This window comes from Lactuca virosa, chromosome 4 (genome assembly GCF_052849685.1).
Source record: "Lactuca virosa cultivar CGN04683 chromosome 4, Lactuca_virosa_CGN04683_v6, whole genome shotgun sequence".
NCBI classification, from domain to species: Eukaryota; Viridiplantae; Streptophyta; class Magnoliopsida; order Asterales; family Asteraceae; genus Lactuca; species Lactuca virosa.
The window spans coordinates 257,745,938-257,818,026 of record NC_136429.1 but is presented as its reverse complement, the minus strand read 5'-3'; the positions used below and the strand labels follow the sequence as shown (position 1 = coordinate 257,818,026).

At 37.0% G+C, this 72,089-nt stretch overlaps 3 protein-coding genes and 2 pseudogenes across 3 annotated transcripts; 1 reads left to right on the top strand and 4 right to left on the bottom strand.

Moving 5' to 3' along the window:
- The first annotated feature begins 29,049 nt into the window (after positions 1-29,049).
- On the top strand, positions 29,050-30,347 carry LOC145105832 (uncharacterized). The gene is made up of 2 exons (XM_079042921.1): positions 29,050-29,477; positions 30,302-30,347. The coding sequence occupies exons 1-2, from the start codon at positions 29,050-29,052 to the stop codon at positions 30,345-30,347; spliced, it is 474 nt and encodes a 157-aa protein (XP_078899047.1).
- Positions 30,348-30,518: 171 nt separating this feature from the next.
- Positions 30,519-31,448, bottom strand: LOC145169219 (pentatricopeptide repeat-containing protein At5g47360-like; annotated as a pseudogene).
- Positions 31,449-33,176: 1,728 nt separating this feature from the next.
- Positions 33,177-38,817, bottom strand: LOC145105831 (formin-like protein 20; annotated as a pseudogene).
- Positions 38,818-42,027: 3,210 nt separating this feature from the next.
- LOC145108212 (pentatricopeptide repeat-containing protein At5g47360-like) lies at positions 42,028-43,949 on the bottom strand. Its single transcript, XM_079045222.1, has one exon. It carries the CDS (start codon positions 43,651-43,653, stop codon positions 42,214-42,216), a length of 1,440 nt encoding a protein of 479 aa, XP_078901348.1. The 5' UTR covers positions 43,654-43,949; the 3' UTR covers positions 42,028-42,213.
- A 540-nt stretch (positions 43,950-44,489) lies between these two features.
- Positions 44,490-46,686, bottom strand: LOC145108213 (protein NEN1-like). Its single transcript, XM_079045223.1, has 6 exons — positions 46,246-46,686; positions 45,986-46,143; positions 45,629-45,675; positions 45,451-45,514; positions 44,892-45,361; positions 44,490-44,807 (listed from the first exon to the last, which is right to left on the bottom strand). Exons 1-6 carry the CDS (start codon positions 46,523-46,525, stop codon positions 44,564-44,566), a joined length of 1,263 nt encoding a protein of 420 aa, XP_078901349.1. The 5' UTR covers positions 46,526-46,686; the 3' UTR covers positions 44,490-44,563.
- Positions 46,687-72,089: the final 25,403 nt, after the last annotated feature.

Sequence of the window (72,089 nt, the reverse complement as noted above, 5' to 3'; positions counted from 1 at the left end):
CTACTTCAGGTAAAGTCCATTATCTAACTCTATGAAGTCTCTTTTGGAGATTCTTAATACATGATGTAATGTAAATTAAATTTTCATGTTTTGGAAGAACCAAAGGAAACCTAAAGAAAGAGTATGTTGATCTGATCACGAAGATGGATCTCGATCGCATGGTTCGATGATCAGAATTTTGAGCAACTGCTTAAGAGTTATGATATATATTGCTTAGGAATAGATAACAACATGTTTTCATATGTATTTGCATTATAAGGATAAGTTTTTTCCGCAAGTTTTAAAATAAAATAAAAAGAAAAGTTTTGATTTATTTTAAGTATCCTTACAATGGCATTTGTGAAAAATTGTTGTTTATATGTTTCCATTGAAAAGCAATATTGGAAAATGGATTTGATTATTACATTTGTGGTAGTGTCATAATTTACCAAATAAGGAAAGATTCTCATCACCTAAGTTTCAGTTGGATAGAAACTTGGAATCATGCAAGTTGTATTGTGTGATGAATGAAAATTTTCATTTTTGGGAAATTAAGACTAAGTCCTTGTTCACATGTATATGTGAGTCAAGAGAAGGACTAAAGGATCGGGTGCACTAGGATGTGCATTGATCAGGTTCACCACAAAGAATGATAAGATTATTCGTCATGATTTACTAAAGTTTAGTAAATATGGTTATGCTTAAAAGTTTAAGTGTAATTCTGAAACATTGGAAAAGGTTTCAATGTATGGCAGAACGGATGAGAATAATCAAATAAGGCAGAAAGATAAAAGTTTCTCCAATCTGAAGAGATGGGAGAGTACTTGAGTATCTTATTTTATGATTATCTTAGTGATCATGAAACCATATCTAAGGACACCTTAGTGCATTTGTTTGACTAAGGAGAGGAATCATGAATTATTGAAATGGTTAAATCAAAAGATAAATCATACTTCGTTTCAAAATCAACTCTTAGAGTCATACTCCAAGATTGTAACTTGAGTGACATAATCTTTAGGAAGTTGATAACATTTGTCAAATGTAGAGTAAGATGTTTCTTATTCTTGTACATTTGAGATTGGTAAGTTGTGATGTTTTGGATAAGACAAAGACCAACTAAGACCAATTGTGAGAAGTGTTTAACTTGATAAGAATCCACACTAACTCTTGAATATTTGTTTTGTCAAGGAATGATTATTAACAAAAGAGAATCTTATATGTCAAGAGGTCAGTGGGAGTCCTTAAAAATCTTGAGAAATATTTAAGAACTAATCAAGAGTATTCTTAATCACTAGCCCACGACTTGAGGTTTGTAACCTATCGTGTTGACATATTCTAATTTCTGTGTCTATTCCAGTTTAAGTTGACTATGCTTGTGAGTTCTGTAAGTTCTCAATTGTTTGCATAACAACCTGGAAGCGATGGTAGGCCCTTGTGCTGTCGGGTGGCAAGAAAAATGAGATTGGGCAGGTTCAGTCCATATGAGTTTGGATTTGTCACTAACCTTGTCTTGTGATTATGGCTATGACAAATTCACATGGATAGGAACACATACACCATAAAAATCTAAGTGTCATAAGGTTTCTCTCCGATTCATGAAAATGATGGTGAGGAAACGCTTTCACTAAGTAGATTTTAAGTAGATAGCAATTGTGATATTTGCATTCTCAAAGTCATTAGTGGAGCGCGTGTGGTTAACCGGCACACTAACATGGACTTGTGAGAATGGCAAAAAGTCTAAACATTATGATTACGACATCCCTCTTCATAATTGTTTAGACACACATGTGAGATATCTAAGGAAAGGTGTATGTTTTTGATAAAGTCTTATCAAAGCAATCTCGTATCAGAAATCTGAACTTTGGTGAGATAGTCAATAAAGTATTGATTTCTAGAAGTCCAGTTGATTTCTGGGTACATGTCAAAGCTAGTGGGAGCGTAAAAGTTATGCTAGTAAGATAATAATCATTATGCTAGTGGGAGCATGATTATTATGTTAAGTGGTGCAAGTTAGCAATGTTAATTGTAGAAAACAAAGTTTCAATTCGCTTTGAAAAGTTGTTTTGCTATAATTAAGGGAGAGGATTTTATACCTCATTTCAATTCTACAAGCTGAGATTGAGATTTTAATCAACTTTAGTCAAGAATATATATATGAATGTTATGCTGGAGTGGTTCAACATAAGGAAATTCTATATATGTTGCGTTCTCAAAATTCGTTTATGACTACGGCATCCCTCTTCATAGTTCGAATTGTGAGAACATGGCAAATAAAAAAAATTATAGCATGAATCGTGTCCCATATGCTTCGGGTATATGATCGATTGCATGTGCTATAATATTTATCCTTTCTAAATTTTCCAAATGCCTGAGGGCATTAAGAAGGGAAAAGTCTAGAATTGGATATGACTAATTTGATTAAGCAATTGTCGAGAACAATCTAAGGTTTACCAAAGATTGGTTGCTCAGGGACAGTTGGAAGTATAGTGTAAATTTTTGGAAAGGACCATTTTGACATATTCTGAAAATAGGCAACTCTTGTTCAGAAGTGATAGTCAAAATGAGAATATGGAAATAATCCCATAGGTGGAAGTTATTCATTAAATCTGTGTAAGATTAGAAAACTTAATGCAAGAAGGATGTTCAAAGCAATGTACTTTGAATATGAGACTTCGGTTCCATGGAATTGATCTCCATTGGAATACTTTGTAATGTTTGTTGCCAAGTCTTTGTGACTTGGGCAAAGTCATTACAAAGGGATCATTGCATATAAGTTTAGGATCTAACAGATTACAGTAAATGGCAAGAATTTGATATTCTTACAATTACAAAGTAAGGATTGGGATTGTGAAATGAGCATCATTGAAATATTGTCAATCGATATGTTTCACAAAGTAAGGATCATAGACAAACATAGTGTGCATACTTGGAGTATGGCATAACTATTGTTTGGACAAACATAGTGTGCATGCTTGGAGCATGGCATGACTATTGTTTTAATTCAAGTATTAAGTTGATGAATCGAAACATTGAATAATGAGTATTATTCTTGTGTTTCACTTTGCATGTTTTGACTTCCAGAATAACTAGGTCATTCTTGTCGAATGACTAAGTTATTCAAACCATCCACAGTCGGTCATATGTTGGAAGTAGATATGAATCAAGACTGTCATGAAGCTGGTTTGTAGATGTCCAAGGTAGTGGACATAGCAAGAGTTGCTGCAACATTCATGAGTGCTCATAAGTTCTGAGTATTGGATTAAACCCACGCTCATTTGAATCACTTCATGGATTTTATCACGAGTGAATCATGAGACGATAATATCTTATATTCTTCAAACCTAGAGATATGAGTTGTTGACTATGAGTTGGTTATACATTGATTGTATGAAAACGCATTGGTAACTCGATGTTATAAAACGTGCCTTTGTGTATGATTCAACAAGTAGTTAGTACAAGCATATGAGTCAAAGTTTATCCATTCCTTTTATCCTTAAAGGGATAAAAGCGATATCTGTGGGCCCCTCGATGATTTAGTGATGACACCCCTAAGTGCTTGGCCAAGCCTGGACTGATTTGATTTGTTCAATTAGTCAGTCGTCATAGATCAGAAATCGGGAAACAACAAATGGACAGAGAGAATGATTATAATCCATGTCTCAGTCCATATGATATCTAGAATGGAAGAATATATGATCACTTATCTAATGGGCGCGTCATTGATTTGTTCAGAGTTCGACAGCGGCTTTTAAGAGCTACGATTGCTAGTCGGGTTATGAAGTCATACTTGCAATAATAGTTACTGTCTCTTATCCAAGTGGGAGACTGTTGGATTAGTGTCTAAGTCCATAACTATAATTGGTATATACTTGACCCGACCCGGCATGGTCCATTTGGGTGGCATGGCATCGGGACATTTGGGTAGACCTTTTGTGAGAAGAGGATATTTGTGATATATTATTATATTATAAGTTCTAATATATTAATATGAAATCATATTATTTAATTAGTATTGATCAAGAATTAATTTGGAATTAATTTAGTGATCAAAAGAGACTAATTAAATATATGGGGATTGATTGTGTAAATCATTCATTCTTATATATGTGGGCTTATGATCCATGATTCCTTATGTTGGTTTTAACCCATGTGGTGACCCATGGATACTCCATGGAGGTTAAAACCCATGGAGCATAAGGAATGGGTAAAGTCATGGGTTGCATGGTGTAACCCTAATGTGCACACTATATAAAGAACCCACGAGCTCAAGAAATCGGCCTAAGGATTCATTGTGAGGGCTAGCCGATTTTAAGCCTATGATATCTTCTTCTCATGGTTATTCCAAATGTTGATGGTGTTGTGTGAACCATTTGAGGTGTCACACTTGGGGCACTAGGCTCTTAAGCTCCATGGAATCAAGCTACAACAAAATGTATGTCTTATATCTAGTTTTTGTTATCCTAGTACATATGAATGTATGCTAGTTAGGATAATACCTTGGAATATTCATATTTGCATGTATAATAGAGAAAACATAGATCCAAGGTATTTAGGGTTGCATGTACACTTAGGAGTGTTAGAATGCTCAAAACCCAACAGATTGGACTCATAGTATGTGGGTATTCCAACCCGATGGTTGTGGGCTGAGGGTATACCATCTCGAGGATGATTGGACCCGTAATATGTTGGCATTCCAACCCAATGGTTGAGGGCTTGGGGCATTCCAACGATGGTTGATTAGGCCCATAGTATGATGTTATTATATGTGTGTTACTTGTTGTGCGGGTATTTTGGGGGAACTCACTAAGCTCCGGGCTTACAGTTTTTGGATTTTGTTTCATGTACCTCAGATGATCGCGGGAAGGCGAAGGCGTGATCGTGCACCTCCTCACATTTTTATGATCTTGATTTCTGGGATACTCTGATGTCTAAACTATTTTGAAAACACTTTGTAATAACTTAATGGTTTTGAATGGTTGAAAATTTTTTAAATTGGCTTGAATTTTTGGATGTTACAAGTTGGTATCAGAGCCTTAGTTTGAGTGAGTTGGAGGAACATTCGTGTGAACCCAATCTCAAAATAAGGAAAAGATTTTCAAAATGATTTTCAAATGGTTTTAAAAATAAAAAAGGAGGATGCAGAGTGTACGATCAGCCGGAGCCAGTAAGTAAACCCTAAAATACCATGCAATTATTTGATATTGTGATATGTTAAAAAAGCATGCTAGAGATAGGCTAGGGATATTCAGGAATTGCATGATAGAATTGCCTGATTATATGATGCCTGATAGCCTAGGGATTTCCTTATATGAAATTGACATCATTATTGTAGTTTCTTAGTGTATGCATCATAGTTGTACATAATTAAGATCTTATAGCCTGAGAATGTTTGGTTTGGCCTTATTTCCTGTTCTTGTCTGATTAAGGGCTTAGGGTAGGATCAGATATTCGAAAGTCTATAGGGTTGAGTCAACTTCAGAGCTTGCTGAGAGTGGAATGAAGGGAAAGAGTATTGCCTCTACTCCTGCTGCTGCTACTCCCGTCTCGGCCATTGGGTAAGGGAAGTGGAAAAAGAGGAAAGCTCCTCCAAAACAGAATTAGAAGGGAAAGTCCCAAGCAGGGTCCTCTAGTAATGGACCAAAAGGAAAAGCTAGTTTTGATGCTCCTCCTGCCTTTTATACTAAAGAGGCTACACGCTTTTACTGCCATGACAATGGGCATTAGAAATGAAGCTGCCCTAAGTACTTGCAAGACATAAAGGATGACAAGGTTAAGCCAACCTCGGCAGGTATTTACATTATCCTATCTAAAAACTCATTACATTCAAATTCTTTGGTCCTTGATACAGGATGTGGTTTTCACATTTGTTCTGACTTGCAAGGACTAAAAAGAAGTGAGGATGTGGAGCATGGGAAGATGAACCTGATTATGGGCAATAGGAGATTGTTACCTGTTACCAAGATTGGTGTTTATTCTTTAGTGCTTAGTAGTGGGTTATGTTTAGATTTGAACAATTGTTGCTATTCGTCATAAATGACAAGAAATATTATTTCATTTCATGGATTATACAGACAAGGTTTTAGATATTCTTTTGATTATGAGAATGGTTCTATTTATGCTTATAAAAAGGTGGATTTTATTTTAAAGCATTACCTTGTGATGGCGTGTATGAAACTGTGATGGTTGTAGACTATTTAGGTAATAGTGTTTTGCAAATTCATTCGTCTAATGGTTTAGACAAAGCATGCTTGTGGCATTGTCATCTTGGACATGTCAACAAGAAACACATTTCCCAACTCCGAAAGGATGGAGTGTTGGAATCATTCGATTTAAAGTCAGATGATACATGTGAATCTTGTTTGCTCGGAAAGATGACTAAATCACCTTTCACTGGCTCTTGTGAAAGAGGTGAAGGATTGTTGGATCTCATACACACATATATGTGTGGGCCCTTCAGATCCACCACAAGGGATGCAAATCAATTCTATGTGACTTTCATTGATGATTATAGCAGATATGGATTAATCAAGCACAAGTCAGAAACCTTTGAAAAATATAAATAGTTCAAAGAATTAATTGGGCATGATGATCAAGATGCTCAGATCTGATAGAGGTGGTGAGTATCTTAGTATCGAGTTCCAGGATTACATCAAGGAATGTGGAATTGTTTCGCGATTGACACCTCCTAGGACACCACAACTTAATGGTGTGGCTGAGATATGTAATCGAACCTTGTTGGACATGGTTCGTTCCATGATGATTCGTGCTTCAATTCCAATCTCATTCTGGGGGTATGCCTTAGAGACCGCCGCCCACATTCTTAATCTTGTACTAACAAAGACAGTTTCCAAAACACTTCACGAGATGTGGACAGGGAAGGTTACCTCGTTCGTGTTGGGTTTTATACAAACAATCCTATGTGTGCATGCAACCCTAATTTGGATCTATGTTTTCACTATTAGACATACAACATATGAACACAAATAGAAACCTAGCATGCATCTACTATTTTCGAAAATTCACAATTCAAAGAATAGAATACATACCTTTTGTTGCTATATAGTAATAACAACTAAATCTTGAAGTTCCTTTGCTCTTGAGAATAAGTACCACAAATGTAGTACCTCTAATGGCTCACAAACACACTTAAGTGAGAGGATGAATATGAGAGAGATGAGGGAAGGTAAAAAGCTCCAAAATTCGGCTATACTAGGGTTTCTCCAAGGTTGGACGAATTCTAGTGCCTAAGGGGGTCTATTTATACTTGAGGCCAACTAGGGTTTCAGGGTGGAAACCCTAATCCCTTAGCTTAGGGCCTAAGCAAGTCTATGGACCTCCTTGTATTATGCCTTGGACGAAATTCCTAGATCCTTCTAGTATTTTCGGCCCTTGCCTAATAAGGTGATCCATTGGCCCAAAGCCTCAACTATCAAATAATTACAAAACAGCCCCTACACTTTTAATCAGTTCCTTTAATCCCAAAATTAATTCCAAATTAATTTCTGATTAAATACTAATTAATAATATGATTCAAAATTAATATATTATTCATATAATATATTAATAAATCATATTTATGCCCCAATTTATTATTCTTAACAATAAATCAGCCTCTCTCCTCAACAGTCATCCTGTCTAGTCACTAGTGTGAAGGTAACCCAAAAGGACCAATTATAGTTATGGGCTTAGACATCTAATCCAACAGTCTCCCACTTGGATAAGTCTAATAACTATAACTGCCAATGTAACTTCAAAATCTGATTAGTAATCGTAGCTCTCAATAGCCGTTGACGAACTCTGACCTAGTCAATGACACATCCTTTAGATAAGGGATCGTATAGTCCTCCATTCTCAAGATATCGTGTGGAAAAATACATGGAACATAGTCATAATTATTGTCCAGCAGTTTGTTTCTCGATCTCTGATTTGTCTGACATAGAACTGAATTGAACATATCAACTTAGTCTTGACCGGGCCCGACACACAAGTCAAACCAAATCATCGAGGGGCCCAAGATATCGCTTTTAGCCTCATAGGATAAAAGGAACAGATAAACTTCGACTTATATGCATTTACTATTCATTCATCAAATCATACACAACAACGCGTTTTATAACATCAAGTTATTGATGCATTTACGCATTATCAATGTACAACCAACTTGCAAACAATAAACCATATATCTAGGTTTAAAGACTATATGATATTATCGTCTCACAATCACTCGTGATTAATTCCATGAAGTGATTCAAGTGAGCGCGGGTCTATTCCAATACTCAAAACTTATTTCATAAATACTCATGAACGTTGCAACAAACTTTTGCTATGTCTAATACACTTTAGACAATCTACAAGCCAATTCATGACAGTCTTCTTTCATACCTGCTTCCAAAGTATGAGCGACCGTGGACAGTTTAAATAATCTTATTATTTAGGAAGTCAAAACATGCAAAATGAAACAATAGTAAATAATTGACATAAGACAGTAACATTACTCATAAATAATACTCCTTTATTTAATCATCAAAATTTCAATTACAATTTATCTATTATAAGTTTCTAAAAGCTATCTAATCACTAAAACTAATATTGTCCTTCAGCCCAATGCTCCTAGCTTGCTGCAAGTGCTTAACCCTACTCAACCCCTTCGTACGGGGATATGCTGGGTTATCCTCTGACGATACCCTCTTCACTACGAGGAGTCCCTCTTCTACCCGATGTCTAATAAAGTGATATTTCCTGTCGATATGTCTGGATCTGTCATAATCCCTCGGTTCCTTGGATAAGGCAACCGCACCTTCATTATCGCAGAAAATATCCATAGGCTCCTTTATGGCTGGCACAACTTCAAGGTCTCCGATGAAGTTCTTTAACCATATCGCCTCCTTTGATGCTTCGCTCGCTGCTATGTACTCTGATTCGCACATTGAATCAGCTACGTTCTCCTACTTGGAACTTTTCCAAGTCACTGCTCCTCCATTCAGGGTAAAGACCCAGCCCGACTGAGAGCAGAAGTTGTCTCGGTCGGTCTGAAAACTGGCAGCACTATACCCTCGCACCCTTAAGTCATCACTCCCACCGAGGATAAGAAACCATTCCTTGGTCCTCCGAAGGTACTTAAGAATATTCTTCACTGCGGTCGAATGTGCTCTACCAGGGTACCCTTGATATCTGCTGACCGTGCTCAAAGCAAAGGCCACATCAGGGTGAGTACACGTCATAGCATACATGATCGAGCCAACTGAGGAAGCATAAGGTACTCGGCTCGTCTCTGCTATCTCGGCTTCGGTACTCGGGCTTTAAGTCTTACTCAACTTGGCATTGCTTTGGATCGGTAACTCCCCTTTCTTGGAATTCTCCATACTAAAACGTTTTAGTACTTTATCCAAGTAAGTACGTTGACTAACTCCTATTAGTCTTTTACTCATGTTTCTCACTATCCTTCTCCCAAGAATATAGGCAGCTTCTCCGAGGTCCTTCATAGCGAAGCACTTCCCAAGCCAGGACTTAACTTCCTGCAGGGCTGGGATGTTGTTTCCTATGAGTAGTATGTCATTGACATACAAAACGAGAAAGCTAACTATACTCCCACTAGATTTGACATATACGCATGACTCATCCTCGCTTCGCAAGAAACCAAACTCTTTGACTTTCTCATCGAAATAAAGATTACATCTGCGAGATGCTTGTTTCAATCCATAAATGGACTTCTCAAGCTTACCCGCTCTATTAGGGTGCTTCGCATCGACAAAACCCTCTGGTTGACTCATGTAAACATCCTCAACCAACTTCCCATTAAGGAAAGCGGTTTTGACATCCATCTGCCATATTTCATAATCATGAAACGCAGTTATGGCTAGCATCACCCTAATAGACTTTATCTTCGCAACCGGTGAGAAGGTCTCATCATAGTCAACTCCGGGATTTGAGTAAAGCCCTTCGCAACCAATCGCGCCTTATAAGTGTGTACCTTCCCATCCATGTTGGTCTTCTTCTTGAAGATCCACTTTCACCCGACCGTCTTACGACCTGGCACGTTGTCAACCAAATTCCAAACTTGGTTGTCATACATGGACTGAATCTCGCTATCCATAGCCTCTTTCCATTTTGTAGACTCCGGGCCTTCCATGGCTTCCTTGTAGCTATTAGGTTCATCCAAATCTATTAGTGTACTATCACCAATAAATGTATCACCCTCACTTGTTATATGAAAACCATACAACACGGGTGGAACACTAACTCTACTGGAATGTCTAAGAGGTAAGGATTCGTCAATCGGTTCAACCGGAGTTTCCTCTTCGGGCTGAGCGCTAGTGTTAGAGGTTCCTTCATTATTTGATTCTTGAAGCTCTTCAATATTAATTTGCGTCCCACTGTCCCCTTGTCTTATAAGTTCTCGCTCTCGGAAAACCCTTCTCCTCGCAACGAAGACAACATTGTCACTCGGTCTATAGAAGAGATATCCAAAGGACTTCTGCGGGCAGCCGATGAAAATACATCGCTCACTGCTAGGTTCGATCTTGTCGTGAGTCTCTCGTCTTACGAAAGCCTCGCAACCTCAAACCTTGATATGTGACAACGAGGGAGCTTTCCATGTCCATATATCGTGAGGTGTTTTGGCAACCTTCTTAGTCGGGACTAGATTAAGGATATGGGCGGCAGTCTCTAAGTCATACCCCCAAAATGAGATAGGTAACGAAGCACGAATCATCATGGAACGAACCATGTCCAACAAGGTTCGATTACGCCTCTCAACCACACCATTCAACTGCGGTGTCCTAGGTGGCGTTAATTGCGAAACAATTTTGCATTCATTGAGGTAATCGTGGAATTCAAGACTAAGGTACTCACCACCTCGATCGGATCGGAGCATCTTAATTTTCCTGCCCAGCTGATTCTCTACTTCTTGCTTAAACTCTTTCAACTTTTCAAAGGTTTCTGACTTGTGTTTGATTAAGTAGATGTACACATATTTGCTATAATCATCGGTGAAAGTCACATAGAAGTGGTTTGCATCCCTTGTGGTGGATCTAAAGGGCCCACACACATCGGTGTGTATGAGATTCGATAAACCCACACCCCTTTCACAAGTACCAGTGAAGGGTGACTTGGTCATCGTTCCAAGTAAACAAGACCCACACACGTCATCGTCCTTAAGGTCGAATGACTTCCACACTCCATCCTTTTGGAGTTGGGCTATGCACTTCTTGTTGACATGTCCAAGACGACAATGCCACAAGCATGCCTTATCCAAACTATTGGAAGAATCTATATGCAACACATCATTTCCTAAGTTATCTACAACCATCACAGTTTCATATATACCATTACAAGGCAATGCTTCAAAATAGAAAGAACCATTAAAGAAAGCATTAATAGAACCTTTTTCATTATCAAACGAAAATCTAAAACCTTGTTTATACAAACCATGAAAAGAAATAATGTTTCGTGTCATTTCTAATGAATAACAACAATTATTCAAATCTAAACCTAACCCACTACTAAGCACTAAAGAGTAAACTCCAATCTTGGTGACAGGCGATACTTTCCTATTCCTGCATGATCAAGTTTATCTTCCCATGCTCCACATCCCTACTTCTTCATAGGCCCTGCAAATCAGAACAAATGTGAAAACTACACCCTGTATCAAGAATCCGAGACATAGAATGCGATGAGTTGTTAGAATGAATAGTATAAATACCTGCGAAGGACGGTTTGATCTTTCCATCCTTGATATCTTGCAAGTACTTTGGGCAGCTTCGTTTCCAATGCCCTTTCTCATGGCAGTAGTAGCACTCTGCATCCTTCGGGTTGGAGGAGGGTGCAGCGGGACCAACTTTGGTTCCACTAGAAGAGGTGCCATCTTGGGACTTTCCCTTGTGGTGGCTCTTAGAAGGAGCCTTCCTCTTCTTACCCTTCCCTTGCCCAATTGCCAAGACGGGGGCAGTAGTAGGAGTTGATGCAACATATTTATCTTTTAGACTACTCTCAGCAGTGCTTAGCAGGCCTTGAAGCTTGCTTAGAGTGACCTCCTCCTTGTTCATGTGGTAGGTCATGCAGAAGTGGTTGTAACTGATGGTTTTTGAGCACTATAACACTTCCTAAGTGCACATGCAACCCTAAATGCTTTGGATCTATGTTTTCTCTAATTATACATGCATTTTCTTTTTCCAAAGCATTCACCCTAGCTAGCATACAATTGAAGTTATATATAATTAAAACATAGTTAGGAGGCTTACCTCTCGAGTAGGGTAGAGTTCTTAACCTTTGGAAACTTGAGCACCTCAAGTGTGATGCCTCTAATGGTTCACAAACACCAATATGCAAGAGGAGGTTCTAAGAGAATAAGCTACTTGTCTCTATGGTTGGTGCAACCGATTTTGGTGCATGGAAGGGTCTATTTATAGTTGTGGCAAGTGCTAGGGTTACACTTTGCAAACCCTAATGATCCATGACTTTCCACATTCCTATGATCCATGGGTTTAACCTCTATGGACTATCCATGGGTTATATTATTGGTTTAGCCCACTTACATAATCATGGATCACTTAGCCCAAACTATAAGTATCATTGATTTACATAATCAATCCCTCCATATTTAATTAGTCTCTTTTGACCACAAAATTAATTCCAAATTAATTCTTGGACAATAGTAATTAAATAACCATATTAATATATTACACTTATAATATATTAATAAATCGTAAATAACTTTATTCTCAAAAAACCATCCTATCAAATTGCACTGATGAAGGTAACCCAAAAGGACCATGCTACTATCGGGTCAAGTACATACCAGTTATAGTTATGGGCTTATACACCAAATCCAACAGTCTCCAACTTGGATAAGTCTAATAACTATAGCTACCTATGCACTTCAGGATCCGACTTAGCAATCGTAAGCTTCCAAAAATTGCTGTCAACTCTGACCCAGTCAGTGACGCATCCTTTAGATAAGGGATCATATAATCATCTGTTCGCAAGATATCAGTCGGACAAATACATGGAACAATGTCATACTCATTGTCCGACAGTTTGTTTCCCGATTTTCGATTCGTCTGACATAGAACATAACTGAACACGCAATTTAGTTCTGACCGGGCCCGACACATAAGTCAAAACAGAATCAATGAGGGGCCCAAGATATCGCTTTTAATCCTCTTAGGATAAAGGGAATAGATAAACTTCGACTCATATGCTTGTACGAACTATTCATTGAATTATACACAACAGCACGTTTTATAACATCGAGTTACTGATGCATTTTCGTACTATCAATGTACAACCAACTCATAGTCAACAACTCATATATCTAGGTTTGAAGATTTATATGATATTATCGTCTCACGATCACTCGTGATAAATTCCATGAAGTGATTCAAGTGAGCGCGGGTTGAATCCAATACTCAAATCTTATTTCAGAAGTACTCATGAATGGTGTAGCAAACCTGTTACTATGCCTAACTCATTAGACAATCATACAAGCCAACTCATGACAGTCTTCTTTCATACCTACTTCCAAAGTATGATCGACTGTGGATAGTTTGAATAAATCCTATTATTCTGAAAGTCAAAACATGCAAAGTGAAACACAAAGATAATACTAATCCTATGTGGCCCCAAAACTTGTGGGCATAAATAAAACACCTTTTATTTAATCACCATATCGATTACTCATTATTCATTGTATAATGTTTCGATTGATCAACTTAATACTTGAATTAGAACAATAGTTATCCCATGCTCCAAGCATGCACGCTATGTTTACCTATGGTCCTTACTTTGTGAAATAAATCAATTTGATAACATTTCCAATTAAACTCATTTCACAATTCCAAATCTTTAAGTGTAAGAATGCCAAATTCTTGCCACTATTAGAATGTGTTAGTTCTAAACTATTATGCAAAGATTCCTTTTGTAATGTCTAGGTACAAAAATTCATAGAGACTTGACCAATGATATTACAAAACTTTCCACTGGAAATTGTTACAAGACAATTCCAAGGAAGTGAAGTCTCAAATTCAAAGTACATTCATTTGAACATCCTTCTTGCATAAAGGTTTCTAACTTTCTCAATATCCAACTCCCATTATGGAAACTTTTCCATAACTGCCTTATGACTATCCATTCTTAATAGAATCCTATCTATTCAGAATTATATCAATATGGTCCACTCATTACTATACTTCCAACTATCCATAAGCAACCAATCCTTAGCGAGCTTTAGATTGTCCTTGACGGTTGTTTAACCACTTTAGTCGTATCTGGTTCTAGTCATTTTTCCCTCTTAATGCCCTATGCATTTGGAAAATTAGAACACGTAAATATTATAGCATATGCAATTGATCCTATATCCGAAGCATATGGGACACGATTCATAATGTCTTACATAAAGACGTGATACTTGACCAGTCTTTTGCTATAATATTTCTATTTGCCATATTCTCACAATTCGAACTATGAAGAGGGATGTCGTAATCATAATCGAATTTTGAGAACGCAATTAACATTTCCATATATAGAATTTCCTTATGTCGAATCTTTTCAACATAACATTCATATATGTCTTGACTAAATTTGATTAAAATTCTCAATCTAAACTTTTAGAATTTAAATTAAGTATAAGTTCCTCTCCCTTAATTATAGCAAAACAACTTTTCAACCCTGCAAGTTTGCTAATTGAAACATTTGTTTTCTATAATTAACATTGCTAACTTGAAACACTTACCATAATTAATTATGCTCCCACTAGCAAAACAATTATTTTTGTTACTGGCATAACTTTTATGCTCCCACTAGCCTTGACATGTATTCAAAATCAGTTGTACTTCTAGAAATCAATACTTATTGACTTTCTTACCAAAGTTTAGATTTTTGATATGAGATGCTTCGATAAACCTTTATCCAAGCTCATACACCTTTTATTAGAAAGCTCATATGTGTGTCTAAACTATTTCAGAACTTACAACAATAAGTTCCGAATGTCCAAACTTTATTTGCCATTTCTCACAATTCGAACTATGAAGAGGGATGTCGTAATCATAAACGAATTTGAGAATGCAAATATCACAATTGCGAACCCTTAAAATCTACTTAGTGAAAGCATTTCCTCACAATCATTTTCATGAATTGGAGAGAAACCTTATGACACTTAGATCTTATGGTGTATGTGTTCCTATCCATGTGAATTTGTCATAACCATAATCACAAGACAAGGTTAGTGAAAAAATCTACCTCATATGGACTAAACTTACTCAATCTTAATTTCTTGCTACTTGGCAGCACAAGGGCCTACCATGTCTTCCAAGTTGTTCAGCAGATCACTCTTACTGATCAATGAACTTTCACTGACCAAGGTGCTTTGCCCTATGCAAACAATTGAGAACTCATAGAACTCACATGTATAGTCAACTTTAACTGAAATGGGCATAGAAACAAGAATATGTCAACACGATAGGTTACAAACCTCAAGTCGTGTGCTAGTGATTAACAATAGGTTTATTCTTGATTAGTTCTTGAAACTTGTCAAGATGTTTAAGACTCCCACTGACCTCTTGACATATAAAATTCTCTTGTTAAGATACATTCTTGACAAACAAATATTCTAGAGTTGGTGCGGATTCTCATCAAGAATAACACTTCACACAATTGGTCTTGGTTGGTCTTTGTCCTTACTAAGACATCACAACTTACCAATTTCAAATGTACAAGAGTAAGAAACATTTTACTCTTCATTTGATGAGTGTTATAAACCTTTTTAAGATATGTCACTCAAGTTACAATCTTGGAGTATGACTCTAAGATTTGATTTTGGAATGAAATATGATTCATCTTAATTGATTTAACCATTTCAGCGATTCCTTATTCCTCTTCTTAGCAAAACAAATGGACTAAGGCGTCCTTAGAGGATCAAGTTGTGATATGGTTTTCATAATCATTAGGATGATCATAAAACACGATACTCAAGTACTCTCCCATCTTTTTAGATTGGAGAAACGTTTATCTTTCTGTCGACTTTGATTCTTCTTATTCGTTCTGCTATACATTGAGACCTTTTCAATGACTCAGAATTATACTTATACTTGTAAGCATAACCATATTTACTAACTTTAGTAATTCATAACGAATAGTCTTATCGTTCTTTGTGGTGGACCTGACCAGTGCACAACCAAGTGTACCCGATCCCCTAGTCCTTCACTTAACTGATATATACATGTGAACAAGGAATTAGTCTTAATTTCCCAAAGATGAAGATTCCCATTCATCATACAATACAAGTTGCATGATTCCAAGTTTCTATCCAACTGAAACTTGGGTGATGAGAATCTTTCCTTATTTGGTAAATTTAGACACTACCACAAACGAAAGAATCAAATCCATATTGCTAGAATATATATATATATATATATATATATATATATATATATAATCATCAATTTTTCATAAATTTCATTGCAAGGAGATATAAAATAAGATAAAAAAACAAAATTTTATTTATTTATAAAATGTGGAAAACTTTTCCTTACAATGCAATTACAAATGAAAACTATGTTATTACAAATTTCTAAGCAATCTATCATAACTCCTAAGCAGTAGTTCAAAAATCCGATCATCGAACCATGCGATCGAAATCCATCTCTTCGCGATCAGACTCAGCTTGCTCTTCCTTTAAGTTTCCTTTCTTTTCTTCGATCCTACAAAACATCAAAATGCGACCCTGTCACATCATGTATTAAGAATCTCCAAATAGGAACTTAATAGAGTTAGAAAGTAGACTTACCTGAAGCAGAGTCAAACTTTTTGATTTTACCTTCTCTTAGATCTTTCAGGTAGTCTGGGAAGCTTCGCAACCAATGTCCCTTCTCTTGGCAACAAAAGCAAACAAATTCTTTTGGAATAGTACACGGAACAATCTTAGACTTAGCCTTTCTCTTTACCATTTGGTCAACCGGTTTGACAATGGCCGATCCCTTACCATTGGGAAGAGAAGACTTTTCTGGAATTTCAATGTTTCCATTGTCAGTGTCCATGGAAGTTTGGGGAGTAGATCTTCAAATCAAGTTTGCTTTACCATTGCGCCAAATCATTATTGATTCAGCCATAATAAGAAAATAGGTAAGATCGATAAGGGTCATGTCGCGATCTGTCATATAGTAATCTTTAATGAACTCACTATATGACTCAGGAAGTGACTGAAGAACCCAGTCAACAGCCAACTTCCTCGAGACAACGACACCCAATACTCTCAGCCTGTCAATATGTCACTTCATCTCCAAGACGTGAGTACACACAGACCTTCCATCTTGATGTTTCATTGCAAGTAGGGCTTGAGTGACCTTAAACTTTTCAAGTCTTTGAGCTTGTGGGTTAGGGAGAATAATTGGAGGAGGTGGAGGAAGTGAAGCATGATATTGTGGAATATCATCTTCACGTGGAAAGCTTTTTCCAACAGATTCGGGAAAACCATAGTTGTCTGAACTAGACATCTACAAGGGAGAAATTCAAGTTAGTTGATATAAGTCCTTAATATGACACCCAAACCGAAATATTAAGGCTATGACCCAACACAATATTCTACAATTATGAAGAGGGATGTTGTAATCTAATTGTAAAATATTTGAAGGTAGGTAAATGACTATTTACCAATTTCCACCATGAAAAACGAAATAAATTATTAAGTTTTAATTGGTTTGAAACTCCTAGATCTTTAAGATTCATTGAAATTTTCAATGGCATGTTTAAATCTCGAGTGTGCCCTTCAAGTTTGTGACTGGGATGCCGAGGATCACAAACAAGGTGTGGATAACCATGAAAAGTAGCTTGGTACACCCAATGTTATAGATCACCTAATCAATGTGCCGGTTAACCACACACACTCCATTGATCTATGATTAACACCAAGTTACCCTTTGCCACACATTGTCAGTCTCAGATTAGTGTGTCGGTTAACCACACACCCTCCACTAATGACTTAACAAGGTGCAAAGTGCAATTTCATGGGTTAGCACCATTTTCACATTTTCCTAAAGTAACTAAGATTGGGAATTTAATAAAAGTTTAGTTATTTTATTTTTTATCATTATACTTTTAATGAGGGAGAATTAATGTCCTATCGGTGGGTGAGAGTGGACACCCATTAAACTGTCATTTTATAGGCAGTAACCTTATACCCCTTTATAGACCGGCTTCGTGAATGAGGCCTACTAACGGTAATACTGACTTGTCTTATACATATATATAAGTATTAAACTTTAATATTATAATAGTATAAGGGTAGAATTTTAACTTTTAAAACTCTAGGGTTTTATTTGGAATTAAAGTATTCAAAGGTGAGACTTTACAAATTCCAAAACTTGAGGGCAAGTTTTGAACTATTCAAGAAACTTTTGGAATCCATAACATATGAGTTTAATATAGGCTTTAATGAAAAGACGCTTGAAATCCATAACTTGAGGACAAGTTATGGAGTTCATAAAACTATTTTATGGGAAAAGACTCTTCAAATACATAACCTATGATTTTAATGATCTTTTTAAAAGAAAAACTTTTCATTTTCCATAACTTGAGGACAAATTATGGAGTAAATTAAAGGCCATAAAGATCGTCAAATAAACTAACAAGCATGTCAAATAATGTCCATGATCTAGATTAAACTCATATGAACAAGATAATTCATATCAAACAAATTTCATGTAATTAGCATAATCATATAAACAAATACAAACCATGAAACTTTGACAATTATCTTCTAAATTGGATAAGCATGATCATTACCACATCAAAAACAGGTTTATAAGTCCAAAAACAGTTTAGGGTAATGATCCTAGTCCAATTCTAGCCTTAAAAGTCGTCGAAAAACTGCACTCTGGAGCACCAACTCGTCGAGTGCAAGTACAAACTCGGCGAGTTGGTTGCATTTGTGCTTGGACTCGGCGAGTCCATCAGTGGACTCGGCGAGTCGACTGTCCAGACAGCCAAAAATTCGATTTTTAAAGCATTTAACAACAAATAGCATCAAGTATAATTGAAAACAACCCTAGTCTCTGATACCACTGATGGGTGGCACTATAGCACTTCCTAATTGCACATGCAACCCTAAATGCTTTGGATCTATGTTTTCTCTAATTATACATGCATTTTCTTTTTCCAAAGCATTCACCCTAGCTAGCATACAATTGAAGCTATATATAATTAAAACATAGTTAGGATGCTTACCTCTCGAGTAGGGTAGAGTTCTTGACCCTTGGAAACTTGAGCACCTCAAGTGTGATGCCTCTAATGGTTCACAAACACCAATATGCAAGAGGAGGTTCTAAGAGAATAAGCTACTTGTCTCTATGGTTGGTGCAACCGATTTTGGTGCATGTAAGGGTCTATTTATAGTTGTGGCAAGTGCTAGGGTTACACTTTGCAAACCCTAATGATCCATGACTTTCCATATTCCTATGATCCATGGGTTTAACCTCCATGGACTATCCATGGGTTATATTATTGGTTAAGCCCACTTACATAATCGTGGATCACTTAGCCCAAACTATAAGTATCATTGATTTACATAATCAATCCCTCCATATTTAATTAGTCTCTTTTGACCACAAAATTAGTTCCAAATTAATTCTTGGACAATACTAATTAAATAACCATATTAATATATTAATAAATCGTAAATAACCTTATTCTCAAAAAATCATCCTATCAAATTGCACTAGTGAAGGCAACCCAAAAGGACCATGCTACTATCGGGTCAAGTACATACCAGTTATAGTTATGGGCTTAGACACCAAATCCAACAGTAACAAGGAGGTAAAGAGTGAAGTATGAAATCTATGGTCAACTCTTCATCGAAGTTAACATTTAACTTCAGCAAGCGTCCACGTATCTCTGCATATTCTGCAGGTGGGCCATGACAGACTCTATGTCCTTCATTTTGGTAGTGATCATTGTAGCGATGATCTCGTACCTTTCCTGCCTCGCGCTTTGATGGTACCTATCCATCAAATCTTTATGCATATCGTAGGGGTAGTAGTCCTCGTAGGACTTTTGGAGTTCGGCGGTCATTGTCGCGAGAATGATGCGATGGACTTTCGTAGCATCTCGCTCGTGAGCTTCGAAGGCAACAATCTCTTCAGGAGTAGCAGTGTTGACATTGACTTCTTTCAGCTCCTTGTCGAGGACATACTCCTTCGTAACGGGTAACCATTCGAATGTTGCGGATCCAATCGTTGAAGTTGGACCCATCGAAAATCACCCTCCCACACAAATTCATGAGTGAGAATGAGCCAGAAGAGGTCTAGCCAGAAGTGTTGTTGTTGTTCGAAGTGGACATCTGAAATAGAAAAGAGACAAAGTTTGATTAAATAAGAATCCCTAATTAAACACCCAGATGAGAAATTAGAGATAGGATCCAACATGATTGTTTGCAATTTAGAAGAGGGATGTCGTAATCTAAACAGCAAATAATTTGAAGGTAAGTGAATGACGATTCACTAATTTCCACCATGAAAAACAAAAAAGAAATTAAGTTTTAAATGTATTGAAAACTCCTAGATCTTTTGAGATTCGTTGAACTTTTCAATGGCATGTTTAAATCTCGATATGCCCTTCAAGTTTGTGACTGGGATACCGAGGATCACAAACAAGGTGTGAATAACCATGTAAATATACTTGGTACTCTTAATGTTACAAATCACCTAATCAATGTGCCGGTTAACCACACACGCTCCATTGATCTATGATAAACATCGAGTCACCCTTTGCCACCATTGCTAGTCCATATTAGTGTGTCGGTTATCCACGCACGCTCCACTAACGACTTGACAAGGGTACAAAGTGTAATTTCATGGGATAGCATCATTTCATATTTTTCCTAAAGTAACTAAGATTGGGAATTTTATAAAGCATTTAGTTACTTTATTAATCATTATACTTTTAATGAGGAATTAGTTGCCCTATCATACCCGTTCGGCTAACGACCCTCCACCAATCAAGGAAGCGGTGGGTGAGAGTGGACACCCATTAAACTGTCATTTTATAGGCAGCAACCTTATACCCCTCTTATAGATCGGCTTTGTGAATGAGGCCTACTAACGGTAAGACTAACTTAATCTTATACATATATATAATAATTAATCTTATAATATTATAATAGTATAAGGGTGTATTTTAAACATTTCAAAATACTAAGGTTTAATCAAATTTAAAATTTTCAAAAATTAATACCTTTTAATTTTAAAATCTTAAATATTAAAACTTTGATTTAATAATTATCCAAAATTAAACAATTAATTTAAATTATTAAAACTTGGAGGATTATCCATTAAATTAAACAACTAATTTAACCTCATCCCTTTATCCCCTAAAATTCAAAAATTTGGGATGGGATAATTCAAAGATCTTTAATTACCTATTTAAACAATTAAAGGGATAATTACAAAAGACGGCATTATCCTAATCCCTAAAATCTTGGAATCTTATCTTGAGGGATATGGCATTTTCGAAAACCCTAGGGTTAGACAACCCTAATTTCGAAATCTTAATGCCAAAGGAAAGAGTTTAAGAAACCCTAACAAAATTCGAAAACTAGGGTTTTTGAACCCTAATTTCGAAAATCCAAGCCCTAGGGTTTATTAGCCATAAACCCTAATTATTCAAGTTCATACTTCTGTATCAAATCCAATTGAAAACAAAAACCAAAGGCTCTAATAGCACTGATGGGTTTTATACAAACAATCCTATGTGTGCATGCAACCCTAATTTGGATCTATGTTTTCACTATTAGACATACAACATATGAACACAAAAAGAAACCTAACATGCATCTACTATTTTCAAAAATTCACAATTCAAAGAATAGAATACATACCTTTTGTTGCTATATAGTAATAACAACTAAATCTTAAAGTTCCTTTGCTCTTGAGAACAAGTACCACAAATATAGTACCTCTAATGGCTCACAAACACACTAAGTGAGAGGATGAATATGAGAGAGAGGAAGGAGGGTAACAAGCTCCAAAATTCGGCTCTACTAGGGTTTCTCCAAGGTTGGACGAATTCTAGTGCCTAAGGGGGTCTATTTATACTTGAGACCAACTAGGGTTTCAGGGTGGAAACCCTAATCCCTTAGCTTAGGGCCTAAGCAAGTCCATGGACCTCCTTGTATTAGGCCTTGGACGAAAACTCCTAGATCCTTCTAGGATTTTTGGCCCTTGCCTAATAAGGTGATCCATTGGCCCAATTCCTCAACTATCAAATAATTACAAAACAGCCCCTGCACTTTTAATCAGTTCCTTTAATCCCAAAATTAATTCCAAATTAATTGATTAAATACTAATTAATAATATGATTCCAAATTAATATATTATTCATATAATATATTAATAAATCATATTTATGCCCCAATTTATTATTCTTAACAATAAATCAGCCTCTCTCCTCAACAGTCATCCTGTCTAGTCACTAGTGTGAAGGCAACCCAAAAGGACCATGCTACTATCGGGTCAAGTACATCCCAATTATAGTTATGGGCTTAGACATCTAATCCAACAGTTCGCACATATGAAGGTTTGGGGTTGTGAATATTTCGTTAGACGAGAGACTCACGACAAGCTTGAACCTCGAAGTGAGAGATGTATTTTCATCGGCTACCCATAAAAGTCTTTTGGATACTTGTTCTACAGACCTAGTGAAAACGTGGTCTTTGTATCAAGAAGGGGAGTCTTTCGCGAGAGAGAGATCATATGCAAAGAGGACAGTGGGAGTGCAATTGATCTTGAAGAAATTCAAGAGTCAAACGATGAAGGAACCTCTAACGCTAGCACTCAACCTGAGGAAGAAATTCATGTTGAACCTGTTGACTAGTCGTTGCCTCTTAGGCGTTCTAGTAGATTTAGTGTTCCGCTTGTGTTGTAGGGTTTCCATATAACTACAGAAGGTGATACATTTATCAGTGATATCACACTGGTAAATTTGGATGAACCTGCTAACTACAAGGAAACAGTGGCGGGCCCTGATTCTGCCAAGTGGAAAGAGGCAATGGATAGCAAGATCAACTCCATGTATGACAACCAAGTTTAGAATTTGGTTGATAATGTACCAGGTCGTAAGACAGTGGGGTGTAAATGGCTCTTCAAGAAGAAGACCGGCATGGATGGAAAGGTACACACTTTTAAGGCTCGACTGGTTACGAAGAGCTTTACTCAAACCCCAGGGGTTGACTATGATGAGACCTTCTCACCAGTGGCTAAGATTAAATCTATTAGGGTTATGCTAGCCATAGCTGCATTTCATGATTATGAAATTTGGCAGATGGATGTTAAAACCGCTTTTATTAATGGAAAGTTGGATGAGGATTTTTACATGAGTCAACCAGAGGGTTTTGTGGATGATAAGTACCCCAATAGAGTGTGTAATCTTGAGAAATCAATCTATGGATTGAAACAAGCTTTTCGCAGATGGAACCTTTGCTTTGATGAGAAAGTCAAAGAGTTTGGCTTCTCTAGAAGTGAAGATGAATCTTGTGCATACGTCAAAGCTAGTGGGAGTATAGTCACATTCCTAGTATTGTATGTTGATGACATACTACTTATAGGAAACGATATTCCAAGCTTGCAGGAGGTTAAATCCTGGATTGGAAAGTGTTTCAATATGAAGGATCTGGGAGAGGTGCTTATATTCTTGGAATAAGGATTTTGAGAAACAGGAGGAGAAGACTAACTGGACTTATTCAAAGTACATATTTAGATAAGGTGCTGAAGCATTTTAGCATGGAGAATTCCAAGAAAGAAGAGGTGCCTATCTAAAGCAATACCAAACTGAGTAAGACTCAGAGGCCGAGTACCGATGCAGAGATAGCATAAATGAGTCGAGTTCCATATGCTTTTGTCGTTGGATCGATCATGTATGCTATGACATGTACTCGCCCTGACCTAGCTTTTGCTTTGAACATGGTTAGTCGATATCAGGGAAATCCACATAAAGCTCATTGGACGACGATCAAGAACATGCTTAAGTATCTACGAAGAACTAAGGTCTGGGTCCTTGTGCTTGGTGGCAGTGATGACTTAAGAGTTACTGGGTATAGTGACGCCAGCTTTCAGACAGACAGAGACAACTTCCATTCTCAATCTGGTTGGGTGTTTACCCTTAATGGAGGAGTGGTGGCTTAGAAAAGTTCCAAGCAGGAAATAGTGGTTGATTCGACCTGTGAATCCGAGTACATTGTAGCGAGCGAAGCATCGAAAGAGGCTATATGGTTGAAAAACTTCATTGGAGACCTTGGAGTTGTGCCAGCCATTAAGGAGCCGATGGAGATTTTCTGTGATAATGAATAAGCGATTGCCTTAACAAAGGAACCTAAAGATCATGGCAGATCTAGACATATCGATAAAAAATACCTCTTTATCAGACATCAAGTAGAAGAAGGACACCTTGCCGTAAAGAGTGTATCATCTGAAGAGAATCCTGTCGATCCCCTCACAAAGGGTCTAAGTAGGGTTAAGCACGTTCAGCATGCAATGAGCATTGGTGTGAAGGATGATATTAGTTTTAGTGATTAGATAGATATTTAGAAACATGTAACAAAAATGTAATTGACATTTGATGATTAAATAATGGAGATTTATTTATGAGTATCGTTTACTATCTTTTGTCATTGTTTATCATTGTGTTTAAATTTTGCATGTTTTACTTCCCGAATAAGTAGATTATCCACAGTCGATCATACTTTTGGAAGTAAGTAGTGAATTAAGACTGCCATGAATTGGGTTGTAGATTGTCTTAGGGTTTAGACATAGCAATGATTTGCTGCAACATTCATGAGTACTTTCGAAATGGGGATTTAAGTATTGGATTAACCCACGCTCAGAGAATTACTTCATAGAATTTATCACGAGTAATTCTGAGACGATAATATCGTATAATCTTTAAACAGAGATATATGAGTTGTTGTTTACGATTTGATTGTGCATTGATTTGATGAGTAAATAGTGCAAGCATATAAGTCAAAGTTTATATGTTCCTTTTTCCCTAAATGGGAAAAGTGATATCTTGGGCCCCTTGATGATTTGGTGTTGACTTATGTGATGGGCCCGATCAAGACTTAATCAATGTGTTCAATTATAGTTCTTTGTCATTACAAATTAGAAATCGGGAAACAAACTGGTTAACAGTGAGAATGATTATGTTCCATGTCATTTGTCCACATGATATCTTGCAGAACGAAGGGTTATATGATCACTTATCTTAGGACACGTTACTGACTAGGTCATAGTTTGACAGTGGCTTTGAGAGCTACAATTTGCTAATCAATTTTTGAAGTTATACTTGCAACTATAGTTATTAGACTTATCCAAGTGGGAGACTGTTGTATTAGGTATATAAGCTCATAACTATAAATGGTATGTACATGAATTGATAGTAGCACAGTCCTTTTGGGTTGCCTTCATACTAGCAACTAGACAGGATGACCTAGTGAGAAAGATAAAGAATTTATTATTTGGAATAATAAATTAATATAGAAAAATGATTTATTAATGTATTATGAAAACAATTTTATTAATCATAAATCATGTTTTTTAATTAATATTTAATCATAAATTAATTTGAAATTAGTTTTGGGATTAAAGGAATTTATTAAAGGTACTGGGCTATTTAGCAATTAATTAATAGTTGTGGTTTTGGGCTCTTGGACCACCCTAGAAGGGTTGGACGGAAACTTCTAGGGAGGCCCTAGAATTTTTGTCCAATGCCTTAGGGATGGGGAGTCCATGGGCTGCTTAGGCCTTAAGCTGAATATTAGGGTTTCCTCCAACAAACCCTAGCGTTGGCTCTAAGCAACTAACAACTATTTAAAGAGCCTCAACCCTATGGATTTCGTCCATGCCATAAAACCCTAAGGATAGCCGAAATTTGAAGTATCTTCCTCCTCTCTTTCCTCTCATCCTCTTGCTTAGTGTGTATGTGAGCCATTATAGGTGTTACACTTGTGACACTTGCTCTCAAAGTTCAAGATCTTCAAGGAATCCATTATTATTACAACATAACATTAAAGGTATGTATTCTGACCCTTGGTTTGTCAATTTCGAAAATTGTAGTTACCTCCTAGGGTTTCTTGTTTTGTGTTCAATGCTTGTATGTCTAATGGAGAAAACATAGATCCAGCATATTAGGGTTGCATGTACACATAGAGATTGTTTGCTATGCTCAAAACCCATCAGCTCAAACATTACGAAACAGGCACTACAACCCACATATCGAATCACACAAGGTCTCACCTTAGTCTACACTCTAGAACTTGTAATTTGACCAAAAGTCAACGGTCAAAGTCAACATCAGTTGCCTTTTACATCGTGATCGATCCATGGTCACGTCCTGAAGAACGAACTCAGGCCCGATCACAATCTAACTCAGTCACGATTAATGTTATTGTCACGTCGTGATGGTCATTCCACCATGTCGTGACAGAGTCTGTCCAAAACAGTTGATGATTTCCATTGTCACGTCGTGGCACCCATATGGCCACGTCGTGAGAACTGCACTAGGGCAGCTTAATGCATTCAGCTCCTAATCCTTTAAGCCATCCATCCTCACTTTCTAGAGAGCCTTCTTAATCCAAAAACATTCTAAAAATTGATGCTTTATAGACATGCATGTCCAATGCATGTCTTGAGCTCATGTTAGGACAAAATGATGAAAATGGAACCAAAATCACATGCATGGATTCAAAAATTAGCCAATCCCCAGATCCAAAGCATATAACCCTCAAGGGACCTCAAGGACCAATAAAGTTGCCAATTTATGGAATCCTTCCATCCAAACTTTCCCAAATGTGGAGAAAAAGGGACATAAAACATAGATCTAGAAGCCTAATGCATAAAGATTGGAACTTGATCACTCACAATGGTCTAGGAGATGCTCAAATGAAATCTCAAAGCTTGCCAGATGCTCACAACACCACGAAAAGCCTTCTTCTTCCTTCAAAAATCACCAAGAACACCAAGATAAGCTCAAAAATGGAGTAAATGGGATTAGGGTTTTCTTCAGGGGTTAGGAGGTGATGGAGGCTGAGGGTGGAGAAAACCATAGCCCCTTACTTCCTTGAAATAGGGTCTAAGTCTGGAAATTAGGGTTTACCCCTGATTAATTGTCACGTCATGACCAATAGAGTATCATGGCATGACACTTAATTGGAACACGTGCCTCATGCAACCATGTCATGTCGTGGTGATATCTCCACTACGTCGTGGTCATCATAAAACTTGTAATTTACTTAAAATTTCATGCCTTGAGGATCCGGATGTTACAACACACACATTAGCAGGTTAACGATTCGAGATTCCGTATTGTTTTCCTTATACTCTAATTGTAAATTATGACTTATGAACAAACGGTTTTGTCATGGATGTATCTTTATGAAAATAGGTGTTTATTCTATTTTAAAAATGAACATTTTATTCTGGAAAATCAGGATGTTACATCATTGCATCAGTAAAATTTTTGGAAGTACATCAAATGGATGTTAACACAAAATTTTTAAATAGAGATTTAAAAGGAACAACAAGAGGGATATGTTGCCCCATGAGGAAGAGTAAAAAGTTTGTAAGCTATTGAAAGACATGTTAGTATCACGTGTTTGTCCACTCATGGTGACCCTAGATATTTAAGAACTAGTAATTTTTTGATTTGTACGATATAGACAATATGTTACCGAAAATCAAGAAATGCATCGCCAATATGATGAACATGAGCAAATTTCGTTAATTGATGCATATTTCTATAATCAAAAGTACTAAACAAACCAAGAAAAACCATTAATTTAGGAATGTATACACTTATTATTCAAGTCGAATATGCTTTTTTAATCTTCACCATTAACTTCGTGTGATTTTTTTTTTTGTAATAAACAACTTATTACCCTTCTTCACATAGGAAATCGCCTTCAATCTTCCTCCACTTTTCACTTTATCAAGATTATACAATCCTAACATCCTTTTCCACCTTTCTCAATGGCTTAAACACTTTCATGATCAAGGGTTCAAAACATCAATTGGACAGACACCAGGGGCGGATGTGTGTGGTGCCCGGGGGGTCCCGGGCCACTGCTCCACTTCGGTCCGTAAGGGTAAAAAAAAATAAAAAAAAATTCTATTAGGTGCACCGGCTTCAAATTCGTTCAGGTGACACTATACTTTCGAGAATTTGAGGCCCAAAAAAATATAAAGTGTAAAAAATGCTAGTCCAATAACATAAAGAGAATTAGCCCAATAGCTCAAATGCATTGTGAGTTTGTGGCCCAAATTGTTTATTAAGTTTTTAACCCAATTGACCCACATACCCACCCATTACCCAATATCCATCGCAGTCAAAGGAAAGAATAAGAAATCGATCAGCAGGAAAAAAAAAACGGGCACTTCAGCAGCTTCTGTGATAGCTGCGAACGAGAAAAAAAAATTCGGCCTCCGCCTCTTCCTGCCTCCATTCAATCGATTACAACCAAGATAGCAAGACATAAGTATTTCGATTTTGCTTGGCTTGGCTTCACACTCCTTTCAAACCTACAAATACAATGAAACAAGTAAGTATTGATAATTTAGGTTTATGAAATTAGTCAAATTAGTTGCTTTTTTGTTGAAATTTCTTATTGTTTAGGTGAAATTAGTAGTTCTTAACCTTGAAATTACTTGTTTACTTGTAACTTGTTGTTAGAATGTTAGATACTTAGATTGTTAACCTTGAAATTATTCAAATTAGTTTCTTTTCCATTGAGTTTTTGAACAATTGGATGGCTTATTTGTTTGATATTGAATTGTTAGGATAAAATTGGGTCCTCTTTTGGAAGACCAAGCATCAATAAATCAAGTGTTGGAGATTCCTACAAAAGACCATGCTCCAATGATTTAAGTTTTGAAGAATCCTCTAAAAGACCATGTCCTTCTAATCAATCATTCCCTTCAGTTTCTAATGTAAACCCACAACCTACAACTACTCCAATTACAAATGTTGAATTGAAAGATCTTCCAAATTATAGAATTCGGGGACCGATTTAGTGAACTTAGCACCCAATTACTAGAATACATGGGGGCTTTGAGTCCTTGTGATTCATTTGCTAAATTTGACAAAACAAAGTTATTAAAGTTGAGTGAGTTATACAAAAAAGATTTTGACGATGCGGAGATGATGCAACTTGATGGTGAACTAGAAATATATTATCATGCTTTACATAAAGATGACCGGTTCACTAGTTTGCAAGGAATTTCCGACATTTCTCGTTTGATGGTGCAAACGGGGAAACATCGGTCCTATCCTATGGTTTATAGGTTGTTGAAGTTGGTTTTGGTTTTACCCGTTGCAACCGCAACAGTCGAAAGATGTTTTTCAGCGATGAAGTTGTTGAAGACGGATTTGCGTAACAAAATAGGTGATGATTTTTTGAACGATGTCATGATTTCTTATGTTGAAAAAGAAGCACTTATAAAAGTGAAGATCGAAGATGTAATGGATCGGTTTCAAAAAATGTGTACCCGTAGATGTCAAATTTTAATATTAAGATGTAATGGATTGGTTTGATGTATTAGTACTTAAATTTTTTTTTTTTTATGTTATTATATTCGGACGAAAAAAAATTGTGTCGCTGCTACGACAACTTTCTGCATCCGCCACTCACAAACACATAAGCTTCACATTCATGGCCATGGTCTCATCCCAAAGCGCTCTTACTTCATTAAATCAAACAACTCAAGTGTATAATTCACCCTTTCAACCCCACAAAGAACATCAATTAAATCATAGTAAAAGTTTCATTCATGCATCAAACATTTTCCAATCATCTCCTCAACCATTTATTTCCTTTTACCAAATCTACCCTTCAAATACAAAATTGTTATCTTTATGGCGACTCATGATAACTGATAACACAATTAGCATCATTCTCATCGTCGTCAGCACATGAGGAAAGAATCAATAAAAATGCATTAAATATGCTTTTTATTATCCATAAAAAGAATATGCACCAATTACCATGTCTATATTCGATGCCTTTAGATCAATGTAGCAAATGTTTAAAAATTTACATAAGCAACCATTTTATCGGTAAGTGGGTAACTGCAATATTTACAATACATGTATTAAAGGTTGAAAGTATAACTTAGGTCGATAAACCTTTTGTGTTAATTTGTATAAACAAATTTACTACTTTACCACTGTTTTGTTTTAACCTTAAAAACCACATGGGTCTTTGTCTTGTTTTTCTTTTTTCATGACCAACAACCCACATACCTATGTACCATAATACCCCTATTATTTTTGTTCATTTTACATATGTAAACAGAAATAGTCAAACAGTAAAAGCAACTTACAAACTAATTGCCTTCTAATACCGCATAAAGCTAATCCAAACAATTTTTTCTACACTCCAATTTGATTAATAAGAAAAGTTATAAGTTTTAAATAAGGAAAATCCCAAACACTAACAACCACTTAATTATTATTGAAAATATGATTAAATTCTCATACAACAGTTCGATGATAATGATTCAACTCTAAATTTACAACTCACAATTGATAAGAATGTGTTGATTCATTTAACCTTATTAAACTATATGAGACACTAGATCCATTTCTCCGGCATTCTTTAAATACTCAACCACACTCTTCAAGCAACTACCTTTAAGTTGGATACACTTCTCAACCATAAACCTAGCAAGCTTTGAAGCTTCCAACAAATGCCTTTCCCGACAAAGTCCATCCATCATGATAGAATAAATCTCTAAATCAATCGAAATCACAAACCCTAATTTCTCAATCTCATTATATAACTCAAAACCTTCCAACATTCGTTCTTCCTTCAAGTTCAAACACATATTTTTCAACAAAATACTACATGCCACCCCATTTGGCTTCAAACCACCACCCATCATCCTCTTAAACACCATCTCACCATCTTCAAATTTTCCAACTCTGAAAAATGTCACCACAAGAGAGCTATAACATTCAATTTTTGAAACACTCCATTTAGCTACAACTCTATCAACCAACTTATAAGCTTCATCTACTTTATTCACCTTGATAAGGCCATTGATAAAGGTACTGATTGTGACCCTATTTGGTGCACAACCATAAGCTTCCATTCGATCTAATGGTGAATGCCTCCATTGATCTACCTTTTTCACAGAAGCTATGGATCATAGATGTGTAAGTGACTGCAGTTGGAGAATAATTCCCGCATTTCTTTTCCATCTCATCTAATAACTCTAACCTCTTTCTAAATCACCAACTTTGAAAATCCCATCAAAAAGTTCAGAATATGCAACAACATTTGGAGGTAATCCTTGTTGGTTTACAATCTTGAACAATCTGTTAGCATTTTGTATCCTACCCAAATCACAAAACCATTTAACCATTGAAACAAATGTCACCATATCAGGATATAGATCGATCAAACTCATCTCCTCCATTAACATTAAGGCCTCATCCATCTTAGTTATATATATGTGACTGAGCCATAAGAGTCAGGTAGTTTCCACAACGTGGCAATGTGGACATGAAGGTCGGTGAAGAATACCAAGTGAAGAGAAGAATTGAGTGAGATTGCAAAATTCTCCTCCCTAATCAGATTAAACACACTTTTGTTTTGTGTTGAATTGATGTTCAACCATTGTTACAAAAATTATATATATATATATATATATATATATATATATATATATATATATATATATATATATATGTGGAGTAGACATCAGATTTGTGAATTAACGGGTAAAACCACATGTATTTTGAATGATGATCAACACACAACAAAAAGAAACGAAAACCCATCAAATGATAATTGTGGTGTGGGACCCCAAACATCAAAGTATATTAAATCCAAAATATTATTTCTGCAAAACTGCGAAAGATGTAAATTTAGTTTGGAAGATTTTCCCAACTGACATGCACTACATAATGATGAAAAAAGTTTTGTAGAAACGGGTAATGAAGAACTAGAAACAATAGAATGAAAAACACAATGGGGATGACCGAGTCTTTGATGCCAAATAGTGGAGGATGCTTTATGGCAGTGAAAGCAGTCTTGTGAATGGACTTGAGTTAAGGAAGACGAAGTGAGTGTTGGTGATTTTAGTGTCACCATGTCATTTTAGGTAACTGGAACTGACATGTGAGCTAAGGGGCTTCATGATTTGTACTCTATTATATGTATGAGGTAGTGCGGAGTGCACGCATGTATAAGATCGAATCAGAAGCCGGTTCGACGACTAGTCGGGGGTCCGGGGGCAGCGCCCCCGGGTCCGGGGTTTCCAAAGGGGCAGCGCCCCTTTGGCGGGGTCTAGGGGCAGCGCCCCTAGCGGGGTCCAAGGGGCAGAGCCCCTGGCTGGGGTCCCGCTGAAGGTGGTTACGTTCCTTAGCGGGCAGGGTCGAGGGGCAGCGCCCCCGCGGGGTTTGAGGCAGCGCCCCAAAACCTCACCGAATTTGGCATGTGGGAACATAATGGAAAACTCAATTTCTCGAGGGTGATTATGGTAAAACTAACGAAACTCGTTAGTTTTGGTAACCCTAATCCAGATTAATATTACTTGCTTCAAAAGCAACTAATGACGGCCCAACCTTAATGAAACCCTAATCGTGTTTAATATATAAACAACTCTTCCTTTCCAGAAGGTGGTTACATTCCTTAGCTCTCGTTTTTCATCACTCATTCACAGAATCCTTAGCATATTGGCTTACGTTTTCTGTGCCTAGAAACATAAGTGTCCACTTGGATTATCCTAGGCTGAATTTCTTGTAATCCAGGCATAGGGTAGAAATATCAGTTCGGAAAGTGATATCACGATCCAAGTTGGTATCCAGATCTCCACCACAAACCCTAGATTTCCCCAACAGTGAGTAAATACCATGTTCACTTGGGCCCGTGAGGAGGATAATGTAATAATCATTAATTACAAATATGTAGTCTAATAAATCCAATATAGGGCTACTTTTGGTTTCGTAATATGTAGTCTAATAAATCAATGTTAGTATGTATGACTGTATGAGTCTTAGCTGATATATATACATACATGGTAATATACATTGTTAAAATTGTCAAGTGAAACTAGGATTTAAGGTCAGATCAGTTTCTTCAAACCATCTTAAAGACACTAAAACAGCATATGTATGTATTTACAGTGCATTGGCTACCATAGCCTTTTCAGGTGGCCATTCAGTCAACACTTCCACAATACACCATTCGAAAAACGCCATTCAGACTCTTTCTTCTTTTCTAGTTCAGCTTGTTTACAGTTTTCTTCATGAGCTTTTCTAAACAGCCTCACAAACTTCACAAGGCTCTCTATTACTGCACAACCATAAACCATCATTGTTTTCTTATATTTTCAAATATATTTAAGTCAACAATTATCATTAATATTATTATTGCTCCTTAAAAAAAGAACATGCAGACTTAAATATGTTACCTTGTTCAAAAGGGCAACAAACAGGATCTTCACCAAAATATAATGTCAATGCATCAGCATTTCTACCCTGCAACACAAACATTATAAAATAATACAAAATATATATATATATAAAAATAATAAATTAAAAGGGTTGTTCTTGATTCTTACCACCACAGAATACAAATTTGTTACGGACCCCACTTCTGACTCAGCAATGCTGATAAACTGATTGAGAGTCTAACAATGCAAGAAAAAGAAATATTCGCATCAGATTCTAAATTTATAAAACACAAAAAAAAAGATATCAAATTAGAAGAAATTGAGTAAAATAAATGTTTGTGTATTTACTTTATGAAAAACTTCAGAGACAGGGCCATCGTTTGCAGAAGCATCTAGTTCTTGTCTGACCTTTTCAAGTCCCTTGATAATGGCCTGCATTTCTTCTGCTAAACACTTCAATTGTATCTGCAACCAAGAAACGCCCTTTCATTTATCATTTTTCTTAAAAAAAAATTCTTTTTTTTGTTGAGAAAATAAGTGAAGCTGTGAACCTTAGTTGCAGCCTCGAGACTAACAAGATCCACATGAAAATCCAAAAGGGCAGGTGATTTGGCAGCAAGAGCTTGTAAAAAGTTTGAAAATTTTATGCAAAAGGGACTTGTACCAAATCTGTGTAAATAGTAAAACTAATGCAAAAGGGAGTTGTACTTTGCAGAGGTAATGCATTAAGGTCATTTTGATGATTGAAGAGCGTGTATCTGTGAGTTTCAAAAGACTAGATAACCTGAAACCAACTGCATCACCTGCAAAATTTGTATAAAAATGAACGTTTTTTTTTGGAATAAAAGTCGATATGAAATAACCAACAAGGTTGTATTTTTTTTACCTCTTGCAGTTCCTTGATTTAATGTATTTCCTAAATACAAAATTCTTTTCATGATCTCCTTCAACTTTACACAAGTCCTGACCTCGTCACATGCAGAATTTACAGTGTTTAAACTCTTCTTAAACTCAGAAAGCTGAAAGAAATGTCAAAATGAGATAATAAATTAATAATATATAAAAAGAAGAAAAATGTGATTATCAGACTCGAGTTATAACATAAAAGAAGATACCTTGGTGTCAAATTGAATTTTTAAGAGACAAACTCGTAATTTTGATCCAACATGTGGCACCTTCATGAGCTCAAGGAAGAACTGGGAGAAAAAAATTATGAGAATTAAAAGTTGCATAAAAAGATAGAAATAATTGATGATATGGCTACACCAACCTGTTCACATTTTTCCAGCATCACCCTGTCACCTGCATAATTCTGAAAAGTTGCAATGAAGAAGATCAATACATAAATGGAAGTATCAAAACTGAAACTTTTTTTCATCCCATAAATAAATATATATGTATGAACTATGAAGTAATATATTCACCATGAGAAGCTCCATTTCTTGTTTAGTAGGACAAAACTTGATAAGATTGTCTACTTGATTAGCATCTAAGATTGATTCATCCATAGCTAAAGCTGCAGCCTGTAGATGCCAGATAAAATTTCTTTTATTCAACTTATTCATAGGAAAAATTACAAAAATATTCATAAACAATGCCATTTATTCTGCATCAAAAATTAATCCGAGAGCTATAATGAAAAATTAGAAACTGCAAGAAATTTCATTCTTGAAACACATTTTGTGAAGAAGTCGATCTAAAAAGAAAGTGTTTCGATTAGCATACAAGATTCAAGGAAAGAAAGGTTGAAAGAATGTTAGTAGAGATAGATTTACCATCATTTAAACTCCATTTGATAAACAAGTTTGCAATATCAATGAGTAACGGTCAATATGTAAAAAAAAAATTGGATGCTAAATGGCAAATATCCAAAACTAATGTAGTCCATTTTTCAAAGAGTTTAAATGAAAAAGCTTATCAATATTCTAAAGTATGTCATTTATTTAATTGATTTATTAATTAGCATTGCATTACCAAGTGGATTTTTTCAGTTTTTGAGCCGGTAGACTTGCGGCGTCCTCCTCCTTTAGAAGTATCTTTCTTTGGGACAATGGCAGAGAACAGGGTCTCAAGTTCTGACACATCAAAATCATGTGCACTACAATTCAATAACAACATAACAAATCAAAAACATATAAAAAAATGTGTATAATAATAATTTTTATTAAAAAAATAAATAAAAAGTGGAAAATACCTTTGGGTTTCGCCAGGTCGTTGCAATTCTTCCCACAAGGAACCTTGCAAAGCCCTAGTAACTTTGCTCCGATGGAGTGGCTTTAAGTTTGATCTTCGTGGTGCTGCCGCCATTCCAGCAGGGTGGGCAAGTCCTCTACCCTGTGGTGGCGGAGGGCTGAAACTTGGAGGTCCAGGCGCACGACCTCCCGGTGGAGGTGGTGGTGGCCCAACTCCTGGAGGTCTTGGTGGTCCAGCTGCACGGCCTCCAGGTGGAAGGGGTGGAGGTGGTGGTCCAAGCGCACGGCCTCCAAGTGGAAGGGGTGGGGGTGGAGGTGGAGGTGGAGGTGGAGGTGGTGGTGGTGGAGGCGGTGGTCCCCGCATTGGTGGAGGAGGAGGAGGAGGTGGTGCTCCTTGGAATGGAAGTAGAGGAGGCAGAGGTAGGTTTCCATACATTGGTGGTGGAGGTGGGGGTGGTGGGGGTCCACGCATTGGAGGAGGAGGAGGTGGGGTAGGGACTCGATGGGTTGGTGGTGGAGATGGAGGTGGGGGTGGAGGTCCACGTGTTGCATAAAGCGGTGGAGATGGAGTTCCATATGTCATCCATAGGGGGAGGTGGTGGAGGAGGATGTAGGAATGGAGCACTTCGCGAAGGAGATAGCGGTGGCGGTGGTGGAGGTGGTGATGGGGAATCATACTTTGGAGGAGGAGGTGGTGGTGGTGGTGGTGCAGTACCTCGTAAGAAAGGTGGTGGTGGAGGTGGAGATGGAGGTGGGGCTCTTCCATACATTGGGGGTAGGGGTGGGAGTGGAAGTGGGGGCGGGGTGGCGAAGGTAGAGCTTCATACCTGGGCGGTGGTGGTGGCGATAATGGGGCACTATAACTAGGAGATGAAGCTGTATACATTAGAGTTGGGGTGGAGATGGTGGTGGCCCAACTCCTGGAGGTCTTGGTGGTCCAGTTACACGGCCTCGTGCAACTCCAGGTGGAAGGGGTGGAGGTGGTAGTCCAGGCGCATGGCCTCCAGGTGGAAGGGGTGGAGGTGGTGGTTCTAGCGCACGGCCTCCAGGTGGAAGGGGTGGAGGTGGTGGTCCCCACATTTGTGGAGGTGGTGTGGTAGACCACCACCAGTCATTGGTGGAGGAGGAGGAGGTGGTGCTCCTTGGAATGGAGGTGGAGGAGGTAGAGGTAGGTTTCCATACATTGGTGGTGGAGGTGAGGATGGTGGGGGTCCACACATTGGAGGAGGAGGTGGGGTAGGGACTCCATGAGTTGGTGGTGGAGGTGGAGGTCCATGTGTTGCATAAAGCGATGGAGATGGGGTTCCATATGTCATCCATAGGGGGAGGTGGTGGAGGAGGATGTAGGAATGGAGCACTTCGCGAAGGAGATAGCGGTGGCGGTGGTGGTGGTGGTGGTGGAGGTGGTGATGGGGAATCATACTTTGGAGGAGGAGGTGGTGGTGGTGGTGGTGCAGTACCTCGTAAGAAAGGTGGTGGTGGAGGTGGAGATGAAGGTGGGGCTCTTCCATACATTGGGGGTAGGGGTGGAGGTGGTGGCGGGGTGGCGGAGGTGGAGGTGGAGCTCCATACATGGACGGTGGTGGTGGCGGTAATGGGGCAGTATAACTAGGAGATGAAGTTGTATACATTGAAGGTGGGGGTGGTGGTGTGGGTGGGGGTAGCGGTGGAGGAGATTCCCCTTTTACATCTGCCCCATCAACTAGATTACTAAAATACTCTTCCGCATCATAAAATTCTTCAGGTGAAGGACTTTCTGTCTTATTCCCATCTTCAAATTCTCCTTCCGTGTTGATCATAGATGATAGAGCATCAGCATCCGAAAAAATCACCTGATAATACATCATGTATCTATATATATATGAGCATACGCATTCCACTTCTTTCACTTCTCAAATAACATAAAAAAGATTCAAAAAAAAAATCTAAGTTTTCGACTTTCCTACCTCTTCTTTAAAGTTCTTGGGCATCTGATCTCTTGAATCCCACATAACATCAACTTCATCGCGACTCAACTTAAGTACATTACCTCGGATAAACCTTGTGTGAAACATTACTCTAAACATCATTTCCTCTCTTACATGATCCAAATGTATGCATTCAAGAACAACATCACCTTGTACACGATGATGAATATCTATCTTCACAAGCTCACACTCTTCTGGTTGATAATAACGCACTTGTTTTTTGATTTTTGAAGATGAAAACAAAAGCTTAGAACTTCTATTAGTTGTTGTTGAAGATGAATCTTGACCATATACACGAACAACAGGTCGACAACCCTTTTCACCAAAAATGGGAAGGACACGAAGTATGATACAATCCAAAGCTAATGGTGTGTCTGAAGGTGGCCAATCAGAACCCAAATTTCTCCTTGATATATACTGAAGATACCTCAGCTGTGAAGGCTGTGGATTTAAAGGTGTTAAAAGATGAAGAAGCTCTTTAGGGGTTTGTTTGTATACCATATCAAGAGTCTTCTGTTCACCATTGTATTGTTTACGAGATAGAAGAAGAGCTGCAAGCATAAAAGCAAGAACAGGCCACCCTCCTCTTTCACAGTGCATTAAGAGCACATTTTGTTGTTCTGCTAATAATAACCAGATATCACTGGATAGAAGAAAGTTACGAATCATTTGTAATGGTAACATTGGGCACCCTTCATATTGTCTAGGGTACTCAATTACTGTCATGTCGTATTGAGATAATATGTCTGAAATTTGGGTCCTTTTGTCACCTTCTATAAAATTGAAAACCATGATCGATGAATCAGGATAGTAGTCTTGGAGTTCTGCAACAATGCCACCCATGTACATCTTGTATTCATCTTCTTCCAATACTTCACTAGAGAAGCAGGAATCAAAAACTGCAAATAAGTTTTGTCAATCAAAAGGTAGAAATTTTTTGGACTTAAACCAAATTTCAACTCTAGAAGAAAGAAGTTTGACACAGAAAGGTTGACAGCAAAAATGGTGGCTGATGAATCCGATATAATAGGAGAAAAATTCGAACTATTTCGAAGAAATAATCATAATCAACCAATTATGAACTCAACCCAGAAGAAACCGGAAAGAGGGAATTTGAATAGAATTTTTAGCAGGTGAACTATATCTTCTATGGGTTCCGAGATTCTAGAAGATAAGCGAAATTAGAAATGTATCGTAAACCCTTTCGGAGATCTCAACGAGGCGATTAAAGAAGCGTTTGAACAGCGCCATCTACGCTTCCACCGGATCCAAAATCCCGACTCTTGTATAATCAACTAGACGAATTCCCGCGCGTTGCGCAGCGAAGATTAAAAATATATTGTTAAAATATTGAAAAATATATGTTTAAAATGATCATGTTATTAACATTAACTTTGAGATAATATTTTTACACTAATTTATATATATATATATATATATATATATATATATATATATATATATATATATATATATAATCTCAATTATTTTGAACAATAATATTCATTGACATCAACCCACATTCCTCATTAATAGAATCAAATATAATTATCTATTTAGTATTATTTTTAACAATTATTATTATTGATTAATTATATTTTTATTTATGCGATCATTTTCTAATTTCAATAATGATGTTCATTTAAAATACAATTTATTTATAGCTAAATGTAATTTATAATTTGATGTTATTATCATTTAAAATTGTTATTCATTAATTTTAAACCACTTATTATTAATAATAAGTTAAAGAAGACTTTTAAGAAACACTTAATATTATTATTAAAATGTGAAAGATACACTAAATAATAAAGTGATAATATAGACAATTTGCATTTCAAAATAGACTTGCATGGATAATATGACATATCCATGTAATTTGATTTTATTATTTATAATTATTGCTTATTAATTTTAAAACCACTTATTATTATTAATAAGTGAAATAACTTTTAAAAAGCACTTATTATTATAATTAAAATGTTAAACATATACTAAAATATAAAGTGATAAGATAGACAATTTGCATTTTAAAAAAGGCTTACATGGATAATATGGATAATATGACATATCCATTATTTTTAATTAATTGTTGTTTTGAAGCAACATGAACATACAAACATGTATACAATAGATAATTAAATATTATATATATCACCTTCCATAACATATGATCGATAACATGAATCTAATCTAATTTACATTAAAATTTCAACCACAACATATAATGATATTCTTAGAAGAATACTTAAATCAAGAAAATACAAAAAAGAATTAGTATATAACAAACTTACAAATTAAAAACTTCAACATAATAACATGGCTCGAAAATTTTTTCAAAGCCCTCAAACCAACACAAAAAACTTTAAACTTGTTTTCTTTGTGAATTTTGTATGTGATTTGTATTTGTGTGTCTACTCAAAAAGATTGACATTTTTATAGTAGAGTATCCATTAATTGTTTATTAAATATATTATATAAGTTATAAAACCTTTGAATTGTAAATCATTATTAAGAGACTTTTGCGTGGTATTCATTAAAATAGGAGGTTTCAAATGCATGAGGTGTTTGCAAATTTTTATGGGGGTTTCAAATGCATGAGTTTCAAGGAAAAATGCTAGCTTTATAAGTATGTATGATGAACCCAAAAATGTTGACTCTGTAATACCTACATCGTTTGAACTCACTTAACATGATTTTTTAATCTTTATTTGCCATAATAATTGAGGAGACTTTTCATTTTATAAGTTTTATTCGGTTACCAACAACAGGTAACCCTCTTTTGCAGGTTACGCAATTCACTCGAGTCACCAAAACGTCAATCTCAGTCTATGATTTGAGAGAGTGTGTGAGTAGAAGAAGAAGGTTTTCAAATGGTTTAGTTCGTAACACCATTGTAGCATGCAAGAAGCCTACCGTTCGAGTTGTTGAATTTGAAATCTATTGAAATTGGAAGGTATGTGTGCGTAATGATCATCTCCATAGTCGATTCCAGTGTTCTATTTTGATTATTGACTAAGAAAATCGTTTTTAGTGTTTGAATGGCAGAGTCATCTGGTTGGCAACGGAGCTCTGCGCGGGTGTAGAAGACATCTGGTTTGTTTGACTATTTCAACATCTGGTTTGACTATCTCAATTTTGTTTTTGTCTTATTTATTTTGCTAGAGTAATTTGGGTTTTATCGCCTATCTTTTAAAAAACTTTTCCTTTATTTTGATCTAAACTTTAGATAAATGATTAATTTTAAAGAATTACTAAACTTTTTTTGTGGGACCCGCTAACAAACATCACACACTAAACCTACTTTTAGAATTTACATCTTTGTGAACCCTCAAGCATTATTTGGAGAGGAACACAATCTGCAACATCGGATGATACTGTTGGAATATAAACCATTTAGATTTAAACTATATATAATGGTTAATTTTAATTTCTTTATTATTATAATTTTTAGTTTTATGGAGTATTAATTTTATGGGGTTAGGTTTTTTAAATTAGAATAACAAACACACATATTTGTTTATCTATTTTTAACTTTTTTTTTGTCTCGAACGAAGCTTAAACCTTTAGTTTATTCTCAACTAAAATTTGTTTAAATGTTATGTTTTATAAAACTATTTTGTTTATTTATTAGAATAAGAAAAAAAATATATGACATGAAATTAAAATGGTGTGGTGTGTGGTAACTATTTCCTAACAAATATGAAGTGGTATGGAGAATGACATGGGTAGATGATGTAGTAAAAAAATGGTGTGGAGAGGATAACCAATACCCACCAGCATAACGACTCATTCTTTAACATGTTATGTGGTTATAGTATGTTAAAGAACACATGATACATAGTGGAGGATGAAGATAGAGTTGATGATGTCTACAAAGAAGAGCATGAACACATGAAGATGAAACTGAGCTCGAAGTGAGTGTAGAGTACAGGGTGCATGATCCAAACATTAAGTGGAACAAAATGAAGTATGGTGTGTGAGAGTTGTACATGTCACTTGCTCAATGTAACACCTCATTTCGTGAATCTATAGCCGTAAATCGGGATGTAGTAATCCTTTAAAGAGAGTTCGTTGTATTATAATAACGCTTGAACATGTTGGTAAAATAATATTATCAAAAGTTGTATTTGTTTTGGAAGAATTTGCTAATTGAGCATCAATAATGAGTTAATGACATAATAACTTTATATGACGAGTTTTTGATGGATGATATTACGAGTTTTTGTATACTTGAAGATCTTAGTTGGTCATTGTTAAATGACATAATAACTTTCTATGACTAAAACTCGTTGTCGGTTATTGTTGTGTAATATGATAAGCTTATATATCTAAGAACCATAGTTGTTAATTGATAGATATATGCATTTTTTTTCTAAGGATTACTTTGGCGGCATTGAAAGGATACATATTTTGTTTCACTTGAAGAAGAACTTGTACAAGAGATGCCACATCCAAACGTGAATAACTAAATCATCTAAGTGTCACCATTAAAGCACTGGGAATTTTCCAGCATTGTAATTTCTGTTTCTGAACAACTAAAATATATAAGCTAACAACAATTTTCCATATGCTAGTTTGTGCTTTATGGACAATATAACTAAAAAATCTAACACCAACAAGAAACCTCTTTCATTGATACCTTATTCAACCGCCATTTGCCTTATATATATGAGACACTAGTTCCATTTCTCCAGCATTCTTTAAATACTCAACTACACTCTTTAGATAACTACCTTTCAATTGGATGCCTTTCTGAGCCATAAACCTAGCAAGCTTTGAAGCTTCCAACAAATGCCTTTTCCTACAAAGCCCATCCATCAAGATAGAATAAATCTCTGAATCAATCGAAATCACAAACCCTAATTTCTCAATCTCATTATACAACTCAAAACCTTCCAACACCCTTTCTTCCTTTAAACACATCTTCTTCAACAAAACACTACACGCCACCCCATCTGGCTTCAAACCACCACTTAACATCCTCCTAAACACCTTCTCACCTTCTTCAAATTTTCCACCTCTGAAAAATGTCACCACAAGAGAGCTATAGCATTCACTTTTTGAAACACTCCCTTTAGCTACAACTCTATCAATCAACTTATAAGCTTCATCTACTCTATCCTCCTTGATAAGGCCATTGATAAAGGTACTGATTGTGACCCTATTTGGTGCACAACCACAAGCTTCCATTCGATCTAAAATGGTGAATGCCTCCATTGATCTACCTTTTTCACAGAAGCTTCGGATTATAGATGTGTAAGTGACTACAGTTGGAGAACAACTCCCACATTTCTTTTCCATCTCATCTAATAACTCTATCCCTCTTTCTAAATCACCAACTTTGCAAACTCCATCAAGAAGTGCAGAATATGCAACAACATTTGGAGGTAATCCTTGTTGGTTTATAATCTTGAACAATCTGTCAGCATCTTGTATCCTACCCAAATCGCAAAACCCTTTGACCATTGTGACAAATGTCACCATATCAGGATAAAGATCGATTAAACTCATCTCCTCCATTAACATTAAGGCCTCATCCATCTTACCCTTTTCACAAAATAACCTAATCACGAGATTATAAGCTGTTGTATCCGGTTTACAGTTGAAGTCTTTCATCTTCTTCAACACCCATAAGCCCTCATTCGCAAGCCTAGCCTCCTTACATAGATTCAAAACAACCTTGAAAGTTTTAACATTTACTACAGGATGATCAATAGTGTAAGCCTCGATAACATCTTTAATCACGTTAGGGTTTTGATTAATCTTGAATGCTTTACAAGCAATGTTATACATGTATGAGTTGTGTCTATACTCGCGTTGAATCCCAGCCCAGATGAAGAATCTAAGACCTGAAGTAGGATGTTTACTGGTAGAACTGCATCTCGTTATCAACTCCTTCACGCATGAAGGATCCAATTTAGCTCCAACTCCTGTTAGGGCTTTTTCGATGTTTGGATCATTACTCTGTAAATGCGTCCAATATTTTTCCACTGGATTTGTAAGTGCACGAGTTGCGAAGGAAAAACTAGGGTTTTTGGTTCGGAGTGATGACGAGAGGGATCGAGAGACAAAAGGAATTGACATATCGAATCAAGAAGCTAATTACTGTAGTTGACTATAACAGACAAAGAGAAAGGGATCTTGAAATAAATACCTATATGTGTGACGATGGATGGAGGAGTTAAAAAGGGGAACCAATGGTCGGCAAAATGTAATCGGCGACGACTACCCCTTGCTTAACAGTCCGGCGGAGAACAGGAGATCGGTAATTCACGTAGCAGAGCCGACTGGACGACTGGTAAGTGGTAACCTGAGATTCAGAAATATTTCAATTTCAACCCTCTATTTTGACATTCAGTCCGAATCATAGACATTTGAGATTGGTTTTGATGCTCGAGTAAAATCGAGGGGTGTATTCATTTATGTATATGTATATTACATTATAATTAATAATTATAATTATAATCATTACATTATTAATTGTAATCAATTTAAATTTATATGTTAAAATGTATAAATTAATTGCTGATGTGAGGGTTACTGAAATGGATGGTAATTACAAAAGCTTATCTTAATCATTTGAAAGATGTCACTATGTAGATGGCCTAACAAAGTTTCACTTATATACAAAAAATACCATTGAAATGGAAAAACGAATAAAGTCATAATGTTGTTACAGGAAGAAATGAAATGAAGATAAGATGCTATAATAAAAAAAATCATGAAAATACAAAGCTACTCTCGCATTTTCCGTTGATTTTTATGCCATTGTATTGAGGCTGAAGAACAACAATGCTTTGCTTATGTATTTACATACCTAACGATGAAAAAGGAAGGAAAAACCAATATATATATATATATATATATATATATATATATATATATATATATATATATATACACCCAACATAAAACTCTAATGACAACAATAGTCTCTTGACCATATATAAATACAAGTATACAAGAAAAGCAATAATAATCCTAACATTACTATTTAGTAATGAACAACTAACTTCTTGGCCACTAAACGGATCCCAGCATTTTGTTGATAATTATACGGATCCAAAGACAAGTAAGCATCCACAAAGCCACCTGGACGAAACAACCAATCCAATTCTGCCACGTCATACCTACTACTTGTAACTAGTTGTGGTATAGACAATGAAGATAATGATGACGACTCCTTCTTGTATATCTCTGTCGTCCACCCACTACTATCTCCATCTTCATTCCTTAAGCTGTACAAAATTACAAATTACTCATACTAATAATTCAAATCTAACCATATTTTTTTATTTTTTAATAAAAAACACCAAACTTACTGGAATCTAATGGTGGGTGAGTCAAAAAACCCGGGTTTTCTGCAAACAAGAGGTCTCCATTCAGAGTTGGAATCAGAATCCATGAATCTTTTAGTAATATTATCACATGCGTTAAGTAGATCACATAGATTTGAAGAATTTGCATCAACCACAAGACTTAAGCGTGGTCTTCCAGCATGATCGAGATATTTTGTGCTTAATCCAAACCGTATTCTCATGGAATCACATTGGATCTGTAACGGGATGTCTCTGTGAAGGATTTGTATTTTGTGGGACCCGTGAAAATAGGGAGAAACGGATGATGATGATACAGTGATTGAAGCCATGGAAACTTCATTAGAGGGGAGGAATTCGGTTTGTGGGGTGAATGCGTCTGATAGAGTGGTGGAAGATGAATCATCTTCCACCATGGCTTCGTTTGATGGAATTGGAATTGAAATTGGAATGTCTTCCCCTGGATTTGCGGATTCCTGTGTGATTGGTATGTTGGAGTGAATTTGTATTGAAGGAGATAATGATAGAAAAAGGAATGGAGATGTTTAATTCCATGAGAAATTACCAAGAATAAAACTGTTGCGCAATGCTTCACAACTTCAAAATTCATTCGAACGTCGTCTAAACTCCTGAAAGTAATTATTGAAGGAGAATAATTAAGAACGTGAAGCTTTTTTATATAAAAAAAAGTTTACAAATTTTGAATTTTAAATTAATCTTTTTCATGTGGAAAAGCAAATTACCGGTGACTTTGCTGTCCGAGCCCAAAATAAGCCGCCAGGCTGGCCATCTGAACGAATCAAATCATTAGCAAAAGATAAAATAAAAATGGACAAATTACGCAACATATCAACGTACTTTGGGTTCCATAATGCCATGTCACTTGCCACATAACGTGACACGTGTAAAAGTTAATAACTTGGAACATTTACATGTTAAATTAGGCTAAATTATTGTTTCTTGTACGTTTATGGGTTTTTGTAATTTAACAATTAAAAAAAATGAAAATTTCTAATTATAAAATTCAAATTTCGACACTTATAAAATTCAAATTTTGAAGATGGCTTCATCAAAAATTCTGGGAATCAGTAACAACATACCTTCATGTCACCGGCTCTCCTCCCAAACCTCTGTGTCAACAACGCCAATGAATCAATGGTTCCTTTGGGTTCCGGCGGCGGCCGATTTATCTGCGTATACGCCTCCCTTAACCTCACGCAATCAAACCTCAATATATTGTGACCCGCCCATACTCTTCCTGTTAAACAACCCATCGATTCAATTCACAATTCAGTTAACATTTTTATACAAAATTCTGTAGTATAAAGGGAGATTGGCTGATTGGGGATATCAATTTTACCATGTAAGATGTCGTAAATCCTATCTGCGATATCTGAGAAGGTCGACGCGGAGACGACGGCGTCGGCGGTGATTCCGTTGGCGCGAACGGACGAGGCGGAAATGAGGGAGAGATCATGTGGTCTAACCAGTGTTTCGAAGCTCTCCAGTTCAATGAGCTTCTTAGGGCAAACTAATATTGACCCAAATTCCAAGATGGCATAGGGCTGTCCGGGTCGGGTTGGGATAGTTGTTTCCAGATCGAAGAAAGCTATCTCCGATCGGTCTACGCTGGACACCATATCGCAAACTGTGTGTGATAGATAAGAGATAAATATGAAAGAATTAAGGCGCGATCGGTTTTATATATTGGATTTGGAAATACAACTGGTTTATGCTTTATGGGATTTGGCTTTGGAGAGGAAACTTGTGCGTTTTGCCTTCGTATTTTGATAATGGACTATGTAACTCGGAAATAATAAAATGAACACAAAATTTGTAAAATATTTGTTTTTTATACAGATGGATAGTTTTATGGTTTCAATTTTTTGCATTTGGATAGTGTTATTTATTTTTATATTCTTTTTATTTTAATTATTGGAAAATTCCCTTCATTTATCGATGTGGCTTCTATTCTTTGTGTGTTTTGTCTTGGTGATTTCAATTTCATGTCTTTCTCTCTCCTTCGTACCGACTTTCCTCTTTTTAAGACATTCACAATGCATTGAACTTTATAAAGCTCAATTGAATTAGCACATCATATTTCTATAATTCATACGACTCTATTATTTTTTTCTCTACAATGCATTGAACTCTACAAAGTTCAATAGAATGTTACAAAATGTAATTTATAGTAAATATTAAAGAACTAATTGTGAGACTTATGTATTACATGGGTTAATTTCAAAAAAAGAAAAATTAAATGTCAAAATATTTGAGAACTTTGAATTTTTAAGAAAAAAAAATAATGAATTATTATAATAGAAATGTTTTTTATTTTTTAAATTTAAACAAATAATTTAAATAAATAAACAAAAGAAACTAATGATGTTTAATTTTGGGAATTTTGAAATTAAAAGGTAAGTTGATTAATGAAACTGATATCCATTTATTATTACATTTATTGCAATTATTACATTAAAATATTATGTGGAATTTAATAAAATAGAAAAACTCATAAAATGATATGTGAAAAAAAAAATTAATTCAAAATAACCATAAAATGACATTTGGCAAATTGAATAAAAGTGTGACAAGTGGCAAAAAACTTTCATTTATTAGAGTAGATTAAAAACTTTCCTTGTTTCCATTGAAGAGTTCAATGGTCATTGAACTCCAAATCCATTGAATGCCAAGGTGGCATCTCACAATGGTAAAGTTTCATCCATTGGATGACACATGGACTTGTCACCTCATTCAACTTCCCCCATTGAACTCACCATTGTTGATGCTCTAATATCTCATTATCATCGACCTTCTGTCTCTCTAAACCTTACCGAAAGATGAAGTCACTAGAAATGGGGTCAAATGTGGTGTTAGAAAATGAGGAAGGTTGGTGTTAAAGGGACAAAGGCGGCATAGCAAACATCCGCATAACACAATAAAAAAATTTAGAGACTAATCACGCCACCTTTTGTAATATCCGGATCCCGAGGTAATTCAATTTCCATAATCTTTAAGCATTGTAAGGTTGCCACGACGTGGAAGAGGTGTCACGACGTGGCGCTTCGAGAAATTCATTTAAGGCCGCCATGGCGTGGCAGTTGGCAAATGGTAAAACCCTATTTTCAGGTTTTGCTCCCTATAAAGGAATGAGGAGGCTAGGCTTTTCTCACCCTCAGCTTCCATTAGCCTCTTTGAGATTTTGAAAACCCTAATCCTATCCTCTTTGTTTGAACCTTGTTTTGGTGCTTTTGAAGCCATTAAAGAAAGGAAGAAGAATAAGAAGAAGAAGTGAGCTTTGAATCTGTAAGCAAGACATCATCCTTTGTTGTAGCAATCTTCTGGACCCTTTTAAGTGTCCAAGACCCGATTTTTATCATGATAAGTAGTTAGATCTTGAATTTTGTCCCTAAATCTTCATGTCCATGATTATTAGGTGGTGAGATCTCATAAAGTTTGCAGCTTTATGAAATTACAGACCATTTAGGGCATTTGATGCTTTGGATCTGGAGTAATATTGAGTTTTAGCATCATGCATGAGAGTTTTGGCCAAAAACCCTCATTTTGACCTAATAGAGTCTAAGACATGCATTGGACATGCATGTCTAGAAAGTGAAGGTTTTTATGTTGTTATGTGATGATAGAAAGGTTTCTGGAAATGTGGAACTAAGAGCCTTTATGATTAAGTGCTTAATGAGTTAAGCCAAGTTATGTTTTGTCCTTTCTAAAACTAAGAAATGAGATCTTTATCTCTTAAAGGGTCTAATGAGATAAAGTTGGAAACTTTATCCACTTGGACGTTAGAATGGACCAGATTTGGGCTTTGGAGCCCTTTAGGATCGAAGAAATCGACTTAATCCATTAAGTTGTTGGGAAACCAGTGCCAACGACGTGGCGACTGGGCTAAGGTCCGTCCGTTTTGCCGATTAGTGGCCAAGGATGGCCATTCGCGTGGCGACCAGCTGGAGTTGACTTTGACCAAGTTTGACTTTAGGTCATTTTAGGTATTTTGACTAGTAGATTGAAGTTTAAATCATTGTTATTGTATAGGTTATCAGTAGAGGCAGTATTTGATGCAGTGATTTGTTCAGCTATCATTTCAAACTGTGAGGTGAGTTTCCTCACTGTACGTGTGGGTCAAAGGCACCAATGCCGGCCGAGTAGATTATGTATCTTGGTTAGGATGTTTCTATGATGTAGTGATATGTTTAGATATGCATGTTTATCTATTCTAGTTATATGTTTGTATGTTGCATATGTCAATATAGTGTGGTTCGATCGAGGCAATACTGCTATGTGTGGAAGCCAACAAACCCGAGAGCAAGCCAGACATAAGTTGTGGGCTAGAAAGGGCAATCCAGACTTATGTTGTGGAGTCGGTAACAATCCAAACATGAGTTGTGGGCCAAAATGGCAAGTCAGACTCATGTTGTGGGCTCATAGGTAATCCAATTCAATGACTGTGGACCTAGTATGCATGCTGTTATATGTTGTGTGGTGGTATTTTGGAGGAACTCACTAAGCTTTGGCTTACAGTTTATGTGTTATGTTTTAGGTACTTCTGATGATAGGGGAAAATAAAAGGCGTGATCGTATACATCCTTCGGTGACACGTTTTTGGAGATTTTATGATATATTGGTTTTGGGATATTTGTATTTGATACTTTTTTTCTTATGATTTTGGTTTTGATTGAAACAATGGTTTTATTTTAATTGAAAAACAAAAATTTTATCGTGATTTTTGGGACGTTACACATTTTTGTAACACCCCGACTCTCATGTATAAACTTCTCAGTCTTACATTTCCATTTAAAAGGTCGACTCGACGAGTTGGATGCCCTGAATCGTCGAGTAGGAACGGTTTTGGTCGTGGGTTTTAAGTGACCAACTCGACGAGTTGGAGGACCGACTCGACGAGTTGGAGCTGGAGGATGAAACCCTAATTTCCGGGGTTTTGCACCCTATTTAAAGGGTCATTAGCCTCCCTTACAGCCCCTTTGAGTCCAGAAACCCTAAATCACTTTTCTCTCCATATTTGTGTGTTTTAAGCTTGGAAGGTGGATCTTGGTGAAAGGAGATTGAAGATCAAGAAGCTTTGAGCAAGGAACAGTTGAGGATCTGACTCTTCTGCTTATTAGCATCATTTTGAAGGTAACAAGTCGTTACCTTGACTTCCCTCCTTCTAGATCTCTTTATGTTTGAGATTAGGGCTTTTCTAGCTTATATGTGAACCATTTTCGGGTATGGGCTAGGATTTGAAGTTGCAACTTTAGATCTGAACTTATTTTGGTCTCTATAACTATAAAGTTTCCAGTTTTAGCAAGTATGAGCTATTCCTTTTGAGTTAAACCCCATTTTAAGCTTGGATTTGGTATTCTAAGCCTTTAGAGCCTTGCATGCACGTAAAGTTTGCAACTTTACGTGATCAGCATACCTTAGGAAGCTAGATCTACCATTTGGAGCCTTGAAATGGCTCAAAATCATCTGGACAAGAAATGGAATTTATGAACTCGACGAGTCAGATAAGGGGCTCGACGAGTTAGGAAGGGTTTTCCCATTGTTTGGTTTCTGCATGGACTCGGCGAGTCAGCAGAGGACTCGACGAGTCAGTTAGGGTTTTCCCCGACTTCTGGACACGCATAGACTCGACGAGTTGGTCAGAAACTCGGCGAGTCAGTGAGGGTTTTTATGACCTTATGAACTCTTAAGGAACTCGACGAGTTGCTAGCTGCACTCGATGAGTTGAGTCAACATGGACTGTTGACTTTGACCGTTGACTTGACTTGGACCAAGGGTTGACCAGTTTGACCTCTGGGGGTATTTTGGTAATTCGGGAATTTATGGAAGGGAGTCACCGGTGATTGTAGGTGTTGGATTAGGAGCTGCATTTGGAGGAGTTTGACTTATCACTTCGAGCTACTTGAGAGGTGAGTTCTCCTCACTATACCAACAGGGTCTACGACACCAAGGCCGACCCTTTATGATTTGCATCCTGGTTTAGAAAGGTTGCTATGTTATTGATCTGTTAGATTTCATCCTGGTTTTAGGATGGTTGCTATGCTAGTAATCTGTTAGATTGATATCCTTGTTGTAGGATGGTTGCTATGTTAGAGATCGGTTAGATCGGTATCCTAGTTATAGGATGGCTGCCATGTTAGGGATCTGTTAGATCTGTATGACTATCTGTTATTGCATGCTAGCGTATGATATTTATGTGCACATGTTTGTTTGGGGAATTGGGTTGAGGCAGGTCTTGCTGTGTGTTGTAGGCCAAGACACCCAGGACAGACTGGATAGACTGTAGGCCCGGGTTGGGCAAATTAGTCAGAGGTCGAAGGCCCGGCGAGCGGTCCGGATAGGCTTAGGCCCCGAGGAGGGTGGTCCAGACGTGCCGAGGGCTCGGAGAGCGGTCCAGATAGACTGAGGACCGAGAGGCGGTCCAGTTAGACTGATGGCTCATTATGCATGATGTTTGCTTATATGTTTATATGATATGGTTATATATGTATGACGTTGGTATTTTGGGGGTAACTCACTAAGCCTTCGAGCTTACATTTATCGATTATTGTTTCAGGTACTTCTGATGATCGCGGGAAGGCGAAGGCGTGATCGTACCACTCCTCACACTTTATGATTTTATGATTTGATTCTGGGATACTCTGACAATATACTATTTTGAAAACAAGTTTTGTAATAATCATGAGTTTTTAAATGTTTTAAAAAGTTTAAATTTGGCATGATTTTTATGGGTGTTACAATTTTGTAAACTATAAGGGAGCAATCACGTAATTTTGTCTAAAATTATGTTTAAAAATTCTAACATATGACTTTATACATGGTTCAAATTCGTTAAAATCATCAAGTTATTGTCATAAATGAGTAATGAATTATTAAAATGTTCAAAAACCACTTCCATCATCAAAACTATATTATCAAAGGGTATGATAATTGAACGTTCTGTTTAAAAAATATCATGCTTACACCTTACATTATGTTTTACCGGTTGATGTGCTTGTGGCTAAAATGTTGTCGTTTTACATCCTACGTGTATTGACCGATTAAAATTGTTTATTGGTTTTACGTAGTAAACATATAATTGGCCAAACCCATTGAGATAAAACCCATAACACTAAACGTACTTGAAGAAACCCTAACAACTTTCGATCAACAAAACTACTACAACTAAGTACATATGTTTATGCATGCTTTGTATGCTTATGGTTGATTATCTCATGGACAACAAAAATTGTGTTTTTGACTTTTTACAAAGAGTTTGTTGGGTTGATCACCTTTGAGGTTCATTACGAAGGTGTGTTTGTACCGATATCTGACCATTGCAATGTTTTATTAGTAATGATAACTTAAATCATTTTTTGCTTCTATGGAATTTGATTAATTTGTTATGTTTCTACAAAAAATTAGTCAGGGAACAACGTCGCAACTTGTACTATCAAGTACCATAAAGGCTTTAGGTAAAGGTTTAATTTACAAACATGTGATATGGATTACAATAAACCTTTTGAACATGCTTTTCGTTTTGGTAGTATTAATCTTTACATTAAATATCTATGTTACGATTTAACTGAGTTTGTAGGAAATGATACAAAGACAAACTATATATTAGTGAAGATGATACATTGTTATCTTATACATTCTCATTAGAGCATGAACAATAAGTGAGGTAGTCGATTGTAACAAGACCAATGTTGACATTTTTTTTAACAAAATAGGTGTTGATGATGAGGAATAATGTGAAGATGAACTTGTTTTCCACAATATGATCCATCATTCATTGAAATGATATGTTGTTTGTTGTATTAACTTCGAGCATTAGAAACGACATCATTAGTGATATGGTTGGCGAGAACACACAAGAAAGAAATAAGTATGAGGTCATGTGGTTTAACTAGTATTTCGTAGCTCCCCCCTCAATGATCTTCCTAGGAAAAGCTAATATTGACCTAAATTCCAAGATGGAACTCTTGGCGGGGATCTAGATAATCGTTTATGAATCAAAGAAAGTTTTTGATTGGTCTACTTTGGACTTTGGACGTCACATCACAATTGTGTGTGAGATCTATAAAAATATATTAGGGTGTGACACTAGATTCAAGCATCAATGGCGATGTTATGTACCCGTTGTAATTATCGGCTTTGTAACTAGGATTAAAAGATAAAATTTAGACATGGCAAACATGTTTTGTGTTGAATTCATGTCGTGCAAAACAGTAAATGGTTTGAGAGAACTTCATCCTAACCTGAAGTGTTTAATTAATGTGACATGTTTTGTCAACCCGTTTATTTATGTGTGGCAGGTTGGGAGTTAAGGTTATACTTTGAAACGTAATGTAACATGTAAGGTTGAAACACTAAATATATTGAAAGAGTATAAATTTGATAGACAGAAAGAAAAAAGTAATAATTGGAAGACAGAATTACTAAATTCATAGTAAATTTATAAAACAATAATAAAAAAATCTAAAAATTATGTTAGTATAAAACTTTAGAAAACTACATTAAAGATGCTTTAAAAAATCGTTGCTCGTCGGTAACTTTTCTCTCATTGATCATCTTCATTAAAAGTAAATTCTCCTTTTTCTACGGAATTTCAAGAAACTTTTTTATGCATAGTTGCCCAAAAAAATATATAAACTAAATCTGAAGATTTATCTTTAAAACTGAAATGATAAACAAATTTTTATTCATTAAATACAGATTATACATTTTCTTCTCCATTTAAAATATCGATTTTTATTATATGGTATTCTTTTTACTGGAAAAAAATTTGTGTTGTACAAAGAATATCATGTTTATTTTCGAGATATTTTCAATCATTTTTATTGTTTGTTCTATCAATCATTATTTTTTTAAATCTTCGAGTTTAGTGTATTTGATAAAAAGTAATTTTCTTAAATTGTGAATATATATATATATATATATATATATATATATATATATATATATATATATATATATATATATATATATATAATTGACATATGTAATTCAGTTACTTGGAATATCTTTATTTCATCACGATTAAAAATATTAAAATTTATCATAATGAACGACTGTAAATACTAAATTGAAAAAAAGTGGAAGAATATCCAAAGAGGAAGGGAAAATTATGAAGTTACGTAGACACGAGGCAAGTTTAACGTGCAAAATAGAAGCAATGTGCAAAGATTCCTTCCCTTCCTTTCCCTACAAGTTATTTGAGTTCATAATTACAATCCAAACCTTTTCTGCATTTATTTAATTATTTAGGTGATGTTTGATTTTTTTAAAAACCTGTTCAAACCAATTTTTACGGTACAGCTCAACACACGTGTAATACTTGCCCTCTCGCAATAGTTTGTTTTTTTTGAAAAATTTCAGACTATAAAACATCTGCGCGTCGCAACACTTGATTTGCTTTTTCAAACATCTTCGGCTTTCATTTTTTCCAAATGATTTTTTTAGAAATTTGGTTTAGCTTATTTTTTTTAAACTTTGATTTTTTTAAAACTTTGATTTACAAATTTTATACAATTTCTTTTTATAGTTTCCACAATTTTTTATAACTTGATTTTTTTTAATAAAAATGAATTTTTTTTTAAAAAAAATTTATCGTTTCTGTTAATAACATTTTTAGTTTCGGTTGTATCTTTTTTAACATGCATAATTTTTTTACGAACTTTATAGACATTGTTTGTAATATTTTCTTAATTTTTTTTATTATTTTCTTTTATATGTTTTTTAAAATTAGTTTTTTTCTAGAATAAAACTGATAGCTTCTTTTATATTTTTTTCGATTTTTTTTAGAAATTTTATATTTTTATTTTTTTACATGTTCTTTTTAGTATTCTTTTAATGTTTTGAGACTATGATTATTAAAATTTTGGTGTTAAAAACTATTTTCAGTTTATAAAATTAGTTTATTTAAATTTTAGTTTACTGCAGCAGTCTGCAAATGTTAAAAAACAAACGTTCTTCTTATTACAGATTGTAGCCGTTTGGTCCACCTCTTCTGCTGTAGAGGGTTGCAGAGGTGGTCCACAGACTTCATGAATTTTCGCTTCGAAAAAACAAACAACACCTTATAGTACTATATAAATCTTATTTGATTTTTAAGAGGTACAAATAAATAAACATTACTATTTCATGTATTAAAGAAAAATAGATGATAACCCGTCACCTACCACTTAGGGGTGGACGTAGGAATTCATATCAGGTGTCGTCGAGTTGAAGTAGGTGTTGCTGGTGCATGAAAAACAGGGAAAAAAATAAAATTTGAAAAATTTTCCACTACATACAGGAAGAATAGGTGTTGTCGGTGCAACACCTGGCACCACTATAGATCCGCTAGTGCTACCATTATCCATGACCACCCATTCCTATAACCCCATATTTTCGATAAACGACCCCTCCCTCACCTCTCACTTTCTTGGTGTTAGTGTAACCACCCACTTCCCTAACCTTCCATTTTCGGTAAACCACTTACCCCCCACCCGGCCACCTCCCACGATCAATAACCACCCTCCCCCACCTTCCACTTTCGGTATTCATGGTTACTGTAAGTGAACACTTGAGGTTTCAACCTCCACTATGCCATCATCAAACTCGTATTGCCCCTCTCCCTACATCCCATGATCGGTAATGGCTCGATTTAGTCGAACGTCACATCATCGTTAGGAGTTCAGGAGCTCTTTATTTTTAGTACGGTCAAAGTCGTATCAGCTTGGACTGGTCTAGAGTTTTCATGTGGGCTAACTTCGTGGATAAGCTCCTAAAATCTTCTAAAAGCTTCCAATAAAAAGCACTCCATCCCAAGTTTTTAGCTAGTCAAACACGTGATATGTGGCATGACGTAGTAGGGATACATACACCTAATTATGACCCTGGACGCAAGTTTTATGAAATGGCACAATTTAGGCATATGACGCATCGTCGCTGAGACCCAAGGAGATATTTATTTTTATCAAGGTTCGTGTTTGAACAATTTAGACCGACCCCGTCATAGTTAACCATGTGGGTTGACTTCATAGATATGTTTATAGAATTCTAGAAGCTTCCAGAAAACGATGCCCCATCTTAGGTTTTTACCATGTCAAATGCATTACATATTGCAATATATAATAAGGTTTCCAGCGTTATAGTGCTATGTTTTGGGAGCTTCCTAGGGTTTCCACAAGTTTAAATATGACATATTTAGAGTCATATGCTACATACATGAATTCCAAGCCTCTTGTTCTCTTATCTCTCCCCTTTTACAAATTTGCAAGCATGTAATTCTAGAAGTTTTAGTTCTTCTAATTTTTTAAGTTTTCACTATGCGTTTAGCGGTTCTTCCATAGTTTTTTGGAAAGAACGATACATGTACTAAATCTTGGGGTTTTATGTTGAAGCTTACACTCGTTGAGTGCATAAAAACCTTTAAGGACAAGAGTTCTTCAATGCAGTTATCAATAAAGAGTTTGTGATCTTCATGTCGGTTTTCTTTTTTCTGTTATGTCCTTTAATTTGTCCAATAATAGGATAGTCTCTTTTTACATTCTTATAATCATTTTTATCGCCAAGGATCAATTTGATTTCTCGAAGAAACTTGGTAATCATAATAATAATATAATCTAAATGTTAATTTGCATGTTTGCTGTTTATAACGATTGGATACTTAATCGTTAATACTAATTACCTACTCGTTTGTTTTTATAATACTAACGGTTCGATAATGAGTTCATAACACTAATCCTCATTTTTTTAATCGCTTAGTCTAAATTAAAAGAAAAAACTTAATGGTTTTTAGTTGATTAAATTTCATGTAAATACACACTGAAATTTTGCCAACTTCTGACTCATGAATCAGGAGTTCGTCAAACTGGACCGATTTGATGTTGACAACTACATTCTCTGGCCAACAAGGTCAAGTTTATGTTTGTTGTGTTCAAGTTGTTTTATGTCTTGGACTTTAAATTGTACTTTAGACCAGCTAATCACGTCCTAAAAGTGGGAAAGGAACAGATTGGAAAGCAATTTTTCAACTAGAGAAGTTGAGGTTCCTCTGCAGAGAGACATATGACTTATGTCTTGTCCATATGAAGAATTCATTGTCAAACTCCGTCTTTGATGTGTAAGTTTCGGTCATATATCCTAGAGAGATCTTGAAAGCCTTAGAGAATAAGTACAAGACACATAAGGAAGGTACTAACAAGTACCTTGTCTGTTAAGTACTTAGAATTCCAAATTGTAGATGAAAAACGCATCTTGGATAAGGTGTATGAGATCTATGTCTTAGTCAACAAGCTAATCACATATTATATCTCTCTCTATTAGAGCTCTTCTAGTGGGTGCAATTATCATAAATATGACAACTGAGGCAAAAGCGTCGCCGACTACCGTTAGAAATTTACATAGGCAAATAAGTGTAATAAGACAACAATGTAATATTTCAATATATTAATAAATATATTCAGTTACGTCCTTACCAAATAAAATTATTTCAACTAATAGGCTCAGAAATAGGTATGCGAAATTTGTGTCATCTGAGCAGGTTAACGCATTCCAAATGTACGTGTCAACGTGATTTCAAAAATATAAACTTCGTGAAAATTCGACCTAGCATACGGAGATATGATTTTTATAATATATAAAAATCAACCGCACATGAAAATTTACGAAGAGAACGGATGACTTCTAGCTAAAGTCACAAAAAAAAATCGTAGCACTCCTAAAATTAGGAATTTTGAGACTAAGAACGCCAAAAACAGAACCCGTATGATAGAGTTATGATTTTTGCAAAATCATCATGTGTATAAAGTATAGGTTAAAAATAAAAGTTAGAATGAGCCAAAACGACCAAAAGGAAAGTTTTAGTACACGTCAATACCTACATGGGGATATAAGAATCGTTGAAACCTGTAACACCGTAAATTTTCAAACAAATTTTTCATTTTAAAATCACATAATTCTCATAACACATTTCACAAAATCCCTTTCATTTAATTTACAAAACACAACTCTATAATTGTTTGATTAATAATCCAGGATCCTCAAAACATAACTCTTTCTCTGGTGTGTACAATCAAGCTGACGCCTTCCCGCGATCCGGAGAAGAACCTGAAACACATATCACATAACACGGTAAGCACGAAGCTTACTAAGTTCCCCAAAATACCACATACACAAATAATAAGCCTCTCATTGCTATAACTCGGCATGGACCCTCCAGTCTCATGCGTCTCGGTGTGGACCCTCCGGTCATGTGTCTCAGTGAGGACCCTCCGGTCTCACAGCTCGGTTTGGACCCTCCGGTCCTATCTCAGTGGAAACCCTCCGGTCCCACAACTCGGGTTGGACCCTCCGGTCTTGTCTCAGTGGAAACCCTCCGGTCCTGTCTCAGTAAAACACATAATATATCATATATATCACACGGACAAAATGCATAATATCACATAACTCAAATAAGCACATAAGACCCTCCGGTTACACATAGATACCACTCATGGTAAGTATAGTGAGAAGACTCAACTCGTAAGAAATCGGATAACCTCGAAATCGAATCACCGGTCTAGCCTCCGCCTAACACATACGATAATTAACCCTAATTAATAGCGGCTCTCAAAAAGCTAGACTAACCCTTCTACAAGCTCCCAGAAGGGTAAAAGACCATTTTACCCCTCATTGGCCTTAATAGTCCACAAATTGACCAAACCCTAAAAGTCAACCAAAAGTCAACGGCAGAGCGTACACTGCGTACCAGCTCTCTACGCTGGGGGTACTCTGCTGCCATGCAGGCATCGGGGATGCTCGACCCCTACGCGGCGTGTACTGGGATTACGCTCAGCGTACGTCCCAGTTTCACTCTTCCTACTCATTTGGTCTTAATCAGTTAAGACCTTGGCTCATATCACAGATCTGGACTCCTTAATAGCTCTTACTCCATAAAGTCAGTGACTTTAAGCCTTTGCATGGCTATAAGGTCACAAACACACAAAACTCTCATTCTCTTATCTCAAAATGCTCATATCTCATTCATGGCTTGATTCCAACGTCCAAGTCTTGATTTTTATGACACTACACCACTAAATACACTCAAAGGGGTTGATCATAGTCTTTGGAGCTCAATTATCTCATAAAGTCTCCAACTTTTGGGACAAAACCCTAAAATACTCTACTATGATGCACAAATCAAAAGAGTGAGAAAGCTTGGAGCTTTATACCTCAACATGAAGCTTCCAACTCAGATAAGCTCAGATCCAAAGCCTGGAATCCCACTCCTTCTTCTTCAAGGCTCCTTCTTCACTCTAAAGAAACACAAGATCACTCAATAGCTTATAAATGGACACAAAAGCTCAATGGATGAATATTTAGGGTTTAAGAGGGTTGATTGTCTGAGGATGGTGTGTAAGGTCCTGAAAAGGATCTTTACCAATGATCAAGCAACAAACAATCACAATAGAAGAAGAAGAAGAAAAGAAATCAAGCTTACACACGTTTATATCATAAAAACGTCAGGTACAACTCGATGGAATAATCTGTAAACACTATGGCATCAACAACTAGACAAAGACCTACACCTCCACTATATATACCCGTCTGGGCTGCAAACTGGGTTTACGGCCGTAAACGTGTTTACGGCCGTAAACTCACTTCCTGACCGTAAACAGCTAAAACAACCCAAAAAATGCATTAAAGACTCATACTGAACTAATACAATTAAAGCCTAGACCAAACCATTAACTGGACCCTTCAATCTCCCCCTTGGTTTGGTGCTAGCTTGGACTCAGTTTTTGTCGACCACCAGCACATCAGATTTTCCCATAGCTCCGTTTTACATCTCTTTCTCGATAATCTCAGCAACCATTGAAGTGTACTCCTTTGCAGCGGACTCAAAAAGGTCTTCAGCCACCTTGATCTGATGAATGGAGAGCTGATGTATATCCCACTTACCGAATTGAAGCAAATCCCTCTTGTCATACAAGCGGATACAATCGTCTTTAAGCTTGATGACAACAGAAGCAGTAGATTCATCAAACACCCAGTATTGCATGGATGCGAGAGATCCATCTGGATGATTTTGAAGAACGGGAATCTGCTTTACTTGAGCAGTAGCGGGCCACATCACTGACCGAAGTGGCTGATTTGTTTTGGGATCAATGACGCTAGGGTAAACCTTGATTATAGACTCAACAGTCTTCATTGAAGTAAAGCCCTTAGCTACTTGATCCTCCAAAAATGTTTTGAACTGAGTTGCCATGGGATTGTTTGATGGATTTGAGAAAGGAGCATTAGACAGCTCCGTAAGATCAACCCTAGTAAAAGAGTGAAAATCGTGAGCATCCTTGTACATTTTAGTATTGCCGCTCTTTCTTCTCACCAACCACATGTTCATAGTGTCATGGAATCCCCACGAAATGATTCCTGACCTATCACCATAAACGTCTCTGAAACGATGTTCTCCCAGATCCGTAAAAGTGATCTTTGATTGATCCCAGAGAGCATTATGATATGCGCTCCTTTTGAATAGAAATTGACCCTTTTCAGCTGACTTGGCCAATTTAGCACGTTTCAATGCCATTACACTCGGAGCCTGAGCCGGTTCCTTTTCAAAACGGTCAACAAAGGTGGTTGTTCTTGTAGGTTGTGGAACTATGGGAGTATCTTGATTAGGAAGATAGATCTTTGGCTCATCGACCGATGACTTGAATTTGTCGCCAAAATCTTCTTCCAGCTTCTTCTTTAGATCGTAGTAGCTGGCGGTTAACAAGCCGAAATGCGTCTGAAGATCAGTAATTTGCTTCGACTTCAGAGCTTTATCTTCGATGAGTTCGGAAACTTGAATATTGAGCTTTGCATTTTCTGTCTGAAGGTCTGCAACCTTGATATCCAGCTCAATATTTTTCTGATCTAAATCAATATTTTTCTGATTCAGAGCATCGATCTCATTCTGAAGTCCAAGTATTGAAGGATTCTCTTCTCCTGAGCTGCCACCCCCAATAAAAATTCCTTTGTCACATGAGGGAGGCGTTGTGAATTGTTCTTCGGCCAAAAACCTGGCTAGCCTCACAGAAGCAGCATCATGGTCTGGCCTGGGAGGAGAGAAACCTGTGGGGAAGGAAGAGCCACCAGCTTCATGGAAGGTACTAGGACCTTCACTGACAGGTTCAGATGAAACGATAACAAGTGTTGTTGTAGGTGTAACAATATCAAGGGGAGGAATCCCTGACACTGTCACCATAGGAATTGCTATTTCCGCCGTTGGATTGGTAGGAGGAGGCGTGGCTTCGAGAACGTCTTCATTATCCCTTGTATCTGTTGCTGGATGAGCAACTTCATCGACATTGTCAAGGAGCGTGTTGAGGTTTTCACCGGTCATGAAGTCTTCATTACTACCAAAGTTGAGAGGGATCTCATCGTTATCGAACCCTGTGAGATCGAGGTCTTCATACAAATCAGTCTCCGTTCCAGTTTTAGAAGAACCCTCGTTATAATCGCTTTGGACCTGAACAGATGTCATTTCATGTTCCTCAGCTACTTGTGCATTAGGAGCTGGAGTGTCTTCTTCTTCAGCGCGATCTGACACTGTAATAACATCATCTTCCGAAATGACTCTCTCAGAAGAAGTGGGCTCAGATGACATTTTGTCTGACGTTCCATGAGATTCGAGGATTCATTTATCTCAGCAAATTTTCCGAATTTCACAAGAGGATGTAATCCTTGGAAGACGACTTTGCCCTTTCGATTCTGCTTAATGAGACCAATCGTGTGTGGGCCTAACGACTTTATATCCACTGTGTCTCCCTCTTTGACCATCTCAGGAAATTGGGTGTCAATGAACATCTGAATAAACCTAGGGTACAGCAAGAAGGCATCTTTGGTCTCCCGGGTTATAGCATTGATGTTTACTAAGAACTCATCCAGTATAAACTTTGAGAAGTTGAATTTGATGCCAGCAACCAGTTAAACAATTGCCCCTGTGTTCCTGAGCCAGATTTCATCAGCACCTGATCTTCTGCCCGAGATACAGCTCACGAACACATGCGCCAAGAATCTCCAGTAGGGTGGCAGAAGCTTTTTCACCGTGGGAGGGTAGATGCCTTCATACCCCATATTCTTGAGAATCTTTTGTACATTATCAATCCCGATTTCAGTAGGAAAATCAGGTTGATCATTAATCAGCAATGTGTCTCTGATGAACTGCTCAGTGATCGTGATCTTGCATCCTTTCACAATAGCTTCAATGGTAACTGCTCCTTTGTCTGATTTCATCTTAGCAGTCTGCCAGAACTCCCTGATAATCTTCTAATAGATGACTGGATTCACAGTAATGGCAACGGCCAGGCAACATTCTCTCAGTCTGTATATCATCGACCTGAAATCTCCATGAGCAACAGGAGGGTCATCCAGTACAATTGCCAAGTTATGCATGTCAGCAAACTTAAGACTTGCCATTGATTTGCACTAAAACAGGCCAAGTAAGAAAACAAAGTATTTAAACAATTAAAGCTTCAAGTTTTCTTAATTAATCAATTTCATTTTGGCTTTAAAAAGAAATATTTTGATAAAAAAAAATTGAGTTTACGGTCAAACATGGTCAAAGTTGGGTTTACGGTTCAAATAGGGTTTACAGTCAAAATGGTCAAAATTGGGTTTACGGTCCAAACTGGGTTTACGGCCGTAAACCCACTGCAATAGTCTCCTGACAGTAAACGGAGTTTACGGTCGTAAGCTCAAAAGGGAGTTTACGGTCGTAAGCCCCAAAAGGAGTTTACGGTCGTAAGCTTCTAGACCATAAGATCAGACCGTTTACGGTCGTAAGCCATCCCTAAACCATAAACGCCGACGAACACAAAAACCTCGATTAATCCTCCAGTTTCAGTCGAATCGATGAACAGACCACATATCCTCAGTCGGTTTTAGCATACCTTTGCTGTGGACTAAACGATTTCGCAAAATCTCACAAAAACAATTTCGAGGATGAGAGAGAGTGGAGAGAGTTTGCGACCGGAAAGATGAGAGAGAGTGTGGAAGGATGAACAGTGAGGTGGAAAGAGTTTACAGCAGTAAACCCCACCTTTTATACCCCTTTAGAATTTTACCTGTCTCCCACACAGTATAAGGCACAGTCCAATTCCCGATTAAATTTTCAAAAATAAAACCTTTTGAGGATATTAAAATTAAAATAAAATTAAAATTAAACTAAAAATAAAATAAAATAATTTCTAAAATTTAAGAATTAAAGAATTTAAAAAATTAAATTTTGACAATTATAAAAATAAAATAAAAGTAAAATAAAAATAAAAATAAAAATAAAAATGAGATAAAATAAATACAGGCAAAATTTATCTCAAAAGTCACTGAAAATTAATCTTGTGATACTGGGATCAAAGTTGTTAGACAGCCTTAATCCACTTGTCGGTACCTTTATCTTCACGTCTTTGTCTGGTCGATCACCGGTATTGTGGTCCACTTAAACACGGAAATTTTTGACAGAATTAGGACATACTATTAGTTACAAGACAAATTGATCCTAAGTTCCTTGATAATATTTCTTAAGGACCATTCAGCTGACGACGGCCAGGGATATTGTTGTCCACCTAAATTGAGCAGCGAGATCTATAGACAATCTGTAAGTGTTCAATTTTAATTGTACTAAAACATGTTTCCCGCTTCCTGATATGCTCCAGTAATCAAGGACTTCCAGAAGACTCCTTACATCGGGTGAGCAGACAATTATTAAGAGAGAAGATAGATTTAGAATGCATATGCTAGACATCCAGGTCGGATCTCTTCCAATCACGCAGAGGGTGAAACATATGACTAACTGAAGTTTTTAGAGGGATTGAGAAAAGAATGATGCATATACTGTGTACCAGGTCGGATTGTGAGTCACGCAAAGGAGACAGTATATGGCTAACAGATAGAAAGAATTGCATAGATAGAAGATGCAGAGAAATAGAGCTGCATATGTTACAGTCCAGGTCGGATCTCTCGATCACGCAAAGGAAGCAACATATGACTAACAGACAGATAGAGAGAAAACAATTTTCTACAGACCTAATTTATCGGAATTCACCAGTCACCCCATCAATACCGGAATTAAGGACAGAATCCGCACATCGAGGAAAAGTTAATCCACGGTTCCAGATACAAGTTCTTTTAATGTGACCAGTAGATTCCCATATATATCTCCCTGCTCAACCTATCCAAGCGTCGTATTGTCAGGCTAAACGGATCTAACTAGGTCAAGATTTGTCAAGTCTATGAATTCCTTAAGTTCAAATCTGCCTAGTCATGTCCATTTAGAATCTTTCGTGCCTACCAGCGCATCAAACACAGAGCATAGACAATTTAATTTTGGGTACGTTACGCAGACTCAGATTGCTTGTTATCACTTGATAATATCACTTCCCAGTACTACATCTACAAGCAAAACTGTAAGCGACAATATTTTTGATTTTTCTGAATTTTTAATGTTTTGGATTTTTGAATGTTTTCTGAAAAAAAATAAAACAGAAACAAAATGTTTTTGGATTTTCATATTTTCTGAAAAATAAAACAGAGATAAAATATTTTTGGATTTTTGTTTATTTCTCCCCCTAAATTTGTGCATGGGTGAGAATGAAATTACGAAAATGCGCAAATTTAACTAACCTAACCAATAACAAAAATTTAATCCTCAAAACGAATCATTTTTAAAAATCCCACAAGCACATCGAATCGAGCTTTGTTAAAAGGCTTGGTGAAGAGATCCGCCACATTATTGGCAGTGGGAACCTGTTCTAGCCTGATGAGTGAGCGCTCATAACAATCTCTGATAAAATGAATTTTGATATCAATGTGCTTGGTTTTGGAATGTTGGACAGGATTTTTTGTAATTTGAATTGCGGCCTCATTATCACAGTGAATGGGGGTTTCTAGATAATTTAAACCGTAGTCCAACAACTGATGTTGGATCCAGATAACTTGAGAACAGCAAGCAGATACAGCCATGTATTCTGCTTCTGTTGTTGAGGTCGAGACGGTATGCTGTTTCTTGCACTGCCACGACACCAACCTATCTCCAAGGAATTGGCACCCTCCTGAAGTAGATTTCCTGTCAAGCTCACAACCTCCATAATTACTGTTAGCAAAAGCATATAAATCAAATTCAAAATTCTTCGGATACCAAAGACCCAATTTTGGGCTGCCTTTGATATACCGAAAAACCTTTTGACAGCAATAAGATGTGAAAGTTTAGGATTAGCCTGATAGCGAGCGCATTGACAAACTGCAAACATGATGTCGGGACAACTTGCAGTAAGATACTTCAACGATCCGATCATCGATCTGTAGTGTGTCTGATCTACGGATTCGCCATCAACATCTGGATTCAGCAGGGGTCTTTCAGCCATTGGTGTCGATGCAGGTTTTGCGTCTTGAAACCCGAACTTCTCAAGAATATCCTCCACATACTTAGCTTGATGTAGCAGGATTCCGGTTGAATTTTGTTTGACCTGAAGCCCCAGAAACATGGTCATTTCACCCAGTGAACTCATCTCAAACCGCTTTTTCATCACTCCTTCAAACTCTTTGCATAGCTGTGGACTGGTAGACCCGAAGATAATGTCGTCAACGTAGATCTGGACTAGAATCTGATCATTACCAACATGCTTGATAAATAAAGTTTAATCAATAGTGCCGCGAGAGTATCCATGCTCGAGCAAGTGCTTTATTAGAGTCGCATACCATGCTCGAGGAGCTTGATGTAACCCATACAACGCCTTGTCCAACTTGTAGACATGATTAGGAAACTTTGAGTTAACGAACCCAGGGGGTTGATCAACGTAGATTTCTTCCTTCACCTTGCCATACAAGAAGGCAGTCTTGACATCCATTTGGTAAACCGTGAACTTCATGTAGGAAGCATATGCAAGGAAGATACGAATAGCCTCCAAGCGAGCCACGGGAGCATAGACCTCAGTATAATCAAGACCCTCAACTTGTCGAAACCCGCGAACCACCAACCTTGCTTTATTGCGCACTATTACACCAGAATCATCCTGCTTGTTACGATAGACCCAGCGTGTGTCAAGAGACCTTTTGCCCTTTGGTAACTCAACCAATTTCGAAACCCCGAGCTTTTCAAACTGATTGAGCTCTTCATGCATCTCATCTACCCAGCTGGGCTCATTTAAAGCCATGTCAACGTTCTTGGGCTCTATTTGAGATATAAAGCAAGAGTAGAGACATGCATTGACATCTCCACTCTGACTTCTGGTTTTAACTCCATCACCCAGCTGACTAATGACGTTATCAATAGGATGATCGCGTTGAATTCTCGAAGGTATGTCTTGGCTGATATCATTGAGTGAAACAGGAAGAGTGTGAATGTTGAAACCTCCATCATTTGCTGATTGATCCACATTAGATGAATCTGCTACAAACTCATTAGCAATATCTTCAGGAAAGAGTAGTTCCATAAAAGTTGGAGTGACAGCGGAAACATCTCTAGTCATGAACTCTCTTTCAATAGGGGTAAGAGGTGTAGTGTCAGCATCAGGAGTTCCATTTTGAACTTTAGACTCTGGACTATCAAGTCGATCAGATGACTCCCCTTCAGGTGGAGTAGAGGACTCCCCCTCAGATGGAGCAGAGGACTCCCCCTCAACCGTTGGAGGTCTGTAAACAACTTCTTCGTCTTCGTCTTCAGAAACAATCTTCGAACCAGAAGAGGATCCATTTGAACCATCTGAAGACACATTTAAGGATTTGAAAAGCGACGTGTAATCAAATAACCAGTCAGGACCCACTCGAGCGTCTGTTTCATTCTCCTCCAACCATCGTACGTCATAGGATTCGACAATCTGCTTAGTCTTCTTATTGTAAACCCTATACGCGGTGCGCGCATCATACCCTATGAAATAACAATTATCGGCTTTGGCATTGAATTTAGGGTTGGATTCCAAGTGAAGAAGGGTGCAAGGGCAGCCAAATACACGGAAATGGCTGACTGAAGGCTTGTGTCCATAGAGAATCTCGTACGGTGTCTTCATATGTGATTTGTTGATTAGAACACGATTCTGCACGTAGCAAGCAGTGTTAATCGCCTCGGCCCAAAAGAAAACAGGTAATTTTGAATCACAAAGCATTGTCCTTGCAGCGTCTTTTAAAGTTCTATTTCTCCTTTCAGCAACGCCGTTTTGTTGAGGCGTGTGAGCATAGCTGTATTGACGCACGATCCCCTTTTCTGCGCAAAAATGGTCAAGAACCGCATTCTTGAACTCAGTTCCATTGTCAGTACGAAGCGCCTTCACCTGGTTGTTGGTTTGATTCTCAATCATCACAATGAACTTCTTTATCAGATCAGCAACCCCAGCTTTGTTGGATAAGAAGAAGACCCACGTAAAACGAGAGAAATCATCAATCACAACAAGACAGTACGAACTTCTATTGATGCTCAGGACGTTGACCGGACCAAATAAGTCCATATGCAATAATTGGAGCACCTGACTGATTGAGTTAACTTGCTTTGGCAGGTGTGGTTTTCTATGATGTTTTCCTTGGGCACAGAACACACACTTCTCAAATGTAATAAAGTCTCTAACAGGTAAGCCTCGGACCATCTCATTCTTAGCAAGGCGATTCAGGTTTTTCGCGTTAGCATGACCGAGTCGTCGGTGCCACAACATTGCATTTTGTTCGGACACTTTTGAAAATAGGCAAGTGACTTGTTCAGGTATGTTACTGTTCATGTCAATAATGTAAGCATTCCCATCCCGCTTAGATTTGACGAGAATCCACTCTTCCGGGATGACAATGTCTGGCTTGAGAATCATGCATTCTTTATCGGTAAAAGGGGTAGAATAGCCTTTGTCGCAAATTTGGGAAACACTCAGCAAGCTATGCTTTAACTCGGGAGCAAAGTTGACATTATCAAAGCTTAGCACTCCATTTGTAACGGTTCCTCTCTGAGTGATCTTGCCACCATCTCCGCCCGCGAAGGAAACATACCCCCCATTAAAAGATTGAATGTCGCTCAATTGGGAGATGTCTCATGTCATATGTCGGGAGCAGCCGTTGTCGACGTACCAAGGACAAACGACATTCCTCCGCAACTGTCCCTGCAAAATGAGCAGGATCATTTAGATTTAGGAACCCAGGTCATCACTGTCCTGGGTTTCCTTTTCGCTTTCTCTGATTTATCTTTTAATGTTTTTAAATTAGGATCCTTATTCCTAATCACTTCAGAGGATGGTGAAAATGGATTGGAAATTGATTTGGGCATCCAATGATATTTAGGTTTTATAACATTCTCAGGTGGTTTTGAAATTAGTTTCTTATTAGTTTTCACTGAGCCTCTGGATGTTCTACCAGAAGTGGTTGAAGATCCAGAATTGCTTTTTGACGAAACCGATCTTGGCGGAGCCTTGTTCGGTTTTGGCAAACTATTTGGAGCTTTGTTATTAAAAACCTTTTTATTCTTTTGAAAAACAACCCTTTTTCTGCTTCGATCATCTTTCCAATCATCATTTCGAGAACGAGTTCTTGAGGATTTTCTAATTAAAGACCTTCCTCGAGATTCGTTCTCTCCTCTTGGTGACATATAGTTCACAAAGATCCTATTTTGACAATTCCTAGCTATATGACCACCAACACCACAATTAAAACAAATCTGTTTATTATTTGAACTTGTACTGCATTTTTCAGATTTATTTTCTTGACATACACTCTTACTCTTCTCAGAAGAACATGCATGAGAAATAGGTTGTGAGATAAGTGAGGGTGCCTCAGATGGTGTGACTTGTGGAATTGATGGGTTTTCATGAGAATCACAAGCATCAGAATTACCAAAGAATTCATCAAACATATCAAAGAAATTAAGTTCAACAGTAGCAGATGTGGAAACATCACACGAAACATTCTCAGTCTTAACATCAGAAACAAAAACTTTTTCATTTGAAACAGAAATATCAGAATAAAAAACAGAAACAGAAACAGATTCTCCAACTTCACGCTTTGCCTGATCTAAGGGTTGATCTGCAGGGGAAGTAGAAATGTTAGTACTTTCAACATTAATAAATCCGCCTGAAACAAAACCAGATGGCTTGCCATAAACCATGAATGGTTCGTTGGCAATCTCCTCTTTAGACAAGGGTTGATACTGATATGTGTGATTATAAGGAGGAGGTACACTATCGTATCCTAAACCCTTCTGCTGGTTTCGTTTGAACTGCATGCAATGATCAATCATGTTGGCAACTACCTCGCTTGATCCATCAAATTTTCTAAAATCAAAATTTGCAGTTTCATATTGTCTCTTTAATGTATCAAGCTCAGTAATTAACTCATCATTCTGTCTTTTGATGTAATCATAATTTTCACATTTTTCACTGTATTCTTGCTGAATTCTCTTAAAGTCCTTTATTTTTGTTTCTAATTGGGCCTTTAGGGGTTTCTGTCCTTTCATGAGTTGGTATCCTTCATATCTCAGGTCCTCAACTTCTCTTTTTAATAAATCAATTTGTTCCTGAAGAAACTTAATCGTAGTTTTACAAGATGGATTACATGAAACTTCATTGACTGGAACGTTTGAAGAACTCATTTTTTTTTATTTTTTATTTATTTTTATTTTTTTTATTATTAAATATGCCCTTTGACTAAAAACTCAAAAGTCAACCTCAAAAGTCAAATTTAAAAAGTCAAACTCAAAAGTCAATATTGAAAAGTCAAACTTAAAAGTCAAACCAAAAAGCTAAATTTGAAAATTTAAAAGTTAAACGAGAAAGTCAAAGTTTAAAGTCAAAGGTCAAACTTTAAAAAGTCAAAGTCATAATTTTAAGTAAAAAATCAAAAATAAAAGTCAAAATTTTAAAACTAAAATTTTTTGTTGAAATTGGAATTTAAAATGAAAAGAAATTGAATTTTGGGTTAAAAATGTCAAATTTTCGAAATTGGGTGCGAAAAGGAGTCTATTTGAATTAAAATCGGAAGAGTTGAATCATCAAGCAGCCTAGCTGAGATGGTAAGGCGCATGCGATGCTGAAGCGAGGAACCCGGGTTCGATCCCTTGCACCTCCAAAAATCAGCCCCCCTTTTCTTTTTAATTGTACGATGCGAGGACGAGGGCTTGTGAAGACGGCTACGAAGCGAGTACGAGGCCGAGGCGAAGCGAGGACGAGGCGCGGTGCGAAGCGAGGCGAGGTGCGCAGACCGACGACGCGATGCGAGGACCTGGTGTGAACCGGAAACTGATGCTGACCGTAAACCCGAGCCGTACACGTGCGAGCCGTAAACTCCGAGGGCCGTAAACTCCGGACCGTAAACTCGGACCGCAAACTCCGAACCGTAAACCTCGGACCGTAAACTCCGGTCCGTAAACCTCGGAAACCCTAGCTGCTGACCGTAAACGCCGCCACCCCTCGCTGGTTACGACTAAAAACAACGTTTTTTCGACTTTGAAGCTCCAAAACTCGATAAAAAACCCCTTTTTATCAAAAACACAAAGAACAAACCCCCCCTAATTTTCAGAGATCTATCCAAAAACGCAGAAATCTTTCAAAAATAAGATCAAATAAGCTCCAGATCTGACAAAAATGACTGATACAACCAAGCTCTGATACCAATTCTAAGGTCCTGAAAAGGATCTTTACCAATGATCAAGCAACAAACAATCACAATAGAAGAAGAAGAAGAATAGAAATCAAGCTTGCACACGTTTATATCATAAAAATGTCAATTACAACTCGATGGAATAATCTGTAAACACTATGGCATCAACAACTAGACAAAGACCTACACCTCCACTATATATACCCGTCTGGGCCGCAAACTGGGTTTACGGCCGTAAACGTGTTTACGGCCGTAAACTCACTTCCTGACCGTAAACAGCTAAAACAACCCAAAAAATGCATTAAAGACTCATACTGAACTAATACAATTAAAGCCTAGACCAAAACATTAACTGGACCCTTCATGGTGGCCAGGAATGAGGCCATCTTATTCTTTATATTGGGACACCCCCTCATTTAGGGTTTCATTATGTGCCTAGTACGCCCAACGCACCCTCTGGTACGCCCAACGTACTAGGTGGCTCCGCTTAAAAGTCACGCACATGAGTACGCTAAGCGTACACACACGTACGCCCGACGTACTCAGCTGCCACCTTTCTCAAATAAGGGACCTATCTTGTCAAAACTTCAAACTTCCATAGTTTCCTCGATATAACTCTGTTTCTAATGAACCTCGTATCCACGGAAAGGTGACGAGAAGCCCTACGCTTCTAGCAACTCGTCGCAGTCCCGAGGCTTCCTCATGCCCGGGTTGCAGCCCACGAACCCTAAATCACGGACAATCCGAAATAGGATGTTACAATTCTCCCCCACTTGAATTAGATTTCGCCCTCGAAATCGCTCCTTATCAACACATAGATCGAATCCAATAACCCGAGAAGCACCACCGAAAGGACATCATATCATACAACAATCTCTTCCAAAGACACCTGAACCCAACACGAACTCCCGACCCCGAAGAAGGACATACCCTTCTGCCGCTGCGGTACACGATCTGTCTCTCCAGAACTTGAAAACTCTAGTGGTCTGTCCCCCTGCCAGACCACCCTCGCAAAATATCATCATGTTAATCGCTCATCGAATAACAGACTCTAAGAACACTCTACCAATTCTGATTCTCTAATCGATCCCGGTCGTAACTCAAAAGGAACAGAAAGGTTATATCTCACTAAGGACCCACCGCCTGAACAGCTATCAGAACTCTTCTGAAGGAACGATCCTCAAAACTCGGTCCTCATACTCTAGAAAACGGTCAATCTAGCTCGGAACGATCCTCTGACACCCTTAATCATAAGCCCCAGTTCCTCTCAAATGTTCCTTCCGACACTGTACACCAGGTCAACTCCCGACTCAACAGTTGGACCTCCAAGGGCTACTCATTGCCCATCCAACAGTCAACTTTATAATTCCTTTTCGCAATAACTATCTCAGCCCATCATGTGACCTGCGAAGTCACGAAGTTCGCATTACCTCAAGCGAACTCTACAATCCCCTTCACAAGTCTCCTCATCTCCGACCCCCTGTTCTATACTACTCGCTAGTTCCAAACATCTCGTGGTCCTTCCCAAACCAACGAACTGGCCCACTCAAGTCTAAAACACCAGACGGAAACACACCCCTCTCAGAATTAGTTCCACCCAAAACCCCACCTGCTCGACCTCCACAAAGATAGAAA

What these genes read in the sequence shown, in the direction of transcription:
- LOC145108212 (XM_079045222.1), bottom strand. Translation starts at nt 43,653, where the DNA reads ATGTCAATTCCTTTTGTCTCTCGATCCCTCTCGTCATCACTCCGAACC.
- LOC145105832 (XM_079042921.1), top strand. Translation starts at nt 29,050, where the DNA reads ATGGGGGCTTTGAGTCCTTGTGATTCATTTGCTAAATTTGACAAAACA. An exon ending in ATCGAAGATGTAATGGATCG is followed by an intron (nt 29,478 to 30,301) that starts GTTTCAAAAAAT and finishes ATATGTAAACAG; the next exon opens with AAATAGTCAAACAGTAAAAG.
- LOC145108213 (XM_079045223.1), bottom strand. Translation starts at nt 46,525, where the DNA reads ATGGTGTCCAGCGTAGACCGATCGGAGATAGCTTTCTTCGATCTGGAA. An exon ending in GGAGAGCCGGTGACATGAAG is followed by an intron (nt 45,676 to 45,985) that starts GTATGTTGTTAC and finishes TGATTCGTTCAG; the next exon opens with ATGGCCAGCCTGGCGGCTTA. An exon ending in TCACCCACCATTAGATTCCA is followed by an intron (nt 44,808 to 44,891) that starts GTAAGTTTGGTG and finishes AATTTTGTACAG; the next exon opens with CTTAAGGAATGAAGATGGAG.